A 72,089-nucleotide genomic window follows, 5' to 3' on the forward strand; every position below is an offset into this window, starting at 1 on the left:
ACTTGGTCATTTTAATACACGCTTTGAAGCACTGATTTAAACAGAGGAGTGCCAAAAGCTTTTACATGTTTCAAATCACTGTTTTAAGAACGCCCATCAATGAGACCCCTGGCTTTCATTGGTGCCTGGACACTGGACCCACTGACCTGGTCTGTAATCCATCCTTGCCTAGTGGTAAGACCAAAAATGTTAATTTATCTCATTCAACGTCAAGAAAAATGAGTTTTCTTATCTTGTTACAAATGCAGCTGTGGTTTTGTGAGGATAACTAGTGTCTTCTAGGACAAAAAAGGTCTAGTTTCTATAGTTGAATGTACAGTGGAGGAGGCATGGAACTCAAAGGAACCTCAAAGTAGAACTCACTACATGTCACCTTTAAGTGTTGCTGCACAACTAATATTTTGCTTGTAAAAGGCACTGATGAAATGTGATGAATTGATGAATTTCCGAATTGTTTTTGTTGTGGTGACAAGTTCGGAAACACATTTTCATACTTTTTACACTTATTTTAAAACTTTTTTTTAAATATATCACATTTTTGATAACAATGTCACATGTCTGAACTTCATTTTGCTGACCCAACAAATCTTGCTTTTAAGAAGAAAGCGCTTTATATTTAATATGTCTTGAGAGTTGTACCTTCAGGACTCCATATCCGTTCCATGATGTAAAAAAAAACTGTAAGCACAATGGAGCACCATAAACATACCTTAACATAAAAGAATAAGACTTCTTAGATAAGATCATTTGGTTTCAGACTAGGCCAAAGTTATTGTTACTTTTAAATCCAGGACAATATGTGTTATAAAAAAGACCTAGTTGGCCTTCATGAATCTACAGTATAACAGACCATAATACAAAGGGTCAAACATGTTGGATCACTAAAAACCTGTCCTTTTCATAGAAGAATATATTTCCTAAAATAAGATCACTGCTTTCAGCCTGGAGTCACTTAAAAGTATTGTGCTATGTTATATGAAAAGGCCTATTTGTTTATTAGGGATCTATATATATAGACCACAGTGTGAGGGGTTGGGCCAAGAAAACAACATCATAACAGAAAAGAATAGAGATTCCTGAAACAGGACTACTTTTAGACTGGTCCAAAGCCAGCTTCACTATTAAAGGGCCCATATCCTGCATTTTCCTTGTAGGTATATTTCCCTTGTGTGGTTTCATGTATTAAAAAGATCATGATTCATTTTTCATGAGTATTTTACAACCTCTGTTTATCCTTTAGAATTAAACTGGTTGTTTTGATACTGTGCCTTTAAAACTGATGTACGTAAATGGCGTTTCTTCTGATTGGCTGCCATGTATTGTGTTTCATTCAAAAAGCAGTCCAGGCTGAAACACTGCTTATAACATCAGTGTGAATGGGTGGAGCTAAACTGCTGTAGGCTGAATAGATAATAACAATTCATAGCAACAGTATCTTTGGTGAGCCACATATATTTCCATGTAATTGAAGATACAGTTGGAAAATGTTGTTCAGGACTATATTTTGGTTCTTTTTGTTCCTACAATGTAATTTCAGTTGTTTATTATAAGTATTTCATGTAATCCAGATTAATAACTGTTCACAATTTGTGTAAGAATATACTGCAGTGTTTGGCATTGAAGAGGCCATGATTACCTCTGACAGTGCATGAAAAAGTGTATCAATTAACCAAAATTAAATGTGTTTGAGGTTGTTTTAAAAAAAGTTCATACATTTTGATTTTATTTCATGTTTTATTTTTATAAAGTATTGTGTGTAATACATAATTATCTAATACAAACCTTAATTAAAATTGACCAAGAAATCATATGAAATTACCCCTGACTGTGACTGACATATTGTACAATATTACATAAAATATATTGACATATATACATCTGCAGTCTGTTTTCTTGTTACTAGACAGAAGACAGAAATGCACCTCACATGACTGATAGCACTTTGAACACTAATCATGCAAAGGGTTCTTTGAGTGCTCATGGTTCTTTACAAAACCATTTTCTTTACCAAAGAACCCTTGAAGAACTATCAATTTTTGGTGCATATGATAATGAATAATATAATCTAACCCATTATTCAGTCCTATTACTGATTATTCTATCCAACCCCATGTTCTGATTTCTGTTGCCTTCAAAATCTGTTGCCATCTTCTGAGCATCAACAAGTGAACTGCACTGTATCATAATTGAACATCTTGAATAGATGCTGAAGTCTTTAGCTTGTCTTGTGTAATCTGTAGATTAGTCTCTCCACACCAGGCTGAATGATGTCCTCTTGCTCTTACTTTGATTTATCCCACTTACTGTGTGAAAAAAAGACTTTACTGATGACCATTTTAGAAACCATAGTTTATGTAAGAGCTGGAAAACAACATGTGTGATTTTATTTATTTACTTTCAGTCTATTGGTAAAATAAATCTACTACATTTACATTAATACACATAATAGAACATTTATGGCCAGTTTCTTAGACCAAGATTAAACCTAAGCACAGACAGTATTTAATTTTTAAAAGTGAAACACCTGTGGGATTGCAGTCAAGACTGGGCTTAATGCATGTCAAACAATCCAGCTCTTAAAGAAGTAACTGTTGGTAAAACTCTTTGGTAAATTAAAATGATTAAAGATTGTATTATGGCCAACGGTGGATGAGCAGGTGTCTTCAAACTGTTAACCATTGTGCATAAAGAGCTGATTGAACTAGTACAGGAGAGACTTTTATGTTCAAAGTCATGACGTCATTCAGAAATTTAGGTTAGGTTATTTTCTGCATTTTGCATTTATTGGATTAAAGATTTAAAACTGTATGAAATGCCATTCAATGCTTACCAGTAAGATTCCAGACTCCAGTGAGTCTGCCAGTGAAATCTTCATTTAACTTCTCCATATATAGAGTTAAATTTCTCAAAATACTGGCGGTTCTGAGCGTGGTCCATTCCTCCTCGTGTTTGCTATTGATAAACAAAAGATAAATGACACGACAATTAACTTTCCATCAAATGGATTAAACCAGTTTATAAGATCTGCAAGCAAAATATTAAAATGACATTTCACTGATAAAAAAAATTTGTGCATTTGATCAGCCAAGACGTGTTTGGTGTGTGAAGTTCATGTCCTTAGTTTTGCATTAGAGTGATGAGACTATTGTAGCCTACAAGTAATGAAAGCTAAATGTTGAAGGTGGAGATCATTTAATTCCCCCCACATTGAAAAGCTTGCTTGCTTATGTGGTTTCTGACACCGACGGCCAATTTTTTTTTTTTAAATAATGAAATTTGATTTGTTTTCTGTGAATGCTATTATTGTATAATGGCCAATCAAATCATTATGCTCTCCTCCAAGCTCCACCTTACTTCCTCAGCCCTCTAATCACTGCTTAGCATCCACTGCTATGTTTATCAGCGTGCCAGTGTTTGAATTGAAGCTCCAGCTGCAGTTAAAAGATGTAATTCTGCCCGGTAGAGTACATAAATTTTTACTCATCCAAAGCTGAAAAAACACGGTCATCATCACTTTTCTGTGAATTTGGTAGTTACAGTGCTCTTGTACTTTTCTGTTGTTTTTTGCACAACTCAGCTGTCTGATTTTATCTCAGTCACATCGTCTTCATTGGGTAAACATGCATGTGGTGAGCGAACAAATGCTTTATAGTGAAGGATGCTGCAATGTTGGATGAGTTTATGTGAATCCAGCATTCCAGCTGATTGATGTTGTTTTGTATCACCACAGAGCAGAAGTGTTGGAATAGGTAGGGTGTTGACTGCATGGCTGTCTGGAACATGGAGCCTGCAGTTATGACATTAGCGCATTTGGAAATTGTATCTAGTAAGCTGGCCTAAACAAAAATGACTGTCTACACCACTGGATCAAATGATAGATTAAGGTTTGTCAGAGACCACAGTTGTTTTGGTCATGTTGATGGTTTTACCAAAAACTCTACCACACATCACTAGAGAAGCACTGCATGACAGATTTGATGGAGCGCAGCTGTAGCACATGTGAGATGAAGCTCAAGTTCATCTCAAGTTCAGAATGTGTTTAGATTTTTGTATTCCAACTTAATGTACTCCTATTCACCAGCTTCTTATTCAATTTTCCGTTCCACCTTAAATGGTGCAGCAGCTTTAAGGAACTAACTGGCTGATTGAGGGAGGGGTGGGGCGGGGGTGACTCTGAGAACTTGGGCTGGAGTTCTGGGCAGTTTCTGCCTGTATCTAGAAGGCCGGACCCCCTCATAGCTGTAGTAGGACTGATGCAGGACTGAAGAACATGGAGGAGATGGGGTGGCGGTGGGGACTGCGAACTCTTCATCACGGGAACAGAAGGTGAGGATGTGAATTTATAGATTGGAAGAAGGAGGGGTTTCAGGCATGTTCAGTTATAACATAACTACATTATGTCATGCAGAGTCAGAAACCACATGCAAGCAACCAACGTGTAGGTGTGTAAACTGCTGTGTCTTCTGTTTCTCTCTCTGAATGAACCCAGGAACCAAACCCATGATTTTCTTTAGAAAGGACCCAGGCAGCTGTCTTTGATGGCATGACTAAGGATTTAATTTTAAATAATGTGTTACATAAAAATTTACATTAAAAAATTACAATTTTGAAACAAATTAATCTTATTGTTTAGTGTCCAACCGAAAAAGAAAAACAAAACAAAAGCTTTGTGGTATAAGACCACAAAGAACACACTGCAAGCTATTAGCCTGAACAACATCCTGTCTAACAATCTCAGCTAGACAGTTTATGTTAAACATCCAGCTGATTTAATTTATAACCCTATAAAACATTTTTTCTCATCAAAACAACGTTTTAATTAACTTATTCTATCAGAATTTTAAATAGAACTGCTCATGGAGCTCTGCTTATTGATCATGCCAAATTCCAGTTAGCCAATGTACATTTAAGGTGGACGTTTCCTCCCCACCCGAAACAATGTGCCACAACGTAGAAGCAAAGAGAGAATTCTAGAAAATAAAAACATTCTTTCCTGTTTGTTATTGTGAATTAAACTGTGAGACAGCCATACCTTACACAACTACTGTAAGATGTTGTGATACACCAAATTTTAGCACCAACAAATTAAAAAATCAGTGAATTGCATATTCATGAGTTGGTGGTCCTCCCTGCACTTCCTACAAAACCTACGCCTTCTTACATCTGTGAACACGGGCTAATGTCCACAAGCACATGTTGGACAGAAACATTAATGATACAATCTGGTACATTCAAAAAACATAGAAGAACCACTTCGGCTTCCCTAAAGAATGGATGGTTCTTTAAAGAACCATGCTGTAAATGAGCTGTATGAGGGTGATGAACCTTTTTAGAAGTTTAAAGAACCTCAAAAATATATAAAAGTTCTGTACTAGTTAAAGTTCTTTTCATAGAAATGTTAGTCCAAGGCAAGACCCATTTTGAAACCTTTGGCACAAAAGTCACTCCATTGCTGACCACCGGGGGGTGGGAAAAGCCCACTGTTGGAGCTTCACTCTAAGTGCGTTTACAATAAGAGATCTTGTTTTTTATTCTTATTTTTCACATTTCATTAAAACTTTTTTTCTAAATTTATAAATGTTATATTTTAGTAAATATAATGTGACTGAATTTTATTAGGGAGCACCCTCCTCTAATCCCCTGAAAGCATTAATGCTTTAACTAGCAGACCCTGTATACAGGCCTGTAGAGAGTTATATTAGATAAAGGCCCAATATCCTACATTTTTCTTTGTTTTCCTCTGAGGTCCACTTGATACATTTTTGTAGTTTTATGTTCCAAAACAGTCACACCTAATCCCTGCACATTGTCCAGCCTCTCTTTATTACATAGAATTAAACAGGCTGTTTTTGTTACTGTGCATTTAAGTCTAAAATGTGTAAATGAGCTCTGTTCTGATTGCCTTCACTGTATTGTGCTTCATTCACAAAGCAGTCCAGGCTAAAACATTCCTTGCAACTTCAACGAGAATGGGCGGGGCTAAACTGAGATAGGCTGAAAAGGTGGCTGTATGTAAATGCAATTGTTTTTTGTAACATTACAAAAATAGTTTAATCACACTACTGTTTTTGCAGTTTAGTTTCCATATGTTGAACAATCCATATGACTGTATGGGCCTGAGAGTATTGCTTTGAAATTTTGACAATGCTTCCATACCAAATCAAACTCTTTTATTTCAGATAAGTGAAAAGTGAAGGTAATTTTCCATAATAATGGGAGTGATTTCTAATCTAGTAATTGAGGAGTAACTGTGATGAAAGTATATATTCTGATACAGAGGACTGGAACTAGACACCAAATAGTCCTATGGAAGGAGAAACACTGTACAGTAGTACATGCATTAAAAAAGGTCTTTGATCTTATCACTGGCTACTAAACCACCTTCAGGAAAGAAGCTCTACAGGCCGTTACTATCAGTACATCAACTGCTGTGGTGAGGGGGCTTATTTATTTAGTACCACACTGATCACTAACACCATGCCCACACACCTAAGGCTTCCGGCAGCATCCAGCAGCCAGTTAGTAGCAAATACAGCTGGTGGTAGTGAGATATCTGACTTACATATGAAACACAAACTGCGCTAAGATGGGTAAACACTGAAGAATAATTGAAATAGGAGAAAAATAGTGTTTATATAAACTCATCACTTTACTCTGAATGCTTTTGTCTTATTTGGAGTTTCCTTGGAGTTTTTTGACCTTCTTGAAAAATTAGACCAAGCTGGCCAGTCATTGCTCCTAATACCAGTAACGGAGATACAGGGAAATCAGCAGCTTAGTTTAGGACAGTTGAATTGAGTCTTGACAAGGCAGACTACCATTTATGGGCACAGTGCACAAAGTCCCATTAGTGGCAAACAGTGTTGGGTAGTAACAGACTACATGTAATTACAAAATCTAATTACAGAAATGAGTAGTATACCTTTAAAAATAGCCATATTCAGATTACATTTACTTTTTCATGGATTACAGTTTTTTAGGATTATATTGTTGGAAACATCAATAAATAATACTTCTGTTACTATTCTGTGTGGGGAGCCACAAGGGCCCACAAGAACAGTCCCAAGCACCCCTGCAGCAGAGGATGGAGGTAATACAGTATTCAGTCAGGAAGCACCTGGCCCAGTTGGGGTTCTTGCAAAAGCAGGGCTATGACCTGTGGCTCAAGGGCCAGGAGTTTCAGCCAGTATAGAAGTCTGGGTGTCTTAAAGAAGTCTTAATCTGCACTGCCAGAAAGGCTGCTCTCCCAAGCTGGACAGTGAATGGATGGGACCCTGCTTTGTGGTGGAAAGGCTGCCAGACATGATGTATCAGGTGTGCACCTAAACCCGGTACCACATGGTGTTGAATCCGGAGTGCTTAGCTCTGTATTCGAAGGATCGGGGGTGGGGGCCCTAGTCCTTGTAGCCCTCCAGAACGATGCCCCCAGGACACAACCAAAACTCCCCAGCCACATAGAAAACCCCAGGCTACAAGCTCTCTGGCAAACTCTTTCCAGCAACTTTGGCACCCCCTCAATGCCCCCCAGTGATCCAGAGGATCATGACACTCCAACAGCATCAGTGGAGAGCCCAGAGGCTAAGCCTGTGAAGACGTCAGGTACCCACTTGGGCTGGGAGCCCTCGAAGAGAGGGTGATGGAATCCTAGACATTTCAAAGACTTTGTCTTGTGGGACTGGTAGGCAGCAAGCTTGCTGCTCTTGGCAAATGAGGGGCGGTGGGGGGCTGTGCTCATGTTTAGCCTGGCTGTATTTAGTTCTTAAAACTAAATGTTTACGGGTTATGAGAACGCTGGAGCTTCGGTAGGTACCATGTTTGGGAGTGTTACGCACCGTTATCCAGGTTTGGGTGCTGATTCATAACCCCCAGCAGAGCTAGAGGCTTAAAGAGCATATTTCTCTAATGGAAATAAGAGTTTTTCCTCTTTTTTACTCTGGCTGCTCTGTCAAAATAAAGCTGCATCATTGGCATAAACTTTGAGTTGTCTAAGCTTCTTTTCTTTGTACCGCCCACGCTACAATATACATGTATTTAAAATTCCTCTAGCATCAGCTTTATGATCAGGAACAGAGAATTTGTGCAATAATACAGTGGAAACACATGATACATGATATCAGCAATCATCTAACTTCAAACCACAAAGATGGTGCCAAAATAGATTTATCAAAACTTGCATCTGCTTCTACAAGGCACAGGGGTTTGTTAGTTACACCCACATGCAGCAGGCAGCTCTGTTATGGCCACCAGTTATTTATTAATGATATGTATATTATTCAAAATGTCATTCAAAGATATATGCAAAGAAAGAACTCACAAGCTCATTCCGTATTTTCTTGTTCTTCGTTTTCCGTTTCCTGCAACAGAAATCAAAATTTCATTTCTCAAATGCTGATCTTTGATGATTCAGGAGACTTAATAGTCTCCTGAATTCTTTAGGAGAAATAGAATTAGACAAAAAGGAGACATGAGATACAGCAGAGATGAAGAAGAGATGAGAGTTTGGTTGCAGATCTGAACTTCTGAACGCAATATATGACTTTATTAAACATTCTTACTAAAAATCTAAAGGAGACGTGAGATTACTGGGCTCTTTTGCTTAGGATAAATAAAGGAGCAGCAGGAAAGTCTTAGTCCTTTAAAATCTTAGGCTTATTATATCGCTGTTGTCGGAAGAAAACCATGTATCTCCAAAATGCGAACTTTACAGGAAAAGGAAAAAACCTACTTTATTTTTAATGTAAGTCAATGGAACCAGACTGAAACACCACAAAAATGGAGATGCATGGTTTTCTTCTGACAGCAGTGATATACTGAGGCTTATTGTTCAGTAATTACAGGGACTTCATTGCAAACTGACTGAGCTATTCTTAGGTTATAGAAGTGTGTAATAAAACGTTGGGCCTGCTGGTGGGCCCTGGGTTTCCTTTGTCTTTCCATCTGATCTCACAAGAGAATCTTCTAATTTACTTTTAACATTTAATGGAGTTAAAAGTTTTAATCATGAATTAGCAAAACTGATAGGCATGTTTTTGATCCTGTAACAAGAAAAGCCTTAAACCAACAATAATGACATAAGATTTCAAATGTTTTAGGGGTATAAAAATACAATGATGCCTTGCTCTGTTGATTTGAAGGTGATGATTCCACAGCATTGTAGTTCTTGTGATGCTTTATGTTCAAAAAATGCTTGTGTAATTTTTTATTTTTTTATTTTCTGTATTCCACAATTGTGTAAATAGTTCCTCTAGTCACATTGAGTTAAACTATATTTGAATTTTACCACAATAATCAAATCAAATCAAATTACAATGAAATGTGAGACTTCCTGATTCACTATTTCTTTGAATCATAATCAAATCAAATCATTACACCTCTAGCTTCTTTTATGGTCTCAGCAAAGTCACACTGCAGCATTGGTAAGACTGTGGCACTGGTTCAGTAATCCCTGCCTGTGGCTGCTTAAATGCTACAAATAACATGTATTTTCAGTATTCATTGTTCATATGATAAACAACATTAAAAGAACTGAAGATGAAATATTACATAAGTGTCATTTTGTTAAGAAGTGTTCAATATTTTTTATAATGCCCTGTTTTTTGTTTAATATGGTCTGTAGTGGTGATGGGGTCGTGGTTAGGAAAATGCGGTGATTTTTTTAGACCCATAGACAGAAAGTCCCATGACATTTATAATATACAGTACACAATAGCCTTTGTTGTCATTGGGCAGTTTCTCTGAATCTGTTGTGCTGGTCATTCACCTGTAAATCCACACAGTGCAGATGATAATAAAGCACACTGCAACAGCTCCTGTAACTGAGGGGACGATGTAGTGAAACATTTGTCTGAGCAGCTCTGGTTCACTCTCAGAAACTGGAATTAGAAACAGATAAAAAATAATTGGTATCATAACAGATCATCTGCATTAAGCGCAAATTTTATTACACACAAAAAGTATCTTTCAGGTGATGTCCTAAAGAAAAAAAATAATTACCTTCTATGGTCAATATCCATTGTTCTTGTGCTACTGATGGGAAACATGTATAGTTTCCTGCGTCTGAAGGCTGTACATCAGATATCTGTAGTTTCCGTGGATTGTTGGGATCGACATACATTCTGCTTGATGTGTAGTTTGTCACAGTTTGGTTAATAACAGGGCTGTAGTTAAAAAGAAGAATCTCCTCCTTACGCCATCCGACATCAGCTCCTTCAGCTCCTTTATATCCACTTACATTACAGTGAAAAACAACAGTTTCTCCCTGAGAAGCAGTTCTGTTGATTGTGTGAATATTTTTATTAAATCCATCAGTAGAATCTGCAGGAAGAACAGAAGTTGTGTATCAGTTTTGCTGTCTTAAGTGAGGAGTGTATGTGAGTGTAACAGCATGGAGACAGTTATATCAGTTATGACAGATGTTGTCATAAATGCTGCAAAATGGCATGATAGATTTTCACAGCATTTATGTTATGGATTGTTTCTTATTTTTAAATCAATTTGAACGAAAAGCAAATGCAATGAACCAACATCAGACTGAACAAAAACTTTGAATTCAAATATTTAATAAATTATCTGAACTACAGCACAGAATTAACTGCATGCTCAGAAACATCTCTATTCTTGGCTCAGATTCTTCATAGTTGTTGAATAATTAAAATTCAGTGTCTAATTAGCACATATTTTAGAGTCACCTACATTCAATTTCTGAATCATACAAAACAATCGCATTTACATTAGTTTAAAAGCCTGCTTTGATACGTTACACACAGGAAAGATGAAAAGGCAACAAAGCTAGTTATATCACTGACATAAAAAGAAACAAATACCTCCACAAGTTAGAAGAAAGGCGATGATGCAGGGACCCAGATGCAACATTGTAGTAGTCACTGTGACAGCTGTTTCATTCCTCGTGTGATAAAATAAACGTGTGTCTATCTTACACTCTTAGCGCTGTGTAAGATTAGATATCTGCTGTGTAAGATTAGATATCTGCTGAAGTTTTGACAGATACACTAGAGAGTGAAGATGGAGGAAGTGGGTTTCTAAAGGCAGAACATCAGACCACAACCCCTCAGAGTCAGAAGGGAGGTGAAAGAATGACCCTACTATTATGCACATCAAAGTTTTCTAACCTGTTTTGTAAACCCCAAAGACAGCTCTGAATCCAGTGTATTGGTCTAAATGGAACCTGTTAGCACTTAAATTAAAGGGTGAATAGTGACCGATCACTGATTAAAGCAGCATGATGCAAGAATTGGTCATTTTTGCTCTTGGGCGCCCCCTACAGTTGTGGAATGTATTTCACTTTTTCACCACTGTTGTAAATACAAATCACACTGTGAGGCCTCCTCATGTTCATGGGCATTTGTAGATGAGCTGGACACAGAATCCGACTCCCCTTCACGGGCATGTGCATCATGCAGCCATATGGATACTATTTTTCTATTTTCTATTTTTCTAGTAAATCTGTAGTGTCCATATGCCTGTGTGGCATGCATGCACACAAAGAGGAGCTGGCATCTGATGGCAAGACGGAATTCAGCACAACATCAGCAAAGACAACATCAGAAGAGAAAGAACCATGTCGACTCACAAGGTAGAGTAATAGTACAGGATTTTATTACAGGAGGTTGCAAACTTTCAAGGCTCATTTGGCATGAGATTGACAAAAACTGACCAAACTGTTTGGTGTGAGATGAATTTATTTCTTTGCATGCTAGTTTAGCCTGAAATGAGACTCATAATATAATAATATAATATAATAACAATTTAAAAACTCTGTAAGACAGGGATGGCATAGATAAGGATACAGCCTACATCACCATCTTTCATAAATAACACTGGCAGGGATGAACACTCTGCTGTTGAATTGCCGTGAGACTGTCCTGCATCCTTTTATCTCTTTTAGCTCTCACCAACGAGTAAAAGCCAGTTCGAGATTTACTCTTGTCCAGTTCTCTTCCTCGCTTCCTCCGACAACATCTTCTGCTTCCGCACTTCCTCTGACAACCATCTTCAAGGCTCATTATGCAGCTCTTGCAAGATGTTTTGTGCCCACTCCTCCAAAGTGACATAGCACCATACCAAGGGTTTCCAGGCCCAGAGTGGCAATTCCTGCATTTGTTTTTGACTCAGCCTGACTTGATGGTCAATGTAAACTGCCGATGACTGCAGGGGTGGGGTATAAAAACACTGCCATCAAGTCAGACACATTCTACTTCCCCTACTGAGCTCACAACAATTTTCTGACAAAATGTGTTCTGGCAGCAACAATATATATTGCAACATGGGGGGGGTTCTCAGAAGAAACTTGGAGTATTACAGAAACTTCCTATCTTTTTGTCTTAACTTAAAATCTGACAGATAAGGAGAAGATTTTTCACAAATTCATATTGCAGAAGCTTATCTTACAGCATCTTATCTCAAGTTAGAAATTCTTAACCTACTCGATCAAAGTGGACAATCAACTATCCTGTCTGTTACCTAGCAAATGACCACATGCCCACAGCTGACAGGTAAATATGTAATCAAAATAATCTAGTTAGCCAGACAGCTACCGTTAGTGATGTAAAAAAAGGTCCAACAAAACTGTTTTTTGTTTTTTTTTGCTATTGTCACAGCGCTTCATGCTGTTTATCAGAGTGTCGCCGCCCAGTTTCAGTTTCCATTTCCTAAATGCTTTAGCAACGTTTTTTCTTCAGCTCTGTCTCCTCCTTATTTACCACCATCACTGTAATGTTTTATCTGATTAGTTTTCATCAAAAGTAATAAGAGAGGACAGTGGAGATTGTGACTGCAGTGCCTGGGATTTTTAAAGCATAATAGCTTCTGTTGTAAATTCAGTCCTAACTGAAGTTGTCATATGACTAAGTGGATAAGATTTCAGACTTAAGTTTCTGTAATACAGCTCCTGGTCCATGTTCAGCTTTACTTGAATTTCTGAGCAAAACAGTATGTAAAATGAATAGGGAAAAAACACTGCTCTGCTAGCTACCCGCTCTCACCTTTAGCGGGCTAGGTTCACTTACTCACCTACAACAACCAGCGCCTAGCCCTGCCCTCCAAAATAAAACTCCCTGCAAATGAGCTGAGCATTCCTCTTTGGATGAGGTGTTTCACTCACTCACTCACTCACACTCTCTCACACACACATACAAACACACATCACTCTAAACCGCTATCCTTCTGGGTCTTGGTGGGGTGCTGGAGCCTATCCCTGCTGTCATTGGGCGGAAGGCTGAGGTGTTTCAGAGCAGAGAAAAAAAGATAAACATTTTGTAAAGATGAGGGCCTCAAAAACTGGAAATGGAGAAGTCTGAATGGCCTTCTAAGTCTGAGTGAAAAATGTCTGCATGTGCACTTTTACTGTGTGTGAAACTGAAAGATGATGTAAACAGTAACAGTGTCTTAAAATTTGCACCAGTCATTCACCTTTATAATGGCGAATGGAGAACATCCAGCTATAGATAAAAGCAATACTTCATTGACAGTCTATTACTGCTAATAGCCCAGCTATTTATATAAAAATGACTGCTTTAACATTAACATTTGACAAATCAAATGTACACACATAGATTCCGAATAATTTGTCTTTTTCACAAGTTATTTATTTATTTATTTAACATGGAAAACACTGATAGACATTTTAATGTAAAAGGCAGCAAATAAAATGTATATAAGGCTTGTTGTTTAAACAAATTTTGGCTTTTAAAATGAAATAAGACAAATAATACAATAGGTGCAGCAAAAAAGCTTAAATTATGCATATTTATGAGTATGAATCCATTGTTTTTTGTATATAGATTTGTTTTTGTTTTTGTTTTTCTATGGTAAAAACCCTTCATTCATTTCAGTTTTCATAAAACAAGTAATTACCGTCAAAACTTGGTCTTAAGCATACAATCTTCTGCCTGAAAGGCAGCTAAATTTTTTAACATCCAGTTAACACCCCACCCATTTCTGAGACACATTCTGACATGCAAACACCCACCAGACTGTCAGTGTGTCAGACAAATGTGTGAAACCTTTTTTTCCAGTGGACAGGTGGCAGGAAAAGTGGTTGTAGATGCTGGTAAAGATCTCAAGCAGCAACTCTGTAGCTGTCTAGGGCAGCTTCGTATAGGCTTATCCTGGTGTAGTCCTATGAAACAGAGAGGGACAAACAGATTAGTGTGTAGAGAAAGAAGAAAACAGCACATTGTGACCTTATCATATGCAGTAATTATTGAGTAAGGCATTATGAGTTAAGTGGTAGGGGTAGCGTGTGTGTGTTGGGGGGTTGGACTCATGTTGGCTTTGGTTAGAAACTTACACAGGAAGTCAGCGTGTCTCTGTGAGGGCGAAAAGTCTGAAGTGCCTTTGCCTGAGAGCACAGACAGATTAGATAAGAGAGAAAAACGTTCATTTGCAGGGTCATCGTAAATAACGATGAAATTGTCGTGATGGCATTTTACTCTAAACATTTGGCTTCTTTCATTCAGTAATTGTCTTCAGAAATTGAATGTAGATTTATCTAAACTACATCAGTGTGTGGTGAATTTGCCTGTAGAGCTTATAAATACTTGAGATTGGATTCTGAGATAATAACAAAAATGCATTTAGTTATATTATCCAAATTTCTTTAGTTATATAGTAAACTAGTGCTATTTCTTACCTTATTACTATCACATGTATCTATGTATATATAATGGTGTGATCATTTTGTCCAGTGAAGTGGTTCATGTATTATTATAATTATTATTATTAATTAAAAAATGTATTTCATATATTTCCATTATTAGTCACTATTTTCAGAATTTTGTATCACTTTCAGAATCTTAAACTTGGACACTCCCGCTTCTTCAGTTCCATTTGACTCTGTCCACATTCAATGACCATTTGGGTGGTGGATCATTCTCAGAACAGAACTGACACTCACGCAGTAGTAGTATGTTAGCATGTTAGCGTGCTCAGTGGCATTGCTTTTCACATACATCACTGTCACTGCTTAATTAAGAGCGGTCCACAACCCAAAACTGTTCAGCCAAGAACGCCTCTGTGGTCAGAAACTACTACATCTGTGGTCTCTAATTTCACATCTACAAAATGGCGTGGCCAATAATTACGCATTTAAAAACCTTAGAAACAACACAGTGACAACAAACACTATGATGTCAGTGTCAGTGTTGAGAGTGGTCCACCACCCAAATGGTCAGTGAGTGTAGGTACCTAATAAACTAACAGCTTGCCTACAGAGCCCAACAGCACTGAAGAGGTGGGTGTGTCCAAGATTGAGATCCCAGATACAAAGTTAGGAAAATAATGACTATTGTTAGTGAGTAGACTTGAACTACTAATATTAATAGTGTCTGGCCAACAGTGGTCATATAGTAGTCTTTTCCCACTGATGGATGGGGTAGCGGGGTCTGAGTAAATGTTGCAGATGGGCTACATTCAGTAATTGTCAACCTACAGTTGTGTGCAAAAGGTTGAACATATTTGGTCAAATAACATATTCTATTCATTTTCTAAGTGACGATAAGTTAACACATTCTCTACAGAGAACAAACTTAGAGCTACACTATGTAAGATTTGGGGATTTGGAGACCCATCTGGTGGAAATGTTTAAATGCATGCAATATGCAGAAGAACATTTTGTTGCACTGGTTGTGTTTTGCACCCCTTTGCTAGGCAGATGAGTCTGATGATGATTGTGAGTACATTGAAAGAGTATTCAAAGAGAACTCAGTGAAAGAGAAACTTGTGAAAGACAAATTAAGTGGTCCAAAAAACTCAGGCGAAATCCAATCCCATGTCTCCATGACTTTTAAATGATTATTTCAGGCTTTGCAGGGTGACTTGCAGCAGCATATGCACACCATGTTTTAGCATGTTTCTTTTTTCTTCTGAATGCTACCAATTTTAATGAAAATGTGCAGCATTCTGCATTCTTCCAAATTTCTGGAAATTTTAGAACACAATTTATATTTATTTGCCTTATTATGTTAAATTCTTAAAATAAAGAGTAATGTTTTATTAAAAATGGCAAAAATCTATAACATTACAGTAATTTCTTCTTATTTTAGAAATACTTCCTTTTACTGTAATTCAACACATTCATTAGTTCAACCAGTTACTCTGACTTACAGGCATTCTCCACATCATTGTACCACCCTCACATATAGCATTTTATCATAATAATAACAGTAGCAAATGTCTGAGAAATAAAAGTGATAGTTTTCTTTTATTAATTTACATTCTATTTCTGTAAATTAACAATAGCAGTGTTAAAATATAGTATATGTATATGTTGTTTACATGCATTTAATGTTTTTTTTTTAAAAGGGTGACTATTAAATTTTACATTACTTTGACAGTGAACATACTTGTACTGAACAAATGAGTTACATACACAGTACAATGGTGCACACGGTCAGAGGTCACCTAACCTTAAAGTCCAGTAGTGATTCTTAAACAGGTGCAAGACAACTCACAACTCACAAACAGGCTGTTGGGTACACTGATATTGTGGCTGCCACTAACACTGGCCAGTATCAATGTCTGTAGTAGCATCCACTGATTATACATTAATTGTATGTATTTTAAGTATGTGTAAGAAAGGACTCACATGCTCATCCCTTGTTCCACTAATATCAGCAGCCTGTTTCTTTTTCCATTTCCTGTAACAGAAATCATAAGCTGTGATCTTCTCTTGCAGTGTAACATAAATTGGCCAAACAACTGTCCATCTAATGGACTTAATCAGGCATCATTATCACTGACAGCAAAGTTTTATCAGCTTGAAGTCAAGAATAATGCCAGTTTCAGTAACTCCTGCTTAAAACTGTTAAACAATATGAAAAATGCATTTAAGTAGCACTAGATATAGTTAATTATGGCAACATTTTAATAAGAGATACAAAATATTTATAATAATCAGATGTATTGACCAGTATGGGACGCGGTTGTGATAAAGGTAGTGGTTGGGGTGTAACAGGTACAAGGAATCTATACTTCAGTATAGGTTTGTGTAATGTATCAACATTTAACAAGTGGAAGTGTTCAGCTAAAATAAAACTGAGAGGAAGTTTAAAAATTTAAACATACTCAAATATATGAAAGTAAAAAGTAAAGGGTTTAACACATCAAATTTAATGACTCGTTCAGCAAAAAAATCTAATTTGTGCTCTAACACACGGTCTGACTGACCAAAGTGAAGAGCTGGATGCTGCTTAAGTTTTTAGGATGTACTTACTAAAAAGATTTGGGTGACTATTGACTTGTAGTGTTTGTTAGCTCTGTTAACCTCATAGCTCCAGTACTAAACTAAGGAAGCAAAATTTGGAAATCAAATATGTGGTGACAGATTAAACACCCCGAGGTTAAGTGGAGAATTGTGTAAATTGAATTTTTGCTTAATGATTCCTTTAAAGAGTAACTTCACCCTAAGGCCTTTTTTTCATTAACAGCTGAAATGCACTGCTCTGTAATAATAAAATACACCAGCCTTGCTTAAAATGTGAACACATCTTTCCAAACTGTAAAAATATCATTTTTATCATGGTCAGTTCCGCCTCTGCAGCGCCCCTGTAGTTCAACTCTGCTATAGGTACGGTTGACCTGTCTTCGTATGGAAGTACCATGACACGTCACATTATGCAAATCAGTCAATCAACGCCCCCTGATGCCCTGTGCTTCGCTCATAAATATAAAAGCACAGGAGCCTAGAGCAGAGATAACTGCACTCACGCGCTGAGCTAAATACCCCAGTGCTAGCTGTCTGTACCAACTGTAAATAACCCAGTTTATCTGAGCTTAGTTTATGATAAAGATGTTGGACCGATCAAGTGAGGATTTTTGCGAGTCTTCATAAAGCTGCCGGTGTTGCATTCAACTCACGTTTTCCTTTACAACTAGGACCCTCGGGCATGACTCACTGAACAGAAATCAACGGCAGGCAACACTGGAACTCGGGAATGCCAAACGGTTCAGGAAAGGTTAACGTTAAGTGGCAATTGTTACTGACTGTGTATACAGCCATTCTCAAACTTTTTTTCTGCTTTCCGTAGTTCCAGTGCTGCTTGCCATTGATTTCTGTTCAGTGAGTGTGCGCGCGCCAAGGGTTTAGTTTATACAGGGGAAGGTGAATTTGAGTGGGAACTGAATAGGATGTAACACCGGTAAATGAACAGCAAACCCTGGCTGACCGGGGCAGTCTGCGACCTTGATGTCGAACTGAATGAAACTTAGACAGTGTTCAAAGAAATCCGCTTTATTCATCCGGAATTCAGTGCATCTAAGAAATCAGGACTCGGTTTATATCGAATATGGACCTGCTGAACAGATAATTAGAAGCGCGCTGTCACGGTTTTAGGGAATGTTCTATCGTTTGGATGCCTCTGCCTCAGCTAATCATTTTTTGGCACTACATTAACTCTTTAGCGGCTTGAGTCAGTGGCTCATACTGTTAAGGCTCAAGACGCACTGCCTGGTCAGAAACACCTTCCCTCGTCGAAGATGGGGATGGTAGTAGAGAAAAATCGTCAACCTCGTAAGACTCTCAGTTGAAAAAGTGCTGTTTGGTTTTGTTTCTCTCCATATTTTCTGGTCTAACGTACGCTAGATCTATAAACACAGTAGCCCAGCCCACCCAGTTTCCCTCGCAGTCCCACCTCCAATCCCGTACATCACTACAGTGCCCCTCCCAGCGTGCCCCACCCATTTTTTAGCATTTTTCAAAGTTGAGCCGGAGGTGCAGCTGAAAATAGTGGGGTGTAGTTACACTTTAAGAGTGTGGGCATGCTGACCTTTAACACGGCATACGAGCTGATCACACTTCATGTAACCCAGACTGTTGAACGTATCGCTGTTGTCAGAAGAAAACCTTGTATCTCCGTTTTTGTCATTTTCCAGTTTTTGAAATAATTTGAAAATGCCTGTTGTCCTTTACATTGTATGTAAATTTCATGAAGAAATGGCCCAAAACGACTTGGAAAAAATTCTGGTTCCATTGACTTACATTAAAAGTAAAGTAGGTTTTTTCTTTCTCCTGTAAAGTTACCATTTTGGAGGTATGAGGTTTTGTTCCGACAACAGCTACATGTAATTTTATATTAATTCTAAAAATTAATTAAGTAATGTGTGGGAACTCAACTGGCAACAGTAAAAAAAAGTTTTAATTGAGTAAAAGTACAAGCAGTTAATTTCAATAATACTCATGTAAAGTACAAATGTTCCTAAAATAATACTAATGTATATGAATCAAGTACAAATACCTGAGTATTTACGACTCTTGGCAAAGGTTAGGAAAATGAGAGGAATGTTTTCTACGTATAGTAATAAAAACTCATGACATTTAGAATCTTTTGTACAGTTGTGATGGTCACTCACCTGTGAATCCACACAATACAGAAGATAATACAGGAACACACTGCAGCAGCTCCTGTAACTGAGGGGACGGTGTAGAGAAACATTTCTCTGTGTAGCTCTGGTTCACTTTCAGTGACTGGAAACAGAGTTTATTAAAAATAATTAGTATCCCAAAAGTGATAAAATACATTTTCAAATCAAACAAATGCAAACACTGCCATTAATAGGTAATTACCTTCTATGGTCAGTATCCATTGTTCTTGTGCTACTGATGGGAAACATGTATAGTTTCCTGCGTCTGAAGGCTGTACATCAGATATCTGTAGTGTCCGTGGATTGTTGGGATCGACATACATTCTGCTTGATGTGTAGTTTGTCACAGTTTGGTTAATAACAGGGCTGTAGATAAAAAGAAAAATCTCCTCCTTACGCCATCCGACATCAGCTCCTTCAGCTCCTTTATATCCACTTACATTACAGTGAAAAACAACAGTTTCTCCTTGAGAAGCAGTTCTGCTGATTGTGTGAATATTTTTATTAAATCCATCAGTAGAATCTGCAGGAAGAACAGAAGTTTTCTTCAGTATTTATGTGAGTAATGAAAGTATGTGTGTAGTGTTATCAGTTTTCAGGTGTCATTTATGCTGTTTAAATATTGATATCATGGCAGTTTCTTGTTTTACATAAATTACAACATTTGAGTTAAATATAAATTTGTTGAATTTGGCCTCAGACTGAACAAAGAATTCTGAAATCACAAACCGGATAGATGAAGACTGAACTAAGTTAATCACTCTAAAACACTTCTATTCTCTCTATTCTCAGTCCATCTTTTACATTTTTTAAAGTGAGCATTCATTGCTTAAAAAGTAAACTCTGTGATAAACCTTACAGACAATATGTTTTTCACTAGCCAAATAAAGCATTTTTTGGCTTTCTTAATTTATCTAAATTTCTTATTTTATTTGGTATAATTTGCAGAAAAAGATGTCACATTTAGTGCTCTCTATTACAGTCAGGGAATCACGATATATATAGAGGATATAATGTGGCAATAAAAGTGAAAAGTGAATTAATAAAAGTAATCAGTGCTTGTCTTAGTAATTGTAATTAACGTGAAATTGTTGCATTTTGCATTTTGTGTAAATTTCAGTTTTGGCACTAATATGAATGAGTGAATAATAGATATTTGAAGAGCTCTGATTCTGACACATATTAACACAACAGTAACATGAATAGAAACAGAGATCAGTATTTAGTTTTTTATGTTTTTGCACTGAAAAAATGAGTTGTACATGTAGATATCAGGCCTGAAAAAATCTGCATAAAAACAAATCTGAAAAGGTTTGTTTGAAAATTAGTGTTTAGCTCTGCTGATTTAAAATGGGTTCAGCTAAAAATGGGACAATGCGCTGCTCAATATGTGGTTGTAGGCCCTGAATGATAACGGCCTTGTTTTAATCTATTTAATTAACAAAAAATTCTCACTGCTTTCTCAGAAAGCAGCAGCTAAAATATGTATTAACAGGAGTTTATTGATGTGTCCCAAATACCGGAATCTACCCTAATTACCAGGTAAACTTAATTGGATATAAATATTTTTAGTTGATCACAGTGTAAGACATTTTTCATATTTCTACATTAAACATTTCATGTTTTTACAAGTTTTTACATTTAGTCTTCATTCTACAATGTACACTTTGAACATACTGACCGCTGTCAGAGTCAGAGCGCTCTGGATCTGAAATAATAAATGAATGTTTAGACACCTTGTTAAATTACTGTAACAACAGATGAATTTAACCCATTTTTACTGTACAGATCAGCTAAAATACATACATTTTTAAACATTATTTAGGCTCTGCAGCACTCGTGCAAATTATTATTATTTCCAGACAAAGACAAAGGACCAGTTGTCTCACTGTATGAAATATAGCAAATCATTTGTATTAGTATCAGAACAGTACCTGCACAATGTAGCATGATGAAAATCAGGAACAGTAACCTGATCTGAGGAGCCGCCATCATGATAACAGACCTGGTGAGAGTGAAGACGGGGCTCATTCACTTTGCACTGAACGAGGAAGAGGATGTCCAATAAATATATTCTCTTTAGAGAGGAGTCAGAGGAAGTGTAGAGGAGAAAAGAACTCACAGAGAGCAGATCACAGCTCACAAGCAGGATGAAACTTTTCACAAAACTATACATCAGAATCAAAATCAGAATCAGATTTGTTGGCCAAGTATGTTGACCCACACAAGGAATTAGTATTGTTATTATTATCATTGATAATAAGGTTTTATTAGTATTACATTATTAGTGTTTCTTAATTCCAGTGTAGAACACAAATATCAGTGGTATTTGCAAATCAGAAATGTGTATTCAGACGATCAGACGAGGCTTCGTGTTCTCTGGGCCAAACAAACAAAAGGACAATCCAGCTTGTTACCAGCATAAAAGCCAGGTTCTGTCATGGTGAAGGGCGTATTAGTGCTCATGGCATGAGTAACTTGCAGTAATCTGTAAAGGCATCATTAACACTGGAAGCTATGTACTTCAGCATCTTTATCAGGGACGCCTATGTTCATTTCAACATGACACCATAATAGCAGCATAATCAGAGAATGTGTTTCTTAGACTGGCCTGCCTGCAGTCCAGAACTGTCTCACACTGAAAACATGTGGCACATTATGAAGTGAGAAATACAACAAAGTAGGCCCCATATTGTCACAGCTGAAGACTTGTATAACAAAAGAATGGCAAATAATTCTGCATTCAAAACTGGATAAGTTGGTGTCTTTAATCCACAAGTGCTATTAAAAAGGAAAGAAGATTAGTGATTTCTGCAAATCAGAAATGTGTCTTAATGAGTTGTTATTTTAAAAGCTATTTAACTATTCTACTCACAACAGATGAACTGTGCTAATAATGTATTTGTTAACCACAAAGTATTAATAACATAAAAAATAATAATAATAATAATAAAATAATAATAATAATAATAATAATTCTTATTATTATACATACATATACATACATCATCTAAACCTCTTATCCTTCTGGGTCGAGGTGGGGTGCTGGAGCCTATCCTAGCTGTCATTGGGCAGAAGGCAGGATACACCCTGGACAGGTTGCCAGTCCATCGCAGGGCAGACAGACAGACATACACATTCACACACTCACTCACACCTAGGGGCAATTTAGCATGTCCAATTGGCCTGACTGCATGTTTTTGGACTGTGGGAGGAAACCGGAGTACCCGGAGGAAACCCACACAGACACGGGGAGAACAGGCAAACTCCACACAGAAACGACCCTGGCCACCCGGCCGGGAATTGAACCCAGGCCCTTCTTGCTGTGGGGCGACAGCGCGCTACCCACTGCACCACCGGGCCTCCTATTATTACTATTATTATTATTATTATTATTGTTATTATTATTATTATTATTATTATTATTATTATTATTATTATTGTTGTTGTTGTTGTTGTTGTTGTTGTTGTTATTAATATTTTGTATATAATTTAGGTTTCAGTCATGGAATTTTCCAGAGGCATTCCAGTATGAAGAGCAGAGGTTGTTTTTTCTCACTGATAAATCAAATAATCAGTGATTAGTCTGTTACAGTTTTGGCAGTTTACAACCTGCAATATTCAGTTACAGCTTTTACTGTCTGTTGTTTATTACTTGTTCCTCCTTTAAAGGCCCGTTCTGAACATTTCATTACAAAAAACATCCCCACTGTCCCTCAACCCCATTTCCAATTAGCCTTGACCACAATACGTCATCTGTCTTTGACCTCTGTTAATGAAAATAAAATGGGTGAAAAACGTTGCGAAGAAGTTTATAATTTTGGCTTTGTGCAAAAAACAAATTCCAGTAATGCTTCATGTTGTTATTAACATTATTTATTTAATTGATTTAAATTTATTAAATCTATAAATTATTTGTAAGTTATTATTATGCAAATATCATTTCAAAGTCAGGAAACACAGATGCGTACCGTGGGTTTTAACCTGACATGTTTACGGCTCATGACCGTGCACTGCTGTAGCTCCACCTTTACACTGCAGCTACACCAGACCACTTTGGACTATTACAGCAACAGTTCATCAAGAGTGTTTGAGCAATTAAGACAAAAATATATCATTATGTGTGAGATAAGGAGTTAAAACTCACCTACAGATGTGTGCAAAAGTTTAACATACTGGAAAAAATAAAACTTGTGCCATAATTTATTGTTTCCAATATGTTAAATTCAGCAAATGAACAATTCTCTGTTGACTGTTAATGTTTTCTCCTGGGTGCCTTGCTCAGATTTGAAAAATTTCATCACCAGCACACTTGTTAACGTAATGAAGGACTGATTAGGCAAAATACTGGGCTTCCTTTAGAAGAGGTTTGAAATGACACATTGACACACATCAATACTGCATTATGACTGTATTAATGTTAGTTGTATTTATTGTAATTTTTGTGTTTTTCTTTGCAAATAAATGCATATTGCTCAGAGGAATAGCTTCTTCAATCAAATTTTCTCACATACTTTAAACTTTTGCACAATGCCATATGTACACATACATTATACACTTACTGTATAGGTCATAAGTGGGCAGTGCAACATAAAACTAATGCAATACATTCGGCCTTAGCAATGCAGTGTAATATATACAGTACAATAAAGTACACCAGATAAAAGAGGAAGCATTCCGTGTGGTTCTCAGGACGGCAGTATGACACCAAACAGGAAGCTAAACTGTGTCTGAAAGTAAAAAGCTAATTCACAGAGCGAATAAAGTGATTCTTGATGGTACGACAGAGTTCACTGTGAGTCCGCTGGGCCTTATGCGGTATAAAGAGTGATTTCTCTCTGACCGTCATGCAGTACAAAGAGTGATTCTCTCTGTGGGCGACTTTCACAGCTGAACCTGAACAGAGCAGTACGTTTAACCACCACAGCAACTGCACGTCTCCATTTGAAATGTCAGAGTTTCCACATTTAACGGCACATAAACGTGCTTAAATGGAACAAATAGTGACAAGTTTCCCTGGTTACACATCCTGCAAATCAACATAATGGAGAATTGATACAAATAGACAAAATATTCTTAAGGCCTAAATGGCCCTCATCATAGAAAACCAAATATCCTTGCTTTTTTTTTAAATAAAAGAGTATGTAGTGTATACTCATTTCAAAGTTTCAAAACAAAAACTGCTTGTTCTGAATTGACTGTTTTGCTTTTGAATAAGCCAAAATATTGGGCAGCCGATCAGAACAGAGATCATTACATATATCAGTCTTAAAGGCACAGTAAGTAGAATATATGCTTTTAAAAGCAAAAGCAAACTTTACAGCTGCATCTGTATTACTATTGGTGTAACCAACTGAACTAAAATCTGGGACACAATAAATAGAACTTTTTGAATCATCTGTTACCCCACTCATTTTTCAGTTGCTCTCCTCAGAATACAGTTTAAATGGGAATTCCACATTCGTTTCAAAATGTCTGCATAATGAAATGGTTAAAATGTAAACAAAGTCATTCAGAGTTGAAGTGAAATGCTCTGTTCTAGAGAAACTTACAGAGTCAGAATTGTTCACAGTGGTGGTGATGTGAACCAGGCATTTAGAGTTTAATGCCTCTAAAAGCTTCCTCACAAAAAGTTGCCTGAGGTATTCATTCATGGTAAAGAGACACATGCAGGGTGTTGTCAGGCAAAATAGTACCTATTAAACACTTTTTTACAGATCTACTATTTCACCGTCATTAACAGTACATATAAAACTCAGAAGTAGGTTCACAGGTTGTTTTGGATAGTAAATAATCAGTACATAACTGGCAATGTAGATATCAAGACCCCTTGCACCTGTCACCACCACTGTAAAGAAATGAGTTGGTAAGTTTCTCTACAATAAACTAAATGAAAATGAAATGTCAGAGGAGTTAACTAAATGAAAATGAAATGTTGGAGGAATGTAGATATTTAGGTTGATTGCTGGTGCAAAATGGCTTTATTTGGGGCAGTCTTACACTCATAATCACAACAGGCAGCTCCTGTTGTCGTTGCCATCCCAGGAGAAGTGGCTAGTGGGGCCACCACAGGCGTGGTAGCTCAGGGCGGCATGATGAGGGCAGACATCAACAGCAAGTGCTCTCTGTAGCACTGGGTGAAGCTTTGAAACCATGTGCTCTCTCACTGGCATTCTCAGGAGCTCTGGGCAGTGCTGTGGAACCCAACACTGGCTTGCAGGTGCCCTCTGGAGCCCTAGTCAGCACTGTGGGATGCTCCTCTGCCACTGGGGACTGTATCCGCTGTGTTACCATCAAATTCCTTGTGAAGCCTCCACCTCTCTCAGCACAGGGCCAAAAGTAGACTAAAAGAGGCTCCAGAACTTCTCCAATGAGTTAGCCACCTTGCTATGTGAGCCCCACACATGAGCCAATCAGTCTCACTAAGGCCACTTTAGCTTCCTCAGGCTGGAATGACTCGCTAAAGTCAGCCAAACAGCAGAGGAACTCATCCATGAAGTCCCTCCATGGCTCTGGCTTCCTGTAGTAGAAGCTAGTTCTGCCAGTTCACCAATGACCTAAATGAGTTCTACTGCAGATTTGCACCAAGCACAATCTCCTGCCTCTCTCTGCCAGTCCAACGCCTTTTCAGCAGACAGAAGGTGAGCAAAGCTCCCCATCCATACACCCTGAAGCACTGCTGTGACCGACTAGCGCTGATTTTCACCAATATCTTCAACAAATCACTGGAACTGTGCTCTGTTCCCAGTTGCTTTAAAACATATACAATCATTCCAGTCCAAAAAAATAAACATTACTGGACTAAATGACTACAGGCCAGTAGCCTTGACCTCTGTAGTCATGAATGTCTTTAAAGGCCCAACTAGCCTACCTGAAGGCCATTATAAATCTTCTGCTGGATTCCCTGCTGTTTGGGTACAGAACGAAAAGGTCTGTTGGTGATGCGGTCAACTTGGCCCTGCACTGCGTGCTGCAGCATCTCGACAGTCCTGATACCTAAGCTAGAGTTCTGTTTGTGGACTTCAGCTCAGCATTCAACACCATAGTGCCAGAGCTGTTGCAGGTCAAACTGCCCCAGCCGTCTGTGCCAGATTACATGTGCTGGTGAATCATGGGCTTTCTAAAACAGAAGACCACAGGTGTGTCTAGGAAAATATGTCAAACCCCTAGACACTTAGTACTGGTGTACCACAAGACAGAGAGAGAGAAGGTGAACAAATTACCACGTGATCATTTGTCACATGGTTGGAAATGAAGGCAGTTGCCCTTTATTCTATGTCTCTCACCCCTTCTTTGCAGTTCTATACCAATGACTGTGTCTCTAAGGAGCCAGCTGTGAAGATCATGTAGTTTGCAGATGACACCACCAAGGTGGGCTTTATAGTCCACAGTTTCTATAGAAAGAAACTCGGGCAGCTGGTCTTCTGGTGCAGCAGCAACCACCTGTTGCACAATGCACAAAAGCTAGCAAAAGGTAGTGGACTTCATGCGCAACCCTCCCTCTCAGCCCCCCTCAACATCAACGGCTCTGTGGTTTCCATTGTGAGGTCATTCAAGTTCCTGGGCACCACCATATGAAGTGATCTAAAGAGGGAGAGGAAGCAGAGAATGTTCTTCCTGAGACAGCTGAAGAAATTCAACTTGTCGTAGAGCCTGATGATCCAGTCCTATACAGCGGGCATTGAGTCCATATTCACATCATCTATAACCATCTGGTTTAGTTCCTTCACCTCACGAGAATGAGCCAAACCCCAGTGCATAATCAGGACAGTGGAGAGGATCATTGAATGTAGTCTGTCAACACTTCAGGACAGCTACAACAATAGGGTGATGAAGCATGCTCGAAAAATGACAGCTAACCCCTCTCATCCTGGACATCACCACTTCCAGACACTTCCCTCTCTGATAGAAGATTCAGGGCCATCAAAACCAGCACACCCAGATGTGCTAAAAGCTTTTTCCCCAGAGCTGTAGCACTCCTTAACACACAGGACACCTCATACTTTAAACTTAAACTAAACCAACAATCCTCCTTACTGCATTACAACTCCTCTGCGACATAATGCTTATTTGCACAACTGCACAGCTGTTAAATTTTTACAATGTTCATATCATTCTGTAATATTCTGTATGCAATCATTTTTACAGTATATTTCCACTCAGATTTGCATATGCATAGATATTCCTATCTGCATATGTACATGTTTACACAACTGTTCAGCTCCTCCATGGCTTTTTTAATTCATTATTCTATATTCTCTTCAATTTACTGTTTTTTATTATATTTTTCCCTTAGTAAACCACTTGTTAACAGTCTGTGTGCTTGTCTGGTCTGTTTAGTATGTTACATGTCATATATGTGTGACTCAGCAAGACAAATTCCTTATATGTGTAACATACTTGGCAGAATAAAGTGATTCTGATTGATTCTGATTCTGATAAGTGGAAAGAGGAAAAGTAAAATATAAGAAAAAAGTAGGATATGGGCCCTTTAGCAACACTTGTACTACAGTGCCAAGTGCTTTTCTTCCTTTCCCTTTGTGAAATGTACAGTCGCCAAAATGCAAAGGTTGATTTCACGATAACTATTAAATGAATAAGAAGCATGAATGTAGCTGACACTCACTCATCAGTTGACCAGTCAGTGTCTGATCTTGAACATGAGAAAAAGAGCATGAGAATGAGAACCAGAGAGAGCGAGTGAGTGTGAGATAGACTGAGTAAGAGACAGAGAGAGAGGAAGCGAACTCAGAGACTCCACGATCTTTCGTCACATGGCTGGAAGTAAAGGCAGTTACGCTTTATTCTGTTTCTGACACTGGCTGAGAACCATCTTTCATAATCATCACCCTGCTCTGACTGACACCTTCCCACATTCTGACCTGCACTTAAAGCTTTTGACCACAAACTTCACTAGAACTGTTATATGTGTTAAATCTATGTAAATTTATGTTTTAGAGACATCTATGTGTCATGCATGTGGTCCTTTGCACAATATGCAGTCCAGCTACATTTATAGACAAGACAGAATTTGTGGAAACACCTTATTATGCATGTCCATTATTTGACCTTTATAATGCCTTTATAAAGGCTTTAGAAGCCGATAGCTGCTAATTAACATGATGCCCATTTATTAACTCATTAGACTGAATCTTATCAGGCTGACCACCCCAGTTATTCAAAGTAAGACACTCAGTTATCATCAATTAATAAATTATCAAAAATTGCCAGCTATAATCATTTGTCACATTGTCGAATTACTTTTTACAGCTTCGTACATGTGTGTTTAACAGTGAATTGACTTGACAGTATTGTGTTTTACAGCCTGATGCTATTGCTTCATCTGACTTGATCAGGGGCCCACTGCTAGCCCAACTTCTAAACCAGTTTGACCACAATGGAGCTTCCTGTTGTACAACGCTGTGCAAACCTCATCTGCATGAACTGGCCTTTCTGATGATACTGCTTCTGATGCTGCTGCTGCACAGACTCAAACTTTTTAATCACAGCCATTGCTTTAGCTGCTTTTCTCCTTTTCTGTATTTTAATATTTTACACTAATGGTAAACCTTATTCTCTGTTCATCTTGCTCTTGTGTTATTGTTTTGCTATGTGGTGTCAACCAGAGGAGAATGGGTTCCTCTTTTGCTTCATCACTTTCTTCTTGCTCTTAGGGAGGTTTTCTGGCTACTGTCGCCATTGGTTTGCTCATGGGGGCTTGGACCCAGATTTTTCTGTAAAGGTGCTTTGTGACAGGGCCTGCGCTATATAAATAAACTTTGACTTGACTTGTGTATTTACTTTTTGGCAATAATTGTTTCAATGTTATTTTAATATAATAATATTTTAATAACGTGGTCTTAAATATTTATATAATAGAACGTCATTAACCACTGTTCCTGGCCACTCCACTGTAAAAGTTCTGAATTTGCCTCTGTTTCATAGCAATAAATAATATGTAAAAGATTATGATGCACAATACAAAGCTCACATTAATTAATAACATTAATAAGCAATAACTCTTATAGTAGTATTGCTTATTATTATTGACAAATACCATCAAGTTGATTCCAGCTGCTGGTGACTGGATGGATTGTGTTCATCTATCATCATCTAGTCTCCATCCATCATGTTGCTGGCAGTCCTCTTTGTGTTTTACTTATTTTCCAGTGAATTGGTTCTTCTCATAATGTGTTCAAAATCAGAGAGCTTCAATTTGGTTTTCTGGGCTTTGAGTGAGAAGTGAGTCTTGATTTGGTGAAGAATCCATTTGTTTGCCATCAAAGGTGGTCTTCACCAGCACCAAAGCTTAAAATCAGTTTTATTTCAAATTGAATCATAACTGTGTCTTTGTTATCAACTAACGAGCATGGTGTTCTTCAAAGTTGCTTTGACCTCACATTCATCACCACTTGGTGCCTTTGGAGCTCTGTGATTGTGGCTTATTTTGAAATATATTGCACACATGTGAAAGGCCTTGATTACAGCACAGGGTATAAATGACTGTAGTGTAGGAGCAGCACAGCCTAATAAAACCTAATTTCGGTCATACCAGAATATATCAGAGTAAAAGTACCTCTAGCACCACTAACGCTTTAAAATGAGTGTCATTGATGTCCACACGACACTTTGTCTAGGTAACTGTAATACCACATCCTGAGACGACGGGGGCTTTCACCAGCAGCACCTCATAGAAGGAAAAACTTAAGTAAAAGCAAACTTAGAAATCTTAGAAATCAGAATTTTCTCCCTGATGTCAATTAACAAACATGATGTACGTGTTTATATGCACGTGCATGCATTTCTGAATGTGGGCCTGTATGCAGTATGCCGAAATCTGCTTGTGTGTGGTGAAACGGTATGTGGACTTGTCCATGTAAAAAGCCAGAGGAGGTGGTTTTGCTAGCTGTGTCATCCTCTGCCCTTGACAGTGAGCCTGTGGCCTTTCATGTAGATTTTATGAAGGATGGCTGGTTCACTGTAGCTGATGTCCTTGCCCAGAGTCATTTCTTTACACAGGTGGAAGCCAAATAAAGCAGCAAAGACCATCAGGCAGCCTTCACAAACAAACCATCTGGTAGAATTTAAGAACTGAACATTTTATTTAATGGCTAAAATTTTCAGGGCCTTCAGTAAAATTCTTACAAATTGTATGAAAAAAGGTCATATAGTCCTTTACACAATATACAGTACAGCTGTTTTTATAAGCATTCATAGCATTTCATCATTTACTGGTTTAAGTTCCAGCTTAATGTTATTTGTTGTTTTATTGTTGTATTCTATAGTTTCTTGTATCACTCAGCCTCATCAGTTTGACAAAATTCATAATTTAAAATTGTTTTTGGGTTTTCGTTCCTCAACATTCTCTCACTACAACACCCCGCATGCATTAATCCCTGTGGTGTCAACCAGTTATGACTTCTTGCCTAGCCAGTTATCTATAGGCTAATATCTACATTCAAACTAGCATTAGTGTACATCTCACTTTGGTCATTGAACATCATAAAGAAAATACTGATTTTTTCTTCATTCTATACAAAATAGATGCCAGAGACGCATTTTTTTTTTACCAGAGACAAACAGCCAAACTTGGGTCAGATATGTAAATAACCAGCTACTTTGCTAACGTTACATTTATATTGTTGTCCACCTCGTCTAATGAGTTATTTCTGTCATGCCCAGCTGAAACAATCAGTTACTACTTTTGTGAGATGAATCCAAAACATTTACTACATTCATACAACTGTAACAAGATTTTTGGGTTCCTAGCAGTAACTTTATCTACACTCAGGTTCATAAGTATTTGGACAGGGACACAATTTTTGTAATTTTGCCTCTGCAGACCACCACAATGGATTTGAAATGAAATACCAAGATGAGATTGAAGTGTAGACTTTCAGCTTTAATACAAGTGGTTTAATGACAATATTGCATTAACTGTTTAGGAATTACAGCCATTGTTGTACACAGTCTCTCCACTCACAGGCTCAAAAGTAATTGGACAATTGTCGCTAAACATTTTTATGGCCATGTGTGGCCTGTTCCCATGTTATTTAATAAAAGGTTAAGGTGATAAAAGGTCTGGAGTTGATTCCAAGAGTTGAAAATGCATGTGGCAGCTGTTCATGGGAACTCTCAATATGTGGTCCAATATGGTTAGAAATAAAGGTTCTGTTCAGGTACTTTTCTCGTTCACCAAGGTACAAACCATTTAAATGTTCCCTCAAAAGGTACAACAGTGGTTTTAAGGTTGTAACGAGCCAACAAGAGTCAGACGCTTGCGGTTACAAAACACAATTGAGGCTTTACTGTTAGAATCAAAATCCAAGTTCGTAGTCACAAAACAGGCAGGGGTCAATTCCAAAATGAGCAATAAATACAAATAGATGATCATCACCAATGGCAAACAATCCAAGAGGGTTAAGCAAAATGGCAGTGTCAAGGAAAACAGGCAAAAAGGTCAAAAACAGGAGTCAAACCAGAAAGGCAAACAGTCCAAAGGGGAAAGGCAAAAGGCAGAGTCAAAAAATGGAAAGCAATGGTCATAAACAGTATACAAGCAAATAGTAGAACACTCAGTAGATCACAAAAGATACAATACCTCGCAATTAGCTATGGCTAAAGCCCGGGCTTATAAACTAAACTAAGAAGATCATATGACATGAGACACAGGTGAAGAGAATCAGTATTCAGGAGATCTAGAGCGCTGATTGGTGCATACAGAGAGGTCAGGAGTCATGTGATCTCCCAGAGGGTTCTGGGAGATGGAGTCTGAGTGAGACTCTGTGTGTGAGGGAAGCTCAAGAGTCATGTGATCTCCCAGAGGATTCTGGGAGATGTAGTCTGGGTTCGTCTTGGAGCTTGACGGATGCGTGACAAAGGTCCGATTGTGTACCTTAAATAAGTTTTTCCAGGTGAAAAGTACATACTTGTATCTTTTCATAACCTGATATTTTAAAACAGAACAATAAAATAAAAAGTCTGGAGTCTAGACGGGGTGTGTGGAGTCAGTACAACTTAGAAAATATAATTTCAATGGATTATGGTACAATTATGTTCCTTGACTGAAGGTACTGAGATGTACCCTTGAGGATACTCTTTGAGGAGGACTCATTAACACTGACATTAGCCAGTTTAAGAGGGGCCTGCAGATCCTTAGATGTCGTGCAGAGTGATTTGGTGTGAAATGCTCCGTTCTAGAGAAACTTACCTACTCAGATTTCTTTACAGTGGTGGTGACAGGAACCAGGAATCGATGCATCCAACATAAATGAGACATTTTATTTACTGTCCAAAATGACCAGTGAACTTACATGTGCCTTCTGAGTTTTAATATGTAATGTTGATAGTATGTAAGTGGTAAATCTGAAAATGTTGCCATACAATTGCCTGCATGTATGTCTTCACCATGAGTGCATTTTAAAAAAGCAGTTCAGGCCAAAAACCTTATTATGAAACTATCATAAAGCAATGTCTCAGGCATCAGACTGCTTATTTACAACCGTTTCATTTAATAACTTCCTGTGAGGGAGGAAGCATTAAGCTCCTCAAATGTCTGGTTGCTATCACCACCACAACTGACTCAGCAAGTTTCTCTAGAACAGAGCATTTACATCAAAACACTTTCTTTACATTTCAACCACTGAATTATGCAGAAACTTGAGAAATCAGTGGAGTTCCCCTTTAAAGTTTACAAGACAACTCTGCAGGATGTAAAGCAAGTTTTTATTTAGTTATTATAAACGTTGTAAATATGCCATCTCAGGAGTGTCCCAAAATTAGAACACTTTTTAAACAGAGCGATCAGAGCTCTCTGTATTTGCAGTTACATTAGTCATCTGTGTATTACATACATTGCATATATTATACATATAGTAACAGTAGTGAAAGCAGAAAGAGGTTTCTCCCCACAGTGTGCTTCAGAGAGTCCAGACGACGTCAGTTCCCCTGTCCAGACGACGTCAGTTCCCCTGTCCAGACGACATCAGTTCCCCTGTCTCTGTTTTAACAGACTAAATATGTGACAGTAATGGTTTCAGTGGTAGAACTGGGGACAAATTCACTGTGCAGTTGTAAGAAATGAAGGTAGCAGCGTCTTGTAATGGTGCAATGTAATGAATTTATGAGAAGTTAAACTAGTGTGGATGGGGACACAATATGTTGTAAGTGTATGTCAGTGTAAATGTGCATTGTTGTTAATGCAGGTCTGCTCCCCAGCAAAAACTTCAGCCTGGCTCAGACAGTCAAGATCTGCAGATATATCAGATTATCAGAGCACAGTGTGAGTTCGCTCTAGAATTTAATTCTGGTAGGAGGGCAGTCTCCCATGATCAGACTTGGATACAGATGAAAGAGAGGCTTTAATGCCCCCTAGTGGTGGAGGACAGACTTAGCTAAACCATTAAGCATGTTGTTGAAGTTGTTTTCAATGTCCATCATTTGCCAGACATTTTGATTGTATTCAAATGTATTTTTTTATCATCTGCAGTGATTCTCACATTATTGGCCTTTTGGGAGCGTCGCTATCTCTTACACACTTGTAAATATCTGTCACAAAGTGTAAATAGCAATACATTTCTTCCCCTAGAGCTGAGCTAGGATTATAACTATTGGCAGAGACAAGCAAAAACAAAACAAAACAAGCAAAAAAGTCAATGTTAAATGTTCTTGCTCCTTAAACTGTAATCTGTCATTACATTCTCAGAAAAAAGGTGCTGAACTGTCACTAAGCCTGTGCCCCTCTTGTCATTGGGCTGCCCTGAAAGGTACATCTCAGTACCTTTAGATAGGGAACATAATTGTCACATATTCTATTGCAATTTTTATTTTCTAAGTTGTATTGACTCCACACACCCCGTCTTGTCTCCAGGCTTTTTACTTTATTGTTCTGTTAAAAACATTAGGTTATCAAAGGGTACAAATATGTACTTTTCACCTGGAAAAACGTATTTAAGGTACACAATTAGACCGTAAGACCACTGTTGTACCTTTGAGAGAACATTTACATTTTTACCTTGATGAATGAAAAATGTTTCTACACACAGTACTTTCATTCTGACAGTGTACTTATTGTAATACACATTTATCTAATACAAAGTTTAACTTAAATGGACAGAAAAGTCATAAGAAATCACTTATGTCTATGACTGACAAATTTTACAATATTACATAAGATATATTTACAAATATATCTACAGTCTGTTATCTTGGCCACATCGCTCCAAGCCCCAATTCAGAAATGCACTATACAGGTAACATTATCAATCACATGACTGAAGGAGCCAAAATAAATAAATAATTAATCACAAATAAATTAATAAACTGACAAACTGACTACAATCATAAAGCTGTCATTTAAGCTTCATATTGCACTGAAAGCGGGGTGTATTTTTATTTTATCTATATATAAGCACACCCAGATATTTAAAATACAATAACAATCTTTGCTTTGAGTTTACAGGTACAGTTCCTGCATTGTTCTCTTTATCTGATTCCTTTAAAGAATAAGTTCAACCAAAAAACATTGTAAGTCATTTGTACTTTTTGCTAAATTACATTTTTTTCAGGTGTCAGTAAATACATTTGGGCTGTTCTGCTGTATTTTCCTTTCCATATGCATGATTAAAAGTTAATATCGCTTGTCATTTCCAGGGTGTTCTTTGAATGTTGAATCTTGACTGGAAAGAGTCTTTCCAGAACACAGAGTGGTTCACCTTCTCAAATTCAAAGCAAAGCATAATGTGACAGCTGATTCTGCCAGCTGCTCTGAAATATTAGCAAGAAAAGTCTGTCGTTGTTGTTGACAATCCTAACTTTGACCACAGTGATCTACTATAATCAGTAATGAAAATCAATAGCATAATTGGTAATGATAATCAATAGGATAATCTAACCCATTATTCAGTCTTAATATTCTTTATTTGATTCAAACTTATCTTGATTGTGACTTCAAAGAAGTGATTTCTGCTGCTGTCTTCTTCAACATGCGACCTGCACCGAATCATGACTGAACATCTTAAATAGGCAGCTGAAGTCTTGTAGATTAGTCTCCAGACCAGACTGAGCGATGTCCTCTTGCTCTTGCAAGGTTGATTTGATTTATCCCACGTGCTGTGTGAAAAAAGACTTGATGACCATACTGATGACCGATTCAGAAACCATAGTTTGTGCAAGACGATGTGTGATTTTAATTTAATTTATTTACTTATTTTCACTCTGTAGTTAAAATGAATCTACAATGTCCATGACAGATAGATAGATAGATAGATAGATAGATAGATAGATAGATAGATAGATAGATAGATAGATAGATAGATAGATAGATACTTTATTGATCTTGAAGGACATTTAGCAGCCAGTAGCAGTCACACAACACAGGACAGTTATAATAATAAGAGTGATACAATATAAAAAGAAAAATATATACAAAAACTATCTACAGGCATATAGGCATATGCATGTAATAGAATATTTATTGGCCAGACAGTATGTAATTTTTAATAAACTGTTTATTAAACAGAGACATTGGTGACCCCCAGTGGTGGAGGACTGGAAAACATTTTATGAAAACAGACCTATGCTTTACATTATATGGACAAAAGTACTGGCCATGCAGTCTGCCTTTACAAACATGTGTGAAAGAATGGGTCGTTCTAAAGAGCTCACTGGGTTCAAGCGTGGTACTGTAATAGGATGCCACCGGTGCTGTCAGTTTGCAAAATTTCTTCCCTCTTAGATATTCCATGATCAACTGTGAGTGATATTATTGAAAAGTAGAAGCGTCTAAGAATCACAGCAACTCGGTCACGAAGTGTGAGACCACAAAGTTACAGAGCAGAGTGCTGAAGTGCATGGTGCATAAAATCGCCAACGCTCTGCTGACTCAATAACTGCAGGGCTCCAAAGCTCCTCTGGCATCAACATTTGCACAAAAACTGTCCGATGGGAGCTTCATGGCATGGGTTTTAATGGCTGAGCAGCTGCATGCGAGCCTTATGTCACCAAGCATTATGCCAAGCGTCGGATGGACTCCAGAGCAGCAGAAACGTATTCTGTGGAGTGACAAATCACGCTTCTATATCCGGTAGTCTGATGGATGAGTCTGGATTTGGTGAATGCCAGGAGAACGTTACTTGCCTGACTGCATTGTGCCAACTGTAAAGCTTGGTGGAGGAGGGATAATGCTATGGGGTTGTTTTCAGGAGTTGGCCTAGGACCCTTAGTTCCAATGAAGGGAAATCTTAATGTTTCAGCAAACCAAGACTTTGTGGGAACAATCTGGGGAAGGCCCTTTTCTGTTCCAGCATGACTGAGCTCCAGTGCACAAAACAAGGTCCATAAAGGCATGGCTGGGTGAGTTCGGTGTGGAAGAACTTGACTGACCCTCTCAGAGCCCTGACCTCAACCCCATCAAACACCTTTGAAATGAGCTAGAACAGAGATTGCGAGCCAGACCCTCTCATTCAACTTCAGTGACTGACCTCACAAATGCTCTTCTGGATAAATGGGCACAAATTCCCACAGACACACTCCAAAATACTATAACTGCAAAGGGGGGACCAAGTCTTCATTAATGCCTATGGATTTGGGATCTCATAAAAGCTTCTGTAGGTGTAAAGTGTAGGTGGCCCAATACTTCTCTCCATATAGTGTATGTCCAAAAATATCCAGACACCCCTGTAATTATTAAATTTAGCTGAATACAATTGAATCCTCACAGCACAGTTCTAACATCTAGTTTAAAATCTTTTCAGAAGAGTAAAGGCTGAGCAAAGAAGCACAAACTCTGTTCATACTCTTGATTTTAGAGGAAACTCTGGATGAGCAGGTGTAAACTGTTTGACATACAGTGTATAAAGAGCTGACTAAACTACTACAGGAGGGACTTTTATGTTCAAAATAATGACACATCATTCAGAAATTTAGCAGGTTTTAGGTTGTTTCCAGAAGTCTGCCCATACACCAGGGGTGTACAACTCCAGTCCTGGAGGGCCGGTGTCCTGCACAGTTTGATGATTTACCTGCTCAAACACACCTGAATACACTCATCTGTTAACTGCCAGGTTTAGTGTGTTTGAGTTGGGGGCCTGCCAAACTGTGCTGGACCCTGGGCCTCCAGGACCAGAGATATGCACCCTTGCCATACACTAATTTTTGTCAAAAATGTTATTTGTTTTTCAATGATTAGTCTATTTCTACATATCAATGACCTTTTATGGCCTTTCCTACATCTTACAAACAATCTGTTAAGAGATTAACGCTGTGTGAAATGTCACTCAGTGCTTACCAGTAAGATTCCAGACTCCAGTAAAATTCCAGAGAAATCTTCAGTTCAGTCTTCTGTCTCCATATATAGAGTTAAACCTCTCAAAATACTGGCTGTTCTGAACGCGGTCAGTTCTTCTTCCTTGTGTTTGCTATTGACAAACAAATGATAAATGACACGATGGAGTTAACTTGGTTAACTTGTCAAATGGATTAAACAATTTCACAAGATCTGCAAGCAAAATATTAAAATGAAAGCAAAAAACTAATTTGTGCAGTTGTCTCTTTACTCTAAATGTAGTTTATCGCCAAGACATATTTAATAAAAGCTATGACCTCAGTAATGAAATTTAGAAATGAGTCTAATGTATCTAATATGTAATGAAAGCTTAATTCCCCCACACTAAATAGCTTAAATAGATGATATTGCTAATGTTTCTGACTCGACTCTGGCTCTCTCTGAAGGGGTGACCATAAAGATTTAAAAATGGACATTTTGTAATTTCATTGTTCAGTGTCTACATGAAAAATACAAACAAAAAAAGTAAGCAAATGTCTAAAGGAACACACCATGAGCTATTAGCCTGAGCAACATCCTGTCTAACAATCTCAGACAGACATTTAATGCTGATTTATAAACCTATAACACATTTTATCTGATCAAAACTAACTTTTAATATGCTATTCTATCATGATTTAACTGCTTATGGAGGGTCGCTTAGGGATCATGCCAAATTTTAGTTGAACAATACGCATTTATGGTGGACGTCTCCTTCCCACCTGACAAAAAGTGCCTAAACTTAGAAGCAAAGACAGAATCTCAGAATCAAAAACACACCAGATAAATCAGCAAAAAGCAGCAGAAGCAAATACTACCAGAAAGGCAACAAAGCAGAGAATCAGATGACTTTACAGAAAAAACAAAAAAATAAAAAATACAAGTTAGATTTATGTCTATTATATGTATTTCATTTTTTTTTGGGGTTAATTTTATTTTTAAAGTTTATCTTTATCTTGTAGATGTTTTTGTTTAATACCTTTGGTACAAAATTAAATTCAACACTATTTACAAGCTATTGAATACAGTAATGTCTTAGACACCTAAACTACATTGTTTAAAACCATTTATTTTAGCAGCAATATGTTTGAGCTTGTAAAAACACCTTTTAATATTAGAATTAATATAGATAAACATAAATACCATAAAAGTAACCAAAATTTCTTGTTTTTAGAAATGAGTTGATATCTTGTGAGTATAAATAAGGTTTGGTTGCAGGTTTCTCCTCAACGTCTCCAGACATCACATTTGTTAGTTACATTTCATCTCCAGCACAAATGAGATCATTTAACAAAGCACTAATCAGCCAAAGCAAATATTGGACCATAACTACAAATAATACTGAGCTGGAAATGGTTATGGCCAGATATAAAATCACTACTTATTATATTAACATTATCTTTTGGAATATTAGTGTAATTATGAGTGTATTAGTGTGTTTTGTAATTATTGTAATATTAGTGGTTTTCTGAGAAAATAAATTACGGTTACTGACCAGTTAAAAAACTTTTTAAATGGAATTTTCTCAAGCGCCTAAAACTTTTGTACTTTTGTGTAAGACATTTAGTGGCTGGTCACACGATTACACAGGGACTGATTGATTGGGTATATATAAGTTCGGTAAGATGTTTTGATACACCAAATTTAAGCACCAAGAAAAGTTCATTAAATTAAATTTTATTAAATGACACTGAACTAGATATTGATAAATTCTTTGTTTAAAGAAACTCCAAATCATGTAAAGGTTATATACTAATTAAAGGTTTTTTTTTGTTTTGTTTTGTTTTTTTCTAGAGACCATATCCAAGATAAGAACCATTTAGAAATCTTTGGCCCAAAAGCCGCACCATTCTGACCACTAGGTGGTGAGAAACGCCCACTGTTGGAGCTTCACTCTCAGTGCAATTACAATAAGAGGATTTTGTATTCTTATTTTATCACATGTACAACTAAATAATAATAACTTTTAATTAATAATTATTGTACTTCACTAAATCTAAGTTGGCCAAACTTCAGTGGGGAGCACTCCTCTAATCTCCTGAAAGTTTTTTCTTACATTTGTGTGGTTTTATGTCCTAAAAACAGTAATCATTCCTTTTTTCATGCCCATTTTCCAACCTCTCTTTGTTACTTTAAATTAAACAGGTTGTTTTTGTTACTTTGCCCTCAAGACTGATATCTCACTGCTGTCGGGACAAAACCTTGTATCTCCATTTTTGTCGTTTTTCAGTTTTTGACATAATTTGAAAGTGTCTGTTGCCCTTTACATTGTGTGTAAATTTCATGAAGAATGGACCAAAAGCAAAAACCCCAAATGACTTTGAAAAAAGTCTGGTTCCACTGACTTACATTAAAATTAAAGTAGCTTTTTCCTTCTCCTGTAAAGTTACCATTTTATAGATATGAGGTTTTCTTCTGACAACAGCGATACGTAAATGAGCTCTGTTCTGATTGTATGTATTATGTTTGATTGAAAAAGCAGTTCAGACTGACATCACAAAAACAATGAAATTAAAACATCAAAACAGGCTGTGTATATATATATATATATATATATATATATATGTACTAGCATTAGTTAATTAGTTATACTCGTTTGTCAGTGTAAACTAAAATTAATTATGAAATATGCCATTGGGACGTAAAAATAAATGAGAGAATGTGAGTGATTTCTAATCAAGAAGTCAATGAGACGTAAGTGATTATTACAATAAATAGCAATGGAACTAGAAACAGCAAACAGCAGTCCTAGAAACATACATACATTGAAATAGGCCTTTGTTCTCATCACTCGCTGCTAAACCACTTTCAAAAAATAGTCTTCACAGGTCAGCCACTGTACAGAAACTGTTGTGGTGAGGGAGTGTATTTCGATAGACCCACACTGATCTCTAACACTCACTTCATCACCAGCACACGAAGCACTGATCAGCCAAAGCAGATACTGGATGATAACTACAAATAATACTGAGCTGGAAATGTTATTGCCATACATAAAAATTACTTATTGTAATATTATTTGTATTTTTTGTAATATTAGTGTTTTTCTGAGCAAATAAGATCTAATGAAGCATCTAGCAGCCAGTTAGTAGCAAACTGAGCTGATGGTAGAGAGATATCTGACACAAAAAGCACTGAGTTAAGCAAATGCTGAATAAGCATTTTTCAATCATCTTGAATAATTGGACCAAGTTGACTAATCATTGTTTCTGATACTGGCATGTGTGGTGGGAGTGCAGGGAATTCAGTAGTTAAGCTTAAGATAGTCGGATTGGGCCACATTGATAAGTCAGACTACCATTTGATGGCATTGTGCCATTAGTCATGATCAGATTACATCTACTTTTTACGAACTATGTTTTTTAAAGATTTGCTCTTTTATTAGGCACCATCAACAAATCCGTCTGTTAATTTCTAATTTACTGATGGTGTCCAGAGACATCAAAAGAGCTGGTTGTATGTGATTTTGGAAAAAAAAAGAAGAAAAAATAAATAAAACTTTATGAAATCAAACAAAGCTCTTTGTGACCAGATTAGATCTTTTAAGTGAACTAAAAGTTTGTTACTCATTACAGTTTAATCATGTAACTTGTAATCTGCATTACATTACAGTTCTGAATTACATTTCTTATATATTCTCCCCAACACTGGTATTAAATAATAATAAATTATTCAAGTTTATCCTCTTGGCACATGTAGACACTTCATATAGATGCATTTACAATTGCTCTATTACCAGTCTTGTAATCAGGAACAGAAAATTAATGCAGTAATACAGAAATACGGAAACACATGAAAAGACATGCTGTCAGCAGTTGTCCAACTTCTAACCACAACGATGGTGCCAAAATAGACATTTCACAACACAGAAGTCTACTAGATGCTCTACTTGCACTATCTATCTGGATCATTGCTGCCAATACTGTGTTTACACTGTTTACTACCTCAGTAATTGTTTTACTACCCCAGTAACTGCTGTGTATAGGTATGTTAACTGACGTAACTTACAGATCACATCACGTCAAATATGTCTGCACCTTATTCCTCATGTCCCGAAATCTGTGCTGTGTCGGTGCTATACTGTCCGGTCTGTTTACTGTGTCTAATGTCTGTTTAATTTATTGTATTTATTTGTTTTCTAGCTTAATTTTTGTTTGCAAACTGTCTGCACGTTCGCACTTTGTAATTTTGTATTTTTGTACTTTGTACTTTTTGTTCCTTGTTGCACCGTGTTGTTCCTGGAGGAATGTAATTTCGCTCCACTGTGTACTTGTACATAGATGGAATGACAATTAAAGCCTCTTGACTTGACTTGAGGTACATCTATAACGTAGCTGGCAGCTCTGATATGGCCACAGTTATATGATAATCACACACCCACCCACACACACACACACACACACACACATATAAATGCATGCAAAGAAATGTAAGACATGTATGCAAAAATAACTCACAAGCTCAAGCCCAGTTTCCTTGTTTCCTGTTCTGTGTTTCCTGAAACAGAAATCATACACTATATTCTCTTATTTGAAATGTAAAATCATTCATCTAACAGAGTTTAAAGTCTGTCATGCATCAGAAAAGTACTGTAACAAGAAAAAGCAACAATAATGGTACAAGATTTCAAATGTTATAATGTACAACATGTTTCATGAATGTAAACATGCCTCAGTGCATTGTGCTTAGTCAGTCTGTAATTCAACTATTTTATAATGTTAAAATCTATAATAAATTCAGTAAAGTGTACCCTCTCTTTTGGCTAAAATGTAGTTCTTTGGCTATTTTTAAGCATTAAAATCCCCCCAAAAGGCTTTGCTATTGCTTATACTGCACTATTCTGCAAATAGTTCCTCCAGTCACATTTGTATACTGAATGTACTTTAAAAAATAATTTATACGAAATTGATCAAATCAAAATCGGCTGAACTTCATGCATTAAGTTGTTTATTAGAATTGTAATCAAATCAAATCTGAGGTCAGAGATCTGCACCTCCAGTTATTACTCTTGTCTCAGCAGGTAAGACTGTGACACTGTTTCATTTCCTACTTGTGACTTCTTAAGCAGTATCTAAAATGTATTTTCCAGTATTATAAGCATGATCATTCTATTGTTGCCAATGCTGCACAGAAATAAAGTTCTTTAAAGTTGTATTGTGCACAAACCAGGTCTAAAGAGGAGAGTTAGGCTAAGACCTTCTATAAAAAGACTGCAGATGAAATATCATGTAAGGCAGCATTTTGTAAAGCATTTTATTGATGAATATGGTCTCTTGTGGTGATAGAGTCATTATCGGGAACCTCTTTGTTTACTGGACAGTTTCTCTTAATCTGTTGTGATGGTTATTCACCTGTTAATCCACACAGCACAGATGATAATAAAGCACACTGCAACAGCTCCTGTAACTGAGGGGACGATGTAGAGAAACATTTTGTGTAGCTCTGGTTTACTGTCTGTGACTGGAAACAGATAAAATAATTGGCATCCCTAAGGATCATCTGCATTAATCACAAATTTATTATACATGAAAAGTATCTTTCAGGTGATGTCGTAAAGAAAAAAAGAATTACCTTCTACGGTCAATTTCCATTGTTTTTGTGCTTCTGATAGGAAACATTTATAGGTTCCTGCGTCTGAAGGCTGTACATCAGATATCTGTAGTTTCCGTGGATTGTTGGGATCGACATACATTCTGCTTGATGTGTAGTTTGTCACAGTTTGGTTAATAACAGGGCTGTAGATAAAAAGAAGAATCTTCTCCTTACGCCATCCGACATCAACTCCTTCAGCTCCTTTATCTTCACTTTCATTACAGTGAAAAACCACAGTTTCTCCCTGAGAAGCAGTTCTGTTGATTGCATGAATATTTTTATCAAATATATCAGTAGAATCTGCAGGAAGAACAGAAGTAATGTTTTATTTTTAACACCTTATGTGAAGATTGTTGGTGAATGTAACAGCATGAAGAGCAGCTGAATCAGTAATGACAAATGTTTTTATTAATACTGTATTAAATGACAGAAGCCAGTTATTCTACAAAAAATGCAACATTTACACTGATATACAAATGTAATAAATTGACATCAGACTGAATAAAAAACCTCTGAATTCATTTATCTGATAGAAAATAGAATACAGACAGAATACTGCATAGAATTATCTGTATACTCAGAATCATCTGTATTCTTAGCTCACATTCTTCATAGTATTTGAATATGTCAGTTCAGTGACCCTTAAGTCACAGTTACAAGCTCGTACAGTGAAAAAGTTTAAAAGCTAAAACAACAAACACATATGAAATGATTACCTCCACAAGTCAGAAGAAAGATGATGATGATTGAAGGTCCCAGATGCAACATCCCAGTCTGAAAAACCACCATAACTGTTTCATTCCTCGTCCTTGTGTGATGAAATAAATGTGTCTATCTTATCCTCTCAGCGCTGTGTAAGATTAGATATCTGCTGAAGTTTTGACAGATACACTAGAGAGTGAAGGTGGAGGAAGTGGGTTTCTGAAAGCAGAACATCAGACCACAACCCCTCAGAGTCAGAAAGGAGGTGAGAGAATGACCCCACAGTCGTGCACATCAAAGTTTTTTAACCTGTTTTCTGAACCCCAAGGACAGTTCTGACCCCACTGTGAGGTACTGTAGGAGTAAGAGGAACGTAGAGAGTGCCAGTTTAAATGGAACCAATTAGTACCTGAATTAATGTGTAAATACTGACCATTTACTGATTATTAAAGAGAAATAAATTTTGCAGACTTCAGCTTCTGATTAAGTCCTCATCTGAGATAGAGAGATCTACAGCAAGACTCACTTCCTGTGTCTTCAAGGACTGCTTAAGATTTCAATCATCAGATGACTACTATTATTAATAATATCTAATTCCTGTTACATGCACAGTAGAAGAATATGCTGATATCATTATAGAAACAGACAAAATCTACAGCACATGTAATGCATGAATTATTATGAATTGTGTGGGTGTGTGTGTGTGTGTGTGTGTGTGTGTGTGTGTGTGTGTGTGTGTGTGTGTGTGAATTAGCTTAAACTGCAGTCCCACAGTAAAAAAAAAGACTGAAAAACGCAGTCAAGCATTCAGACCTTAGATATTTACATTTATTTTATGATGTATTTAAACCTGAGACATAAACAGAAATAGTATTAAGCCAAAAATATGTGAAATCATTATTTATAGAGTACTTTCTACTGGGAGGTCACTGTCCTAGACCCTAACCCCTAAATTTACACTTGTGGAACATTAAGAACTGTCACTACCAAAACACATATTCTCTGAAATTAAGTAAGCTTTTCATTGTTAATGAAAAATATTATGATTTTATCTGTGAACATGTACTGACTAGAGTTTTTAACTTCTGCTCAAAATGAACCAAAACTGTCACTACTAAAACATTTGGTAAAGTTTTGGAAGCATTATTATTGTATTGGAATGTTCAATCATTTATTTTAGTAAAATATACATAATTAAGGCAAAGGGTCACTCAAAGCAATGATTTCAAAATGATTTCAGTCTAAAGTCCAAGTCAATATATATCTGTATATATAAACCTTTTAACTTCACTTACATTATTTCCAATTGCCCTTCACATTGTGGTTAAATTGATTAATAGACCAACAAAAATGATCCAAAGTTACTTGGAACAAAATCTGACTACATGAACTTTCATTAAAATTTAATAATGTTGTTTCCTGAAAAGTTATCATTTTGGAGATACAAGCTTTTGTTCAGACAGTAAAAATGTCTATGTATTAATCCCACTGAGTCACCATATTGATTTATCCTCCTGTAAATCTCCTGAGATTCAGCTAATCCCAGTGATGAACTGGATGATGTGTTTAAGAATAGAGAAAACACTAAACATTTTGTAATGCTGAGGCCCTCAGAACTGGAAAAGGAGAAGTTGGAATGGTCTGTAAATCGTCTGCATGTGCACTTTTACTGTGTGTGAAAGTGAAAAAGGATATGAAAAGTGACAGCATCTTACAAGTTACACAAGACCTCTGTAATAGCATAAGGAGAACATCCAGCTGTAATACTGTATAGCTGTAGTTACAGCTGTAATAAGAGTAGTACTTTATTGAAAGTCCAATACTGCAAATAGCACAGCTTACCTTTGACAAAACCCTGGTTAGGCTTTTAAAAGGAAATAACACTAAATAAAGAGTTAAAACATGCATATGTAACTGTAAGTGTTATCCATGTGGGCATTTGTACATATCTGATCACCTATGTTTGAGCATGTATAAATACATTTGTGTGTGTACATCAATTATAACTTGCTCTGTGTTTGCAGATTTGTGTTTGTTTCTGCCAGTACTTCACGTCTACATCAAGAACTTTAAATTAATTTTAGTTTTCATAAAACAATGAACTGCTATCACAGTTTGGTAGTTTCAAACATACAGTGTGAAGTCATCATCCTTAAATTCCTATCACCCAGTTACTCCACTCCATTTCTGAGATACACATACTGACATTAAGGCCCACCAGTGTTGTAACCATGTGTCTTACAAATGTGTGAAAACTTTTTTTTCCCAGTCTGGAGAGGTGGCAAGAAGGGCAGTTGTAGATGCCGGTATTTGCATCTTGCAAGAGGCAACTCTGTGGCTGGTGTAGTCCTGTGAAACAGACAGGGAACTGAGACTGTGTGGAAAAACAGCACAGTTTGACCTCATCATGTGCAGTAATTATTGTATAAGGCTTTGTGACTGTGAGTGAAGTGGTGCCAGTAGTGTGTGTGTGTGTGTGCATGAGGGGGGTGCATGATGGTTTTGGTGAGAAACTTACACAGGAAGTCAGCGTGTCTCTGTAAAGGTGAAAATTCTGAAGTACCTTTGCCTGAGAGCACAGACAGATTAGATAAGAGAGGATACTTGCAAGGTCATTGTAAATGAACATGTTTGCATGGTCATCAGAAATGAAGATGAAACTGGTATTAAGATGATAATGGGATTTTGCTGTAAACACTTCTGATGAAATGTCTTCTTTCATAAAAAACTTCATCAGTATGTGGTGAATTTACAGGTAGAGCTTATACATATTTCACATTAGATGTAGGCATACTAACTATTCACTTAGTTATATACAACCCTGTTTCCAAAAAAGTTAGGACACTGTGCAAAATGTAAATAGAATGCAATGATGTGCAAATCAAAACCCATATTGGCTGCCCTTCTGTCTTCGGGCCCTCAGGCTGCACTGCATTAAAAACAGATATGATGAGCTCAGGAACACTTCTGAAAACCACTGTCTATGAACACAGTTCGTCACTGCATCCACAAATGCAAATTAAAACTTTACCATGCAAAGAAGAAACCATCCTATACAGGATCCAGAAACACTGCCACCTTCTCTAGGCCTGAGCTCATTTAAAATGGACTGAGGGGAAGTGGAAAAGTGTTCTGTGGTCTGACAAATCAAAATTGGAAATTCTTTCTGGAAATCATGGACACTGTGTGTGTGCTAAAGACCTCTCAGCTTGTTATCAGTACACAGTTTAAAAGCCAGCATCTATGATGGTGGGTGTTTTAATGCACATGGCATGGGGACTTGCACATCTGTGAAGACACCATTTTTGCTATATGATATATATATAAAGTTTTAGAGCAAAATGTGCTGCCATCCAGATGGCATCTTTTTCAGGGAAGGCCTTGATTATTTAAGCAAAACAATGCCAAACCACATTCTTCACATATTACAACACCAGGGCTCCACAGTAAATTAGTTCAGAGGCTAAACTGGCCTGTCTGCAGTCCTGACCTGTCACCCATTGAACACATTTGGTGCATTATGAAACAAAAAAGGAGACCCCGAACTGTTGAGCAGCTGAAATCCTATATCAAATAAAAATGGGAAAACATTTCATTTTTAAAATTACAGCGGTGTCTCCTCATTTCCCAAACGCTTACAGAATGTCGTTAAATGAAGAGATGAGTGGTAAACATGCCCCTGTCCCATATATATATATTTCCCATATTTAATTTATATATATATATATATAAATTAAATTTCTCAGTTTCAACATTTAATGTGTTGTCTTTGTACTGTTTTCAATTAAATATAGGTTTTCATGATTTGCATGTCATTGCAGTGTATTTTCATTTACATTTTGCACAGCGTCCCAACTTTTTTGGAAACAGGCCTGTCATCTGAATTTCTTTAGTTATATTATAGTTCATTAATAGTCACTATTTTTCTTAATCTTATATCACTTCCAGTATCTCTATCTTGTAACCTCCATCTCTTCAGTCCCATTAGCCTCTGTCCACCAATCGCCAGTTTATTAGGTACACCCACATTGTACCTATATTTCCTGACCATTTGGGTTGTGGATCATTCTGAACACAGAAGTGACACTGATGTGGTAGTGAGATGTGAGCGTGTTATGCACAGTGTTGTTGCTGGGGTTTTTACGTACGTCATTGCCACTGCTAGGTGGAGTACATTTCGGCAAAACTATGCAGCCAAGGGCAGCTCTGTGGTCAGAAACTCTACATTGTGGTCTCAAGCTGTACATCTACAAAATGTAACAACAAGGTAGGGCTTTCTTATAAAGTGGTCAGTGAGTGTACACACCCACAGAAACAACACCGTGACATGATGTCAGTGTCACTGCTGTGTTGAAATTGGTCCACTACGCAAATGGTTAGTGAGTGGCAACTCACATGCAGAGCCTAATAGAACTAACCAAGTGGCAGTGTCTAAGAATGAGATACTAGACTTGATACAATGTTATAAAAATTATAACTATTGTGGGCGTATAAGAAGACGTGGGAAACATTGTGCTTTACAGACAAATGCTCTTTTACTGAACAGCAGCAAAGGAGAACCGCTGCTCAGTGCTGCTTGCAAGGCTGAAATAGCAGGCAGGTCACTTCTAGTCATGCACTGTCCATATGTGGTAGATGCACAGACCACTCTAACTATCCCACAGCCCAACACAATAGAGCACAGATAACACTGCTGCATGTGTAAAGCTGACAACAGCAACTTATTTACAAACAAATGTCTCTCCCACCACAGTCGCGGTGCCTCCCAAGCGCCTCCTCTCGCGGCTGCTCTGCATGGCCACAGCTCCCACACTCCCAGAGCATCACAAGCCAGTAGCGGAACACTACACTATTAATAGTAATCAGACTAAAGACTACTGTTACGAAGTATCTGTGTCTGGTCAATAGTGGTACTGTGGTTGCCTTTTTCACTAATGGGTGCTGAGCAAATGTTTCAGATGTGCAGTCAGTCAATTATAAACCTACAGTCATATGCAAAAATTTCAACACTCCTGTCAAATTAGGCATTTTTGTATTTTGTGTTTTTTGTAAAAATATATTAACACGTCATCTACAGGGAACAAACTTAATTATGTGTCTGTGAACCCTTTGGAATGATCTGGATTTCTTCAAACATGTCTCAGCATTTGTAATTTTATCTTTATCTGGGACTGTGGTTCCCAACTGTAGTCATGGTGTACCCCGTCCTGTCTATTTTCATGCTTTCTCTGCTTCCTGCACATCAGTTCCAGGAAATCGGTTCATTAACAAGCTATTTCTGAGTTGATGTGGGTGCAAACAGCAGAAAAGCTAAGTAAATGTGTAAGACAGGATACAATACAGCACCATGAATCTGTGACCTAAGACATAATGATAAATAAACAGAATTATTTTACAAACACACAACATTTAGCAGTGCCATGTATGTACTGAGCAAATGGCTTAAACCATAAAGGTCACTGTTGGAAAACACAATAAAAAAATACTTATATTTGGTAACTGGTCAAACATCCTTTATTGGTCATAACCAGAACTAAACACTTTCTGTGAGTGCTGGTCAGGCCTGTGCAGCAGTTAGGAGGGGTTTTGCTATGCTACAACATTCTGCTGTTTAGTTTCCCATACAAGTTGGAATTCATTTGCTGCTCTGTGATTACATAACTCCAGGCCCTCAAGCAAGAAAGCAACCCCCCTTCTTATACTACCCTCACTCTGATTCACAGAGGGAATGAGATTTTGGGATTGGAATGCAGATTTTTGTTTTCTCCAGTGCCAGGTACTCTTACCAGACAGTCAACTTCTATCTCACAAGAACATGAGTAGGGATGTGGACCATATAGGTGGTCTTTCATAAAAGGCCAAGGAGATGGGCTGTAATGTTTGTAGGACATTAGTGGTTTGCTTTATGGTTACCGTCCATGAACACAACTGTTGTTCAGTGTTTTTTACGAGCACAGATATTAACAACTGCAAGACCTTGCATAATGTCACTTAATGACCTGTTGTGTCACTTGCAACATGTGATGGGTGCTCATAAAGAGAGTTGCTTTTTAGCTGTGAACTCATGGAGGCCAATTAATCCTAATAGTCATATTAACACTGTCCAAAGAACAATGTGTATCTTCAAAACAGGAGAAGGCAAAACATTAGTAACTTTCAATGTAAGTTAATGTAACAAAAAAAAAAAAATGCTAAATCGTTTTTGAGCATTTCTATTGGTCAGGATAGCTGCTGTGTTCAAATAATGTATGAAAAAAATCCACAAAAATGGAGATGTAAGCAACAATATTAAACTTAAGCAGAATTCTGTTGTCTGTCAATCCTATACTCCCTACTCAAAGTGCTCTGTTTTCAAAAGATAATTTTCTTAGATTTTCTCATCAGTGCCTTTGGTTGTTCAATTAAAGTCAATAAAGAATGACAATTTCTAATGCTGTGTGTTATTTGTTAAATACACTAAATGCCCCAAAGTTTGTAGACACTGCTAATCCAACATTTCTTCTGTATTAACAGGCTGTTTGTCCTCCTTTGGAAGGAATGGATCACAAAAAATTGCTCCAACTCATCTCAGAGGAACTGGATGGAGCTCCATCACTCCAGAGAACAGTTCCACTACTCCACAGCCCAATGCTGGGGGACTTTATACCCCTTTCGTTGATGCTTGGCATTGAGCATGGTGAACAGTGCAGCTGCCTCAGAGCATCCCATCCTATTGGTCAGTGCTTCTCTGTGGAGATTATACAAGATGTGTGTGCTGTCTTTAATACCCGTGTCAGTGATGGGTGCACCTTACAATAACTGAGCTCACTCATTAGAATACTTTAGGACACGTTCACTACTATTGCATTCTGGAATCACTTCATATTCATAATTGCTGTAATTTAATCAATAATAACTTCATTCTCAATGTTGTGCTGCTCTCTCACTAATGATAAAATCATCTACAGCTCCGTTCACCATTCCAGATGCATCTAACAATTCCTCAGTTATTACAGCTTCTTACTATATAGGTGAAACCTATGACGGTATAGAGTACCACCATCATATTAGAATCATTTTGTACATGTATCTGCAACAGAATTAGCTATACTGTAATGAAAACATGATTCCAAATTTTTTGATTGGTGTGGATAAAACTGAATTTTGAATCCAGTCATGCAGAAATGGAGATCATCCAAAGCTTTTCTAACAAAGCAAAACTGTCTAACACCAGCCCATGGTCAGACACAGGCAATCATGAAGGAGAAAGAGAATGGACACAAATGTGTGCTAAAACAGGTGCAGGAAAACACTCACAAACACTCTGTTCGGTATACTGATGGCATGGCTGCCACTAATAATGGCCAGCAGCAATGTCTCTAGTAGTAATTGTACATATTTTGAGTATATATACAAAGAAAGAACTCACCTGCTCATCCCATGTTCCACTAATATCAGCAACCTGGGTCTTTTTCCATTTCCTGTAACAGAAATCATAAGCTGTGTGTTTTCTCTTGCAGTGCACTAAAAAATGTCCATCTAATGAAGCTGAAAGCATCAATCAGGCATCTTTATCACTGACAGGCAAGTTCTTAGTCTTTCCAGAAGAGCAGAAAACAAGAGTAATGCCACAATATTGCAAATATTTATTATGATTTCAGCAAAGCCAGGCTCCAGCCTTTGTATATTATTGTAAGACAACATTTTTAATAACAGGTAAACAAAATACTCAGAAGAGTCAGATGTATTAATGGGCCAGTTTCTCTTAATCTGTTGTGATGGTCACTCACCTGTTAATCCACACAGCACAGATGATAATAAAGCAGAGTACAACAGCTCCTGTAACTGAGGGGACGATGTAGAGAAACATTTCTCTGTGCAGCTCTGGTTTACTGTCTGTGACTGGAAACAGATAAAATAATTGGCTCCCTAGAGATCATCTGCAATAATCCCAAATTTATTATACATAAAAAGTAGATTTTAGATGATGTAAGAAAAAAAAAAATTACCTTCTATGGTCAGTATCCATTGTACTTGGTGTGGTAATGGGAAACATGTATAGGTTCCTGCGTCTGAAGGCTGTACATCAGATATCTGTAGTTTCTGTGGATTGTTAGGATCGACATACATTCTGCTTGATGTGTAGTTTGTCACAGTTTGGTTAATAACAGGGCTGTAGATAAAAAGAAGAATCTCCTCCTTACGCCATCCGACATCAGCTCCTTTATCTTCACTTTCATCACAGTGAAAAACCACAGTTTCTCCCTGAGAAGCAGTTCTGTTGATTGCATGAATATTTTTATCAAATATATCAGTAGAATCTGCAGGAAGAACAGAAGTAGTGTTTTATTTTTAACAGCTTAAGAGAGGAGTGTACTAAATGACATGATAGAAGCCAGTTATTTTACTGCAATATTTGAACTAAATGCAAATTAACATGCCGATAGAACACTGCATGCGTCCTGCATCCTTTAATTCTTCTGCATCCTCTACATCTTTTGCTTATTTTACTTAGTAAATGGTAATTAATGCTACATTAAATGTTGCATTTTGCATTTTGTATGAATTGCACTTTTTGCACCAGCATTAGAGTGAACAGATGACAACACATATCTGAAGAACTCTGCTCTAGATCTAACACATATTAACACAACAGTGAAAGCATCAGCTAAAATATGAACAAACAGGGGTTTATTGAAGTGTCCCAAAATACCTGAATCCATCCTAATTTCCATAAAACCTTTTCTGGCTATAACACTTAAAAGAAAATGGCAAAAAATCAAATTTACATGATTTTCTACTTTCCCCAAAAGCAATCAGCATTAATGGATCACATTGAGAAAGAAATGTAGTTTTTTAACCTACGTTCTGCGTGATACATTTTAAACGAGGTTTATTCAGCGATATGAAATGGACTGCTATCAGAGTGAGAGTCCCCTGGATTTAAAATAATAAATAAATGCTTAAACACAATGTTAAATTGTTGTAATACCATATGAATCATCCTATATTTAGTGTACAGACATATTGCTATCAGCTGAAAAACACATTATTAAAACATTATTTAGGCTTCGCAGCGCTCATTATATCACTAATTAAAGATTACATACATTTCCATTTAAAGTATCGCTTGCCTAACAGTGAGAAACACAGCAAATCATTCAAACATTAGAACAGTACCTGCACAAAGTGGAAGAAACATGATGAATATCAGGAGCAGTAACCTGGTCTGAGGAGCCGCCATCATGATAACAGAGCTGGTGAGAGTGAAGGCGAGGCTCATTCGCTCTGTGCTGAAGGAGGAAGAAGATGTCCGGTAAATATGTTCTCTTCAGAGAGGAGTCAGAGGAAGTGAAGAGGATAAATAAACACACAGAGAGCAGATCAGAACTCCTCACAATCAGAAGCTGGATGAAACTTCACAAAACTGTACATTCAATACATTTCTATCAGATATATCAGTGATATCTGCAAATCACAAGTGTGTATTGTGGTCTGACATTTCAACCTTTCAGGTTTTGATGGTGTTCTGAATTTTCAGATTTTCATGGAAATCGCGCTCTCCAGGCCAAAAAAAGAAAAGGACCATCCTGATTGTTTCCAGCATAAAGTTCAAAATCCAGGGTTTGTCTATGGGGGGTGTATTAGTGCCAATGTCATGGGTAAATGGATAATCTGTGAAGGCACCATTAATGCTGAAAGATATATAGAAATTTTGGAGCAACATATGCTCACTTCACCATCTTTTTCAGGAACATCCCGGCTTATTTCAACAAGAAAATGCCAAGCCACATTCTGCACATTACAGCAGCGTAATGTTAGACTGTATCACACTGAAAACATGTGGTGTATTATGAAGCACAAAAACAGACCCAGTACAGCTGCACAGCTGAAAAATTGTACAACAGAAAAAAGTCAAATAATTCTGCTTTCAAAACTGGATCAGTTGGTGTCTTCGGTCCCCACACGATTACTAAAAGAATAGTTAGGCGAAATTATTTTCGAAATTACATGATTTTCCACTTACCTGAAATTCAGTCAATCAACTAAGACCATATGTAATTATGGAAACAGTCTGGGTGACTATTGATTGTTTCTTAGCACCGATAGCCTTGCAGCTCCAGTTCTAAATTAAAGAAGCAAAATTTGGACACCAAACATGTCTTGGCTGATTGACAGCTTTTGGGGAAATAACAATAAAATTATTATTATTATTATTATTATTATTATTATTATTATTATTGTTGTTATTATTATTAATCAGTCAAGACATGTTTGGTATAATAATAATAATAATAATGTTTTAATAATAATGTTTTTCAGGGGTTGGCCTAGACCCCTTTGTTCCAATGAAGGGAAATCTTAATGCTTCAGCAAACATATTTTGGACAATTTGATGCTTCCAACTTTGTGGGAACATTTTGAAAAAGAAAGAAATCATATGACCAATAACTAGTCTGCTATTTACAACTGACAACATTTAGTTACAGAATTAACCGTCTGTTACATTTAATTATTATTCTTAGTCACTCCTGACCTTCATCACAAAAATATCCCCTTTAGCAGAAACCCAGATACAATTTGCTCAGTTTACACAACCCCGCATCCAGTTAGCCAGGACTCAATAATCTGTCTGTTTTTGACCTCTGTGCTTAAAGTTTTTAAAATTTAGATTTTTGCGTGAAAAAAAATTCCAATAATTATACATGATGCAAATGAGCCTTATTTATTAACAAAAGTTCTGCAAATCTCATTTCAAAGTCAGGAAACACACCGTGGGTTTTAACCTGACCTATTTACTGCTCATGCTCTAGCAGACCGTGCACGACTGTAGCGCCCACCATTACACTGCAGCTACACCAGACCACTCTGGAGTGTTTGACCAATTAAGAAAAACAATAACATTGTACGTGAGATCAGGAGCTAAAATTTATCTTTAAACTAAAGTTATGTGCAAAAGTTTTGACACCCTGGTCAAAAAGTTAAAATACGTTCACACGTTCTCTGCAGAGAACAATTTTTTCTGTATATTTTAGTGCAAACTTTAAAATAGTAAAGTTTAAAATATTGGAAAATGCAGTAAATAAAAAGTACTTGTGCATTAAAATGTGCAGAAGTGTGCTCTCTGTGGAGGATGTGTTCAGTTATTTACACTTAGAAAATCAACATAACCAGGGGAGCCCAAACTTTTACACATTTTACACATGACTACGTGAAAAACAAATATTTCCTATTAATTTCTTTTTCATTGCCTATTGTTGCTGCTGTAACTATAGTACACGCAAACATCCAGTAATATGAAATACAGAATACTTTATTTGATTGCGTCCATGCAAATCAAGAAGACACCAAACAAGTGTCATTTAATTATTTTAATGAATTAAACTCATTGAATTGATCTACACACTGTAGTGTGTTCACTTGAAAATGCACTATATGTCATTAGAATAAATGCAAATAAACATAAATACAGTAAAAAGAAACGAGAATGTCTTATTTTGAAAACAGTAGTTGAAATCTTGTGAGCTATTTTGAAGAACAAAGTTTGGTTGTAGATTGCTCCTGGACGTCTCCAGTAATCACCTAGGTTTGTTAGCTTCAATCACAAGCATATGTCATTATTTAACATAATGAAGCATTAGTTAGCCAAAATAGGTGTTGGATGAAACTGGGCTTCCTCAAGGAGAGGTTTGGAAAGGGTTAAACAAACACACTGACATATATAAAAACAATACTTTATTATTACTGTATAAACATCATTTGTATTTATTTTAATTTTAGTGAGTAATTATAATGTGCAGTGCAACACAAAACTAATGCTAATCCCATCATGCAACGCATTCAGCCTTAGCAATGCAGTGTAATATGTACAACACAATAAAGTATCACAGACAAAGGAGAAAGCATTCAGTGTGGTTCTCAGGACAGCAGTATGACACCAAACAGGAAGCTAAACTGCGTCTGAAAGTCAAAAGCTAAGTCACAGAGCAAATAAAGTGATTCATGGTAGCAGAGTAGAGTTCACTGTAAGTCCAATGTGGCCTTATGCAGTATATAGAGTGATTTCTCTCTGACCATCATGTAGAATGAAGAGTGATTCTCTCTGTGGTCGACTTTCACAGATGAACCTGAACAGAGAGGTAAGTTTAACCACCACAGCAACTGCAAGTCTCTGTTTGAAATGTCAGACTTTCCACATTTAACTGCACTGAAATGGAACAAATAGTGACAAGTTTATATATGTATACATGTATGTATATCTTGTTATATACACCATATGGACAAAAGTATTGGGATACCCCTTCTAGTTATTGAGTTCAGGTGTTTCAGTCACACTCATTGCTATCAGGTGGAAAAAATTAAGCACATAGCCTTGCAGTCTCAATAGACAAACACTGGCAGTAGAATGAGTTGTAATGATGAGCTCAGTGACTTTTAACATGGCACTGTCATATGTTGCCTCTGCCACAAGTCAATTTGTGAACTTTCTGTTCTGCTCCAGTCAAGTGCTATTAATGTAATATGGAAGCAGATATGAGCACCAACAGTTTAGCCCTCACAAAGTGGGGCTGCCGTGTGCTGAAGCGCACAGTGCTTTTCCTCCATTGAATCACTCACTAAAAAGTTCCAAGTTGCCTCTGGAAGCAGCATCAGCAAAAGACCTGCGCATTAGGAGCATCACGAAATGGGTTTCCATGGTCCAGCAGCTACACACAAGCCTAAGATCAAATTGCACAGTGCCAAGCATCAGATGGAGTGGTGTAAAGCACGCCGCTTCTGGACTCAGTGGAAACATATTCTGTGGGGTGACTGAATCACGCCTCTCTATCTGTCGGTCTGATGGACGAGTCTGGGTTTGGCGAATGCCAGAAGAACATTACCTGCCTGACTGCATTGTGCCAACTGTAAAGTTTGGTGGAGGGATAATGATATGGGGTTGTTTTCAGGGGTTAGCCTAGACCCCTTAGTTCCAGTGAAGGGTAATCTTAATGTTTCAGCAGACAAAGACATTTTGGACAATTGTATGCTTCTAACTTTGTGGGAAGAGTTTGGGGAAGACCCTTTTTCTGCTCCAGTATGACTGAGCCCCAGTGCACAAAGTAAGGTCCATAAAGGCATGGCTGGGTGAGTTTGGTGTGGAACTTGACTGACCTGTACAGAGCCCTGACCTCAACCCCATCAAACACCTTTGGGATGAACTAAAACAGAGATTGTGAGCCAGACTCTCTCGTCCAACATCAGTGTCAGACCATACAAATGTTCTTCCGGATGAATGGGCAAAAATTCCCACAGACACTGTCCGAAATCTTGTAGAGAGCATCCCAGAAGAGTGGAAGCTGTTATAGCTGCGCTAAACTGCTTCTTAAATGAGCCCCTTAAGAGGCGGCACGGTGGCACAGTGGGTAACGCTGTCGCCTCGCAGCAGGAATGGCCTAGGTTCAATTCCCTGCCGGGTGACCACGGTCATTTCTGTGTGGAGTTTGCATGTTCTACCCGTGTCTACTCCGGTTTCCTCCCACAGTCAAAACACATGCAGTCAGGCCAATTGGACATGCTAAAATTGCCCCTGGGTGTGAATGTGTATGTCTGCCCTGCGATGGACTGGCGACCTGTCCAGGGTGTATCCTGCCTTCCGCCCAATGACAGCTGGGATAGGCTCCCGCACCCCACCACGACCCAGAAGGATAAGCGGTTTAGATGATGTATGTATGTATGTAAAGCCTTATAAATAATTTACCTGGCAGGAAAACAACTGGGACACAATAAACACAATGTTTTTCTCATCTATTCAGTCTGTGTACAGAAAAGTCTCTATCTCTCATGGTAGCAGTCTCTTCTTATCCACTACACAACTCTTCTCAGTTATCTTATGAGAATACTGTGTTGGTTTCAAAATTTCTGCATTAGTCAGTGGTTGAGATGTAAACACAATAATTCAGAGTGGTTTGGTGTAAAATGCTCTGTTCTAGAGACACAAACAGAGTCAGAATTGTTAACAGTGGTGGTGATTTTAACCAGACGTCTGCAGAGTTTAAAGCGTCTAAAAGCTCCCTCACAACAAGTTATTACATGAAATAGTTATGAATACTGTGTCTGGTGTCAGAGACATTGTTTTACAATAGTTTTGTGATAAACCTTTGGTTTAAAATAAATGTTTTTAATCCAGAAGTACATCAGAAGTACATGTGTTATAAGGCAAAATAGTCCCCAGAGAAATCCAATTTTTTCAGATTCACCATCATCAATGTGTTACCATTATCAACATTATGCATAAAAAATTTTGAAGACATATGTAGAGTGATTGGTTATTTTGGGACAGTCAATAATTCAATTAATTTTCTCTGCAAGCCTTATTTTAGAGATTTTCCTTCTTTGATTACTTCCTCTCTTGTTCTATCGTTCATCCTACCACTGCCGTGGCAGACATCACAACCCCTGGTTCCTACCAACCCCACTGTAAAGAATTCTGAGTCTGTAAGTTTTTCTACATTGAACAGTTTCACATCAAATAACAATAATTATGCAGAAATTTTGAAAATATGGTGGAATTCCCCTCTAAGATGGCTTTTTTAATAAAAAGCACTAACAAAAAGCACTTTTTTTTAAATGCAGAATGATGAAAATAAATTATGAAAGACTTTGGTATAAAAAAAAATACAAATATCATACGTAGGGAAAGAAAAGTAAAATACAAGAAAAATGTAGGAGATTCACCCACTAACAAGACTTACAGTGCAGTGCCAAGTGCTTTTCTACTTTTGTGAAATGCAGTTATCAAAAAGGCCAGATTCATTTTGTTATAACTAGCATTAATGTGACTGACACTAATATAACGTGACAAGAGAGAGAGACAGACAGACAGACAGCAAGCTCAAAAAGACCCCACCGTCGTTCGACTTGGTTGTGGCTGGAAATAAAGGCAGTTGGCCTTTATTCTATTTCTGTCACTGACTGACAACCATCTTTCAAAATCAGCACCCAGTTCTGACTGACACCCTCCCACATTCAGACCTGCACTTAAATGTCTTATAAAGTTGCTTTGACCACAAGCTTCACTAGAACTGCATAAAGTGTTAAATGTTTTCATCAGGCCCGCCCCAGTTATGCAAAGTGAGACAGTCAACCATCATCAATGAATTAATTAATTATCAAAAAATAGGCAACTATAATGATTTGTCACATTAGCTAATGATTCCACAGCTGAGTACATGTGTGTGTTTAATAATGCAGAGTAGATTCATTCTGAGGTGGATCCACTGGAAAGTATAACTTTATGCTAACGCTACAGAAGGTTAGGCTGTCATCCAGCCAAAGATTATTCTCTCATAATGTTACTTTACACTGAGCTGTCTGGCTTGCTTCATTATACTTATGTGTGACCTGTAGTGAAGGCCGTCTCCTCTGTGGCCTATTTACATGAAATGTTTTACATAAAGTTAACAAAAAGATGCTTTGAACTGACTTGACAATATGGTGTTTGAGTTTCCCTCGTCTTGCCAGTAATTGTGTTAGTGTAATATATTTTATTCATGGGCAAATTCTATACAGATTCTATTATGTTATATTATATTCTATTATCATTTGTTTGCTGTCTAAGGTGCCCTCAAAAGTGTCCACCAGCACCAGCACTCAAAGACATCAGTATTTTTCCTGTCCTGTTTTTTTTTTTATTGTCCAGCTTTCACATCCATGAAAAACCTTAGAAAAGACCATAGCCTGGACAACCCTGATCTTTCCTTGTAGAGACACATTGTTACTTTTGAAGATCTCTCCAAGCTTCTTTATCCTTGTACAATTAGCAGTTAATTAGCAGCTAACAAATTCATTACAAGAGCCACCTAAAATCATAACTGTGTCCTTGCCACCAGCTAACAAACATGGTGTCCTTCAAAGTTGTTTTGACCTCAACTTTACCAACGCTTGGTGTCTTTGGAGCTCTGTGTTTACAGCTCATTTTGAAATATGTTGCACTAAATACGAGAGACCTTGAATACTGCACATGCAGTGCTGGGTATAAATGACTCTTACAGCAGTGTAGGAGCAGCACAGCCTAATAAAATCCCTATTTTGGTCATTTTAAGAGAAACGGAAAAAAGGTGGCCTCGTATCAGACTAAAAGCTTCTCTAACACCACTGACACTTTAAAATGAGTGCCATTGTGATTCATGTTTGCATGACGCTTTTCTAGGTAACTGTTATACCACATCCTGAGAAGACAGGGTCTTTCACCAGCAGCACCTCACAGAAGGTGTTAAAAGCCCTCTTTTGAATCTTAGCAAACTCATAACTCATCACCATTTGGTGACATTGGTGGTAAAATGTGTCATTTAATCTTTAATATTCTGTGCAGCTGCTTTCATTAGCAAGACAGGATTTGCAAACATCCCAGTATGCTTTTGTTTCACTATGACTCAGAATTTTCTCCCTGATGTTGACTAACAAACATGGTGTACATGTTTATATGCACGTGCATGCAATGTGTGAAAGTGCTCCCATGTACAGTATGCCTAAATCTGCTTGCATGTAATGAAACGGCACGTGGATGCATCTGTGTAAAAGGCAAGAGGAGGTGGTTGTGCTAGCTGTGTCGTCCTCTGCCCTTGACAGTGAGCCTGTGGCCTTTCATGTAGGTTTTATGAAGGATGGCTGGTTCACTATAGCTGATGTCCTTGCCTGGAGCCATTTCTTTACACAGGTGGAAGCCAAATAAAGCAGCAAAGACCATCAGTATCAGACTGCCTTCACAAACAAACCATCTGGTAGAATTTAAGAACTGAACATTTTATTTAAAGTAAAGTCCCTTCAATAAAATTTGTGCAAACTGTATGGAAAAGGTGTCATACAGTCCTTTACACAATATACAGTACAGCTGCTTTGTAGGCATCCATAGCATTTTGAGGTGTTTGATCATTCACTTTTTTTTTTAAATTCCAGCCTAAATTGAGCTTTTAATATGTTACTTGTTGTTTTGTTGCTGTATTCTATATTATATTGTATCACAGCCTCATAATTTTGACAGAATTCACATTGTAATATGTTTTTCATTCCTCTCACTACAATACCCAGCATGCATTAATCCTTGTAGTGTCAACCAAGCCTAGCCACTAATCATAGGCTAATATCTACATCCAAACTAGCATTAGTGTAAATCTTACCTTGGTTGTTGAACAAATTCATGAAGAAACATTGATTCTATGTTAATTCAGCACACAATTGATGCCATAGAGACTTTTTCATCTTTTCAGGCAGAGAAAAGGAGCCAAACTGAGGTAAGATATGTACATAATTTGCTATCTTTAGCTTTTAGCTTGTTGTCCTTCTCATCTAATGAGTCATTTTGTCATTAGTGGCTAAAACGATCAGTCATTTCTTTTGTGAAATGGTACAAAGACAGTTACTACAGTTATATGACTGTAACTGCTGTTTTTCATTTCCAAACACTGAGTGTATTTACATGCACTTAATGATCTGATAAGTGCAGAAAGTCATATTTTGTCGGTAATCCGATCCACGCTTTTACATGCACTTGAGTAATCAGATAATGGGGAAACTCCGGGTCTACATGAGTCAGGCAACAATCAGGTTTCTGCTTTGCAACCAGCCAAAATTCAAACGTAATGCTTTTTTAAAAGAAAACATTGCACCACTTTAACTGAAAATATGAGCATACATCATCTAGAAGATGAAGAATATATCAATCCTTAATTTCATCAAGCATGTAGTTTCAGCATCGCTCCTAAAAGTGTTTTGCTGTCATCTTTCAGCTACGCTGCTTGCTTATTTCCAGTACTGCGGTCTGTTTTGCACATGCACAGACTAAGAATCCGAAAGATATCAGAGTAGGGGTTGCACTGAAAAATCTAATTACTGAGCTAAAATCCAGCTCTCTTTATTTTTTAATCAGATTTCTAGACCTTACTTCAATCTAAGAAATCAGAGTATGCTGTTTACCACTCAGTAATACTAGCTATGTGTCTTTCTTCTGCATTCAGAAATCTGCCCACCGCAAAGTAGTTGTATTTTTTTCAAAACTTCCATCCACCTTCAAGATACATCAGTAGAAATAGCTTTTTTTAGTCTTGAACCCAGAATATCTCATGCTAGAGAGGCACTACTGTGGGATGCATGTAAGCATGTTTACACAGATGTAGCGGTGGCTAAATATTTCATTTTGACTAGAGTGTCCCTAATTCAACTTCAAATACAAAACCTTTAACAGCCACCTTAACAGACAACAAGCCACTTTTTGCTTCATATGTTTTCTGTATGGGTCACTAAAAATCTTACTCATCATTACTCCTAGTACCCAATCATAATTGATTGTGTTTGACTAATAAGACAATGCTTATTTATTACAGAGCAGCTTAAATGAGACAGCATATTTGCTTCTCAGGCTTAGGTTAAAAATGCTTCTGCACACTCTGAACCACAGAAGCACCATAGATGTTCATTTTTATGATACGCCTACCCTAGTGGCTCTGACCGCACCACGGCTGCATGACCACAAGCAGTACACGTAGAATTGAATGCATGAGCAGTAAGGTAAACGTTGTGTGAAAGATAACTTTTTCAAGGTCTTGCATTTCATCTTTTTCCATATGTAACATTTGTGAGGGTTTTTGTACTAGGAATGGTCATAATTCACTTTTACGTTTAGGCTGCTTTTGTTGCTGTGCCTTTAAGACTGATATATGTAAATGAGCTCTGTTCTGATTGACTACCCTGTATTATGTAAAAGGGTGAGTAGAGTTGAGTTGAGCCTGTACCTTACTGCTGAAAAGCAGCTTTGATTTTCCAAGATACTGGCTAAAATGTTCAGTGCCTTCAATAAAATCCATGTAAATTGTATGGAAAAGGTGTCATATAGTCCTTTACACAATACACAATACAGCAGCTTTTAGGCATTCATAGCATTTTGATGTTTGAACTTTTCCTAAGTGAAATGGAATCAAAATGAGAAGTAGTGACAACAGGTCTCCAGAAGGAGGTGCTGGAAACACTTAAAGTCAATGACATACTTGAGTTTTAGAGGCAGTAAACTTCAAAAACAAATTAGAAAAACATCTTTAACATGGACGAACACTTCATGACAGACGTGAGGCACATGGGGGAAAAATGGAGTAATAAATAAAGATCAAATATACAGAAGAGGTAAACATTTTTAATATTCTTTTTCAAAATGATGCCTTAAATCGCATCCTTTGTGTATAGTGGATGAGAATGGTATGCTTTAATTAGAGAGGCTTTTCTATCCATATCTAATTTTTGTAACAAACAGATTCAATTTACAACTCACTGACAACTGTTCGAGTGTCCTTCGCTCAATCTTTCACTCTTGCTTTTAAAGGGGGCAATATCTTATATTATTCTTGTATTTTATTCTTCTCCCTATAACCTCAGCATGAGTAGCTGGAGCTAAACTGTTGTAGACTAAATATGCAGATATATGTAAATATGTCAATTTTTTGTGACATCACAAAAACAATGATTTGAAAAGAGGGCTGTTTTTGAAGCTTAGACTTGATGGAGTGTGGAGTGAATATTATATTTTAAAATTTAGCAATCTTCATATACTATATCCACCTCTTTTCTTTCTAAAAAGATTTGAAAGCATAGCCTCCCTTAACAGGAATTCCCTGTTTCACTCTTACTCAAAGCCATGCTACTGTGTTGAATTTTTATTAGCTGTCTAAGTAGCTGATTAGTCAACACTGTTCTTTGTCCTTACATCAGCAGCAACACATTTTATTAATCATAATGAATCATTTCTTATAAATACAGCTCTGGGTTCGGTTTACTCAAAGTGCTACTTTCCACACTGCAGTGCAACCCAAATCGCCCAGCTGTAGCCTCGTACTAATGCGCATATGCATACAGATATGTGCAGGTGTGGTCATTTAAGTGTGTAGATATATTTGTATGCATGCTATGCAGGCCCAGGAAACAGTAAGCGGCTATGCGTGCTCAGCTTGCTGCATGATTTGCATGATTGGACGCAAAGGGTAAAATGCAATCTGCCACTGTGAAATAGAAACATCAGAGAGAGTCCAATCTGGGCTTGGACCGGGTTGTACACAGCCCCCAGCATCTAAATCACCAGAGCACCGAGACACCAGCATGAGTCAACACGAACAGCGTTCGCTAGCATTCAGCATGTGTGCCCAGACCCTCTTCCTCAACCTCAAAGTGATGTTTGATCAGTGCTGGAGAAAAGCCACAGCTGAAGAGAAGCTTTCTGTGTTAGGATGGCAGGGCACAGGTAGAGTCAGGGGTTTCAAACCATATTAGACAAAGATTAGACCCACCCGTTCCTTTGCTGATGTATTTAGGCATCGCAAACCATGTTACATGAAAAACTAGAGCTTATTCTTATTGATTTTCCAAACTACCATCTTTTTTAGATGTTTTATTTTCTAGAATACTGTAAGAAGACAAAGCTTAGGCCCACCATTCCTCTTATTTCCATTCAATTTCTCGAACAACATCTTTTTAGATACGTTATTTTCCTTAATATTCTAAGAAGACGAAGGGTAGACCCATCTGTTCTTTTGCAGATGTAGTCAGGCATTGCAAACCTCACTTTACATGAAAACTATTCCATTAATTCCTTTAAATACAATCTTTTTAGATGCTTTATTCTGCAGAAGACAAAGCTTAGACCCGCCTGCTCATTTGCAGACATAGTGAGGGATTGCAAACTTTATTTTACATGCAAAACTAGAGCACATTTCTATTGATTTTCTAAAATAACGTCTTTTAGACGTTTTACCTTTCAGAACAATCTACTCTATTGTATGTGTGAATGCTAACTGCAAGTCATGCAGAAACAAACTGAAATTCAAAATGCAGCTCTTTATTTACTGCCTTCAGAGTCTCCTGCATTATTTTGAAGGCGGCAACAAATTCTTTTGGGTCAGTGCTTTAGAAAATCCAGTGTTGAGTTATTTATTGTGCTGTTCAAATGTCATTGGAAGCCAGAATAAAGTGGGAACGCCACAGTATTGTTCTGAAATCCCTGCCTGTAGCTCTTTTTTTCTCTTTATCTGCTGCAGTACCACTACATCTGTAGCTTTGTGTTCCTGTTTTTCTCTTTAGTCCACAGTCTCTGGTTGGCTCTATCTCGCAGTGGGTTTCTCCTCCATGCTTTTCTGAAGAATCCTCTGTTCCATTCCTGATCTCCCTAGCTCTCTGAAATGCTTCCTCTGTATGGTTCATTTGGGAGATCATTAAGAGCCACCTGTTCTCTTTGCAGAATGGAATATGGCAGCTTGCTAAGGTCATGGGTACAGAAGCCCATCTTTAATCACCATGCAGGACAAAGAGATACACTGTAATCATCATGCACTGCACACATGCAGACAAATCTGCATGAATTATTTGGAAAAAATAAGATTATAATTCTGTGTTGATTCAATGTAAGTACAATATATTGTCTTTTTTTGCAGTTAAAGTGTAAATTTATCCAATCTCTCACACTTTGACTCAGATGTGCAATGCAAGAGCTTCATACTGTTATTGGCCATTGGTTTAATATTGGTGTATATTAATGTGTATGCTGTATATATATATATATATTTAGAGTCTAATGTGTATAGATTTTTTTCTTTTATATTTTTGTATTTAAGTACTACAAGGGGACTACGCACCTAAGATCTCACCTTTGCACCTGTGTAAATATGATGTGACAATAAACGTGATTTGATTTGATTTGATTTGATTTGATTTGATTTGATCAGAAACACCTACTATATAGGTGTACATTGCAGGGTTGGGATGTAACGGACTATGTTGGGTGTATGTATTCAGGATACAAAAAAACATCCAATTTTAGTCTGTGTCACATTTTGAATGGCAGTATTTGTAATACAGTTACATTTTTAGGAGAATACTTTTAGGACATTAAGCCACTAAAAAAACAATCTTTAAAAGAAACACCATCAGTCCTTGTTTATTTCAACATGCTCATTAGAAGAACTCTAAAGAGCAACACTATAAATGGCTTTTCCTGCTAAAGCCTGAGTAGACTGATGAATCAAATTGATGAGCCAGTTATTTATCTCATCATTATGAAGCTCTTCTGAGGGCAAACCAATCAGTCTGCTATAGTGGATATGTTGAGTGATAAATTTAGCATCTGTGTTGTACTGGAGTCATGCATGTGTTTCATGGCACAATGTCGCATAGACTTCACTAACTACAAATTGCATTGCTACCTACTTTATAATCACTTTGGCAAGATTTACAGTCAAAACCTCTGAAGTCTTCCCTTCAAAAGTGCTTGCTTTTAAAAATATTGAGGCAATTCATGATTATTATTCATACAATCAGTTGTGATTAAATCTGTTGCTGCTCTAAATACTGTTAATGTACTGATTTTACTGTTCTATTGATAGGCTATAGCAAATGCATTTCCTATAAATGTAAAGCACTGTCTACACAAAGTGTCCCACTATATCTGATAATACAGATAACAGGACAAACTATGCCTTACTGTGTTCCAGAGATTATAGTATCAAAATAAAAGTATATTCAGCACAGTTTTAACAAATTTACATTTGTGATGACTCACAAAACACGAAAGATATTGGTATATGGCTTTTATGTGATCTTTACCAAAAGATGTCCCACTTTTGAGTTTATGGGACAGGTGGTGGTCCTGCTTGGGGGATTGTGGTAGCAGCAGTGGACTGAAAAAGTTTTTGGAATTTCATTCAAATGTTAAGTGAATTTTTCATGATACATGTTAACAGAAGAACTACTATTGTAACAGAGTCTGTTACTGAATGCATTTAGGATAGTATTCATGTAAGGGTTGGCTCCAGGGCTGGGCCACCACCGGCCACCAGGGGGAGTCAACGACCCAATCCAGCCAAATGAGTCACACCTGCTCAGGGGGCTTTATAAGGGCTGGGAAGAAGACGCACTTTGCTGAGGGTTTGTGTCAGAGTTCTGGTAAACAGACTGGCCGGTAATTTCAGGTAGAAGCTCCAGAGAATTTCTCTCGAGCTTGTTTCTCTCTGTCACTTCTCGAGCCTATCCTCTTTCTCGAGTTGTGTCTTTCTTCCTTAAAAGAGAAAGGTAAAGCAAGAGAAGGAGCAAGTTTGTCCCTTTCTCCTCTTCGTTCTCCTTTGGGCATTTTCTTCTGCTGGGAAATTTAGTTTATTTCAGTTAGCCTTTCCTCAGTGTTTGAGAGAGCCAGTCTTTCTCTTGGCGTCCTTTGTTCGTTTTTCCCGCCTTAGCCTTAGTAGGTGGGTTTTCATACTGCCGTTTGTTTTCTACCCGGTTTATCAACGTGGTGGCGTGGGTTCGAGCCCCGATCTCCGCAGTTTCATATATTGTCTATCATACCATCCAATCACACAGAAGCTTAGCGTTTGGGTCTTGCCTTCCAGAACCCTGTGGTGGCTCACCCAGACGGCCTGAGTTCAAACTCTACCTCTGGCAAGCCACAAGCCGTTACAATTCAGCAATCACTTCTTTTTCAAAGTACTCTCTCCCACTCTGGAAGCTGGCAGGTATGCAATTACTGACTATAGCAGAATTATTCCACCCCCTCCAACCTGTCCATCAATAAGTGCGTTTACATGCACTTAATATTCTGATAACTGCAGAAAATCAGATTTTTGCGAGTAATTTGATCAACGCATTTACATGCACTTAAGTAATCAGATCATGTCAAACTCCGGGTCTACATGAGTCAGGCAGTAATCAGATTTCTGCTTTACAACCAGCCAAAAAGCCAGCTGTGGCTTTTCTTTAAAACATTGTGCCACTTTACCTGAACATATGAACATACATCATCTGGAACATGAAGAATATTTGAATCCTTCATTTTGTCAAACATGCTGCTGTTCTTAGCGTCACTCCCAAAATGTTTTGCTACCATCTTGTGGCAACGCTGCTTGCTTATTTCTGGTGCCATGGTCAGTTTTCCAAAAGAAATCAGAGTAAGAGTACACATGCACTGAGAAATCTGATTACTGATCTTAAATCTAGCTCTCTTTATCTGACTATTTAATCGGATTTTTTTCAGTCTTACTTCGATCGAAGAAATTGAAATATGCTGAAATTGAAATATGACCATTTGAATAATCAGATAACTGCAGAAATCCAATTACGATCAGATTATTGAGTGCATGTAAACGCACTGACCAGAAATGGAGCACCAAAGAACCAACACTGAGCAGGTATCATTTGGGCAGTGGGCCATTCCCAGCAGTGTTAGAAATTATTGTCTAAAGCATACATTCAAAGAGTGTGATGCTTGTGCAATAGTTTGACATGGAAATAAAAACACAGAGGACCAACTGTTCCTCAGGGGGCTGAGAATGTCAGAGCAGTATGTAATCAGACTGTGTCAGCAAGAACAGTCCAACCACAGCTACAAATATTATAATTAAATATTATAGACATTATAGTGGAGATGCATTGCATAAACCCCTCGTTACAAAGACAAATGCATGTATGAGAGTTCAGCGGTGCACAAACTATAAACGCTTGTCTACATATGATACGATGAGTCATCCTTCACTTTATTCTCCACAAGTGGCCAAGTGTAAGTGTGGTGTACACCAAGAGATCTGTAAAGACCTGAAGTCTGATGGCTCTTATGCTGTGCTGTGTATTTTGCTGGCTTGGTTTGGGTCCACTTGCCCACTTTAGAGAGAAGGATCAATATAAACCAATACAATGTTATTCTGTCCAATCACATTTATGATGAAATTATGACAAAATATTTCTACGATGGGAGCGATCTCTTCCAGGATGATAGTGCTCCCACCCACAGGCCACAATGGGTCACTGAATGGTTTGATGAGTATGAAAATGATGTAAATCATATGCTATTTCTTTCACACTGACTGGTAGACTCAGGGGAGGCGACTACCCCCATGGCACCAATATGGTGGAAAAAGCATCGCTAAAGGCAAACATGAGAGGAACTGCCCTATTAGCTGCCCTTCAGGTGCCTTCTGGGGTGCCCCTTCATGCAAAAAATTGACAATGTGCCCCCTTGAGCAAGAAAATTTGAAAATGTGTCTTAATGAGTGCCCTTCTAGGGGAGAAAATGTGATGCAGTGCCCTATAATGTGCCCTTACAATGGTCTAAACTTGGCTTTTCCAATGGGTGCCCTTCCAATGGAAAAGGGTGCTGTTATGAAGAGCCCTCTATGCCACCCCTACATGACAGTGTCCCACAGTAGAGAAAATGGTACTCCTGCAGGTGTGAAAACATGGTGAAGTGACCAAATAGGTGCTCCTCTAATGGAGACGTAGCACGTTGTGATTTTCATAAGTGGTGCTTCATCCTGGATGATAATTTGTTCTCCTTTCCTGGATAAACACCACTATCGTCCAGGCAATGATTTGTGACATCAGCCTGTGCCTTTGCTGTTTTTTCAAATTGTGTACAGCATGATGAGCAGCTTGTCCTGGGTAGCCAGTAGCTGCTGATCCTGGATAGTCAACTGGACATTGTTCATGGCTGTATTTCTTCTGGAACCTGCATGAAATCCTTTTTAATGACTGTGTTAATCTGAGATTTAGATTTAGCAAATTAATCCTGCTATTGACCTGTATTAATCTTTGACAATTTGTTAATCCTACTACTGACAGTAATGATCCTGGATAGTAACTTAATCTAGTTCATGACTGTATTGATTTTGGATAATCACTTAATCCAGTTCATTGATCTTGGATAGTCATTCAGTCCTTCTTAGATCCTGGATACTCAATCCAGCATCTGACTGCACTGCTCCTGCATAATCACTTAATCCACTTCATGACTTTATTGGTCCCAGAAAGTAAATCTATTTCATGACTGTATTAATCTTGGATAGCCAGTTAATTATATTACAGACTGCATTGATCCTGGATAAATATTTAATCCAGTTCATGATTACCTTGATCCTAGATAGTCATTCAATCCTGTTCATGACTGCATTGATCCAGGAGAGTCATTCAATCCAGTTCAAGACTGCCTTGATACTGGAATGTAAAATAAATCCAGTATCTGACTGTACTGATCATGCATAGTCAATTAATCTAGGTAACTAAAAATGACTGAGTCCTGTGTGCTCTACATATCTTGCCTTCATGCAATATCATAGGCATCGTGACTTTGACTACATATCTACTATAGGGGATACATTTTTGTTGTGATGCTAGGTCCATGAAGAATTATGTTTCAACATAAGTCATTGTATTTGTCACATTTGTTGTTATACAGGTTTAGCCTACGTGAAAACTCTCCTTGAACAAATGACTCAGGGTGACATGAACAAGTTGGGCAGCATTCCTCAGATGAAGATGATTTCTTCTCTTCAATGAAATCCAGAAGGACACAGAGCACAGGGGAGCTTGACGGATACCTTGCTTGTGTCTCGGACAAGATGGACCTACTAAACTCGTTTCCATACATCAGAAAACTGTCCCTAAAACTCAGTACTGGCCTGCCTGCATCTGCTGCCTGTGAGTGTCTGTTCAGCTGTGCTGGACTGGTGTTCACTGCAAAGGTGTGTGTGTTTTCTTTCAGGTCAATCAGTCCTCTCACATGCAGTGTGTGTATATATACTACATACTTGTTTGGTTGCATATTGTAGCAGTACCTCCTTTAGTTATATGGGGTACCAGAGTTTTTTCTCATTCTATGGAAACAAAAGGGAAATTTTAGGGTTGGGCTTTTGTTATGAAATTCCTTTTTTATGCCATTCATTACTAGTGTTTGCAAAAAACTATTGTTGTGGTCACACATTGACATGTTTGATCATTTGTTAGCATATTTTGTATAATTTTATTTCAGTTTAATTGTATTTTTGTATATTCAGTGGGTAGCGCTGTCGCCTCACAGCAAGAATGGCCTGGGTTCGATTCCCGGCCGGGCGACTAGGGTCGTTTCTCCCCGTGTCTGCGTGGGTTTCCTCCGGGTACTCCGGTTTCTTCCCACAGTCCAAAAACATGCAGTCAGGCTGATTGGACATGCTGAATTGCCCCTAGGTGTGAGTGAGTGTGTGACTGTGCATGTCTGTCTGTCTGTCTGCCCTGCGATGGCCTGGCGACCTGTCCAGGGTGTATCCTGCCTTCCGTCCAAAGACAGCTGGGCAACCCGCAACCCAGAAGGATAAGCGTTTTAGATTATGTATGTATGTATGTATGTATGTATGTATGTATGTATGTATTTATTTATTTATTCATTGAATTAAACTTTTATTTTTTTTATTCTATTTAAATTATTTATGCATTGTTTATTTCATGGTTTAATTTAATTTCTGAATGCATTCTATTTTGTAAAGGTGATCTGAAATTAAAAATGTTATATACATGCTATTGTCCTGTATGCATTACCTGGGAAGTGTCCTAGATGACCATGTATATGCCAACCATACAGTTTATAGGAACTTACTCAAAGTACATTTTAAATAAGTTACTTTTTACTTTTTTGAGTGGATTTTTACACAAGTAATTTTACTTATACTTGAGTACAATTTCACCATAGTAACAGTACTTTTTCTTGAGTAAAATAATTTAGTATTCTACACCTCTGACCACTTTAATTTGGGTTTATTCAGTTCGAACTTCTTTCCACCGCAATCGATCGCTTCCTATTGAAAAACAACGTGTTTACATGCGGTGGGTAGCCTCAGGTGGATTTTCATCTCCTTAATTTTCTTGTTTTTCGTGGCAAGGTTTATTTAAATAAAAGCCAAATTAAAGACGTTGCGGCGAGAACCAAGAAATGGACAGAGATACAAAGCGCTCCTGTAGCTGCGGATCACATCGAAGCTCATTCTTTGTCATTATGATGTGTTCGATTATGGTGGGAAACAGATCGACCGGAAATAAAACCAAATTAAAAGCATTGCGGCGAGATCCAAGAAATGGGCATGGAAAGCGCTGGTCCAGCTACGGATCACATCTAAGCTCATTCTTTGTCAGTATGAAGCTTTCAATTGTGGTGGGAAACAGATCGACCGGAAATAAAGCCAAATGAAAGAGGTTGCGGCCAGAACCAAGAAATGGACAGACGATACAAAGCGCGTATGGCTGGGGATCACATTGAAGCTCATTCTTTGTCATTATGATGGCATGGATTGTTATGGGAACCAGTTCGACCTGAAAT

General features: G+C 37.6%; 2 protein-coding genes across 2 annotated transcripts; both read right to left on the reverse strand.

Moving 5' to 3' along the window:
* Positions 1 to 1,770: 1,770 nt before the first annotated feature.
* Positions 1,771 to 10,931, reverse strand: LOC118808172. The gene is made up of 6 exons (XM_036570653.1): positions 10,824 to 10,931; positions 9,994 to 10,314; positions 9,761 to 9,872; positions 8,315 to 8,354; positions 2,831 to 2,952; positions 1,771 to 2,303 (listed from the first exon to the last, which is right to left on the reverse strand). The coding sequence occupies exons 1-5, from the start codon at positions 10,870 to 10,872 to the stop codon at positions 2,872 to 2,874; spliced, it is 603 nt and encodes a 200-aa protein (XP_036426546.1). The 5' UTR covers positions 10,873 to 10,931; the 3' UTR covers positions 1,771 to 2,303; positions 2,831 to 2,871.
* A 23,423-nt stretch (positions 10,932 to 34,354) lies between these two features.
* Positions 34,355 to 44,117, reverse strand: LOC118810414. Its single transcript, XM_036574154.1, has 6 exons — positions 44,008 to 44,117; positions 43,271 to 43,591; positions 43,051 to 43,159; positions 42,157 to 42,196; positions 37,664 to 37,793; positions 34,355 to 35,487 (listed from the first exon to the last, which is right to left on the reverse strand). The coding sequence occupies exons 1-5, from the start codon at positions 44,078 to 44,080 to the stop codon at positions 37,704 to 37,706; spliced, it is 633 nt and encodes a 210-aa protein (XP_036430047.1). The 5' UTR covers positions 44,081 to 44,117; the 3' UTR covers positions 34,355 to 35,487; positions 37,664 to 37,703.
* Between the last annotated feature and the right edge of the window lie 27,972 nt (positions 44,118 to 72,089).

Source organism: Colossoma macropomum, unplaced genomic scaffold, assembly GCF_904425465.1.
Source record: "Colossoma macropomum unplaced genomic scaffold, Colossoma_macropomum, whole genome shotgun sequence".
Classification (NCBI taxonomy): domain Eukaryota; kingdom Metazoa; phylum Chordata; class Actinopteri; order Characiformes; family Serrasalmidae; genus Colossoma; species Colossoma macropomum.

What these genes read in the sequence shown, in the direction of transcription:
- LOC118808172 (XM_036570653.1), bottom strand. Translation starts at nt 10,872, where the DNA reads ATGTTGCATCTGGGTCCCTGCATCATCGCCTTTCTTCTAACTTGTGGA. An exon ending in ATGGATATTGACCATAGAAG is followed by an intron (nt 9,873 to 9,993) that starts GTAATTATTTTT and finishes TTCTAATTCCAG; the next exon opens with TTTCTGAGAGTGAACCAGAG. An exon ending in AGAAAATACGGAATGAGCTT is followed by an intron (nt 2,953 to 8,314) that starts GTGAGTTCTTTC and finishes GTTTATCAATAG; the next exon opens with CAAACACGAGGAGGAATGGA.
- LOC118810414 (XM_036574154.1), bottom strand. Translation starts at nt 44,080, where the DNA reads ATGGTGGTTTTTCAGACTGGGATGTTGCATCTGGGACCTTCAATCATC. An exon ending in ATGGAAATTGACCGTAGAAG is followed by an intron (nt 43,160 to 43,270) that starts GTAATTCTTTTT and finishes ATCTGTTTCCAG; the next exon opens with TCACAGACAGTAAACCAGAG. An exon ending in TGTGCTGTGTGGATTAACAG is followed by an intron (nt 42,197 to 43,050) that starts GTGAATAACCAT and finishes TTTCTGTTTCAG; the next exon opens with GAAACACAGAACAGGAAACA.